This window comes from Dendrobates tinctorius, unplaced genomic scaffold (genome assembly GCF_039654945.1).
Source record: "Dendrobates tinctorius isolate UK_male_01 unplaced genomic scaffold, ASM3965494v1 ptg000201l, whole genome shotgun sequence".
Lineage (NCBI taxonomy): Eukaryota > Metazoa > Chordata > Amphibia > Anura > Dendrobatidae > Dendrobates > Dendrobates tinctorius.
Window position 1 is genome coordinate 9,003,701 of NW_027361868.1, and position 60,948 is coordinate 9,064,648.

Consider the following 60,948-nt stretch of genomic DNA (forward strand, 5'->3'; position numbering starts at 1 on the left):
GTGTGGCTCTGCGGGTGGAGGTCGGTGCTGGAGGCTCCATTATTCTCTATGTGGAGTGCGGCGCTGCTGGTGGAGGTCGGTGCTGGAGGCTCCATTATTCTCTATGTGGAGTGTAGGTGGATGTCGGTGCTGGAGGCCCCATTATTCTCTATGTGGAGTGTGGCTCTGCGGGTGGAGGTCGGTGCTGGAGGCTCCATTATTCTCTATGTGGAGTGCGGGTGGAGGTCGGTGCTGGAGGCTCCATTATTCTCTATGTGGAGTGCTTCTCTGCGGGTGGAGGTCGGTGCCGGAGGCTCCATTATTCTCTATGTGGAGTGCGGGTGGAGGTCGGTTCTGGAGGCTCCATTATTCTCTATGTGGAGTGCTGCTCTGCGGGTGGAGGTCGGTGCTGGAGGCTCCATTATTCTCTATGTGGAGTGCGGCTCTGCGGGTGGAGGTCGGTGCTGGAGGCTCCAATATTCTCTATGTGGAGTGTGGCTCTGCGGGTGGAGGTCGGTGCTGGAGGCTCCATTATTCTCTATGTGGAGTGCGGCTCTGCGGGTGGAGGTCGGATCTGGAGGCTCCATTATTCTCTATGTGGAGTGTGGCTCTGCGGGTGGAGGTCGGTGCTGGAGGCTCCATTATTCTCTATGTGGAGTGTGGCTCTGCGGGTGGAGGTCGGTGCTGGAGGCTCCATTATTCTCTATGTGGAGTGCGGCTCTGCTGGTGGAGGTCGGTGCTGGAGGCTCCATTATTCTCTATGTGGAGTGTAGGTGGACGTCGGTGCTGGAGGCCCCATTATTCTCTATGTGGAGTGTGGCTCTGCGGGTGGAGGTCGGTGCTGGAGGCCCCATTATTCTCTATGTGGAGTGTGGCTCTGCGGGTGGAGGTCGGTGCTGGAGGCTCCATTATTCTCTATGTGGAGTGCGGCTCTGCGGGTGGAGGTCGGTGCCGGAGGCTCCATTATTCTCTATGTGGAGTGCGGCTCTGCGGGTGGAGGTCGGTGCTGGAGGCCCCATTATTCTCTATGTGGAGTGCGGCTCTGCGGGTGGAGGTCGGTGCTGGAGGCTCCATTATTCTCTGTGGAGTGTGGCTCTGCGGGTGGAGGTAGGTGCCAGAGGCTCCATTATTCTCTATGTGGAGTGCGGCTCTGCGGGTGGAGGTCGGTGCTGGAGGCTCCATTATTCTCTATGTGGAGTGCGGCTCTGCGGGTGGAGGTCGGTGCTGGAGGCTCCATTATTCTCTATGTGGAGTGCGGCTCTGCTGGTGGAGGTCGGTGCTGGAGGCTCCATTATTCTCTATGTGGAGTGCGGCTCTGCGGGTGGAGGTCGGTGCTGGAGGCTCCATTATTCTCTATGTGGAGTGCGGGTGGAGGTCGGTGCTGGAGGCCCCATTATTCTCTATGTGGAGTGTGGCTCTGCGGGTGGAGGTCGGATCTGGAGGCTCCATTATCCTCTATGTGGAGTGCGGCTCTGCGGGTGGAGGTCGGTGCTGGAGGCCCCATTATTCTCTATGTGGAGTGCGGCTCTGCGGGTGGAGGTCGGTGCTGGAGGCTCCATTATTCTCTATGTGGAGTGTAGGTGGACGTCGGTGCTGGAGGCCCCATTATTCTCTATGTGGAGTGCGGCTCTGCGGGTGGAGGTCGGTGCTGGAGGCTCCATTATTCTCTATGTGGAGTGTAGGTGGAGGTCGGTGCTGGAGGCCCCATTATTCTCTATGTGGAGTGCGGCTCTGCGGGTGGAGGTCAGTGCTGGAGGCTCCATTATTCTCTATGTGGAGTGTGGCTCTGCGGGTGGAGGTCGGTGCTGGAGGCTCCATTATTCTCTATGTGGAGTGTGGCTCTGCGGGTGGAGGTCGGTGCTGGAGGCTCCATTATTCTCTATGTGGAGTGCGGCGCTGCTGGTGGAGGTCGGTGCTGGAGGCTCCATTATTCTCTATGTGGAGTGTAGGTGGATGTCGGTGCTGGAGGCCCCATTATTCTCTATGTGGAGTGTGGCTCTGCGGGTGGAGGTCGGTGCTGGAGGCTCCATTATTCTCTATGTGGAGTGCGGGTGGAGGTCGGTGCTGGAGGCTCCATTATTCTCTATGTGGAGTGCTTCTCTGCGGGTGGAGGTCGGTGCCGGAGGCTCCATTATTCTCTATGTGGAGTGCGGGTGGAGGTCGGTTCTGGAGGCTCCATTATTCTCTATGTGGAGTGCTGCTCTGCGGGTGGAGGTCGGTGCTGGAGGCTCCATTATTCTCTATGTGGAGTGCGGCTCTGCGGGTGGAGGTCGGTGCTGGAGGCTCCAATATTCTCTATGTGGAGTGTGGCTCTGCGGGTGGAGGTCGGTGCTGGAGGCTCCATTATTCTCTATGTGGAGTGCGGCTCTGCGGGTGGAGGTCGGATCTGGAGGCTCCATTATTCTCTATGTGGAGTGTGGCTCTGCGGGTGGAGGTCGGTGCTGGAGGCTCCATTATTCTCTATGTGGAGTGTGGCTCTGCGGGTGGAGGTCGGTGCTGGAGGCTCCATTATTCTCTATGTGGAGTGCGGCTCTGCTGGTGGAGGTCGGTGCTGGAGGCTCCATTATTCTCTATGTGGAGTGTAGGTGGACGTCGGTGCTGGAGGCCCCATTATTCTCTATGTGAAGTGTGGCTCTGCGGGTGGAGGTCGGTGCTGGAGGCCCCATTATTCTCTATGTGGAGTGTGGCTCTGCGGGTGGAGGTCGGTGCTGGAGGCTCCATTATTCTCTATGTGGAGTGCGGCTCTGCGGGTGGAGGTCGGTGCCGGAGGCTCCATTATTCTCTATGTGGAGTGCGGCTCTGCGGGTGGAGGTCGGTGCTGGTGGCTCCATTATTCTCTATGTGGAGTGCGGCTCTGCGGGTGGAGGTCAGTGCTGGAGGCTCCATTATTCTCTATGTGGAGTGCTGCTCTGCGGGTGGAGGTCGGTGCCGGAGGCTCCATTATTCTCTATGTGGAGTGCGGGTGGAGGTCGGTGCTGGAGGCTCCATTATTCTCTATGTGGAGTGTGGCTCTGCGGGTTGAGGTAGGTGCTGGAGGCTCCATTATTTTCTATGTGGAGTGCGGGTGGAGGTCGGTGCTGGAGGCTCCATTATTCTCTATGTGGAGTGCGGCTCTGCGGGTGGAGGTAGGTGCTGGAGGCTCCATTATTCTCTATGTGGAGTGCTGCTCTGCGGGTGGAGGTCGGTGCTGGAGGCCCCATTATTCTCTATGTGGAGTGTGGCTGTGCGGGTGGAGGTCGGTGCTGGAGGCTCCATTATTCTCTATGTGGAGTGCGGCTCTGCGGGTGGAGGTCGGTGCTGGAGGCTCCATTATTCTCTATGTGGAGTGCGGCTCTGCAGGTGGAGGTCGGTGCTGGAGGCCCCATTATTCTCTATGTGGAGTGCGGCTCTGCAGGTGGAGGTCGGTGCTGGAGGCCCCATTATTCTCTATGTGGAGTGCGGCTCTGCGGGTGGAGGTCGGTGCTGGAGGCCCCATTATTCTCTATGTGGAGTGCGGCTCTGCGGGTGGAGGTCGGTGCTGGAGGCCCCATTATTCTCTATGTGGAGTGCGGCTCTGCGGGTGGAGGTCGGTGCTGGAGGCCCCATTATTCTCTATGTGGAGTGCGGCTCTGCGGGTGGAGGTCGGTGCTGGAGGCTCCATTATTCTCTATGTGGAGTGTGGCTCTGCGGGTGGAGGTAGGTGCTGGAGGCTCCATTATTCTCTATGTGGAGTGTGGCTCTGCGGGTGGAGGTAGGTGCTGGAGACTCCATTATTCTCTATGTGGAGTGGGGCTCTGCGGGTGGAGGTCAGTGCTGGAGGCCCCATTATTCTCTATGTGGAGTGCGGCTCTGCAGGTGGAGGTCGGTGCTGGAGGCTCCATTATTCTCTATGTGGAGTGTGGCTCTGCGGGTGGAGGTCGGTGCTGGAGGCTCCATTATTCTCTATGTGGAGTGTGGCTCTGCAGGTGGAGGTCGGTGCTGGAGGCTCCATTATTCTTTATGTGGAGTGCGGCTCTGCGGGTGGAGGTCGGTGCTGGAGGCTCCATTATTCTCTATGTGGAGTGCGGCTCTGCGGGTGGAGGTCGGTGCTGGAGGCTCCATTATTCTCTATGTGGAGTGTGGCTCTGCGGGTGGAGGTCGGTGCTGGAGGCTCCATTATTCTCTATGTGGAGTGTGGCTCTGCAGGTGGAGGTCGGTGCTGGAGGCTCCATTATTCTCTATGTGGAGTGCGGGTGGAGGTCGGTGCTGGAGGCCCCATTATTCTCTATGTGGAGTGCGGCTCTGCGGGTGGAGGTCGGTGCCGGAGGCTCCATTATTCTCTATGTGGAGTGCGGCTCTGCGGGTGGAGGTCGGTGCCGGAGGCTCCATTATTCTCTATGTGGAGTGCGGGTGGAGGTCGGTGCTGGAGGCCCCATTATTCTCTATGTGGAGTGCGGCTCTGCGGGTGGAGGTCGGTGCTGGAGGCCCCATTATTCTCTATGTGGAGTGCGGCTCTGCGGGTGGAGGTCGGTGCTGGAGGCCCCATTATTCTCTATGTGGAGTGCGGCTCTGCGGGTGGAGGTCGGTGCTGGAGGCTCCATTATTCTCTATGTGGAGTGCGGCTCTGCGGGTGGAGGTCGGTGCTGGAGGCCCCATTATTCTCTATGTGGAGTGCGGCTCTGCGGGTGGAGGTCAGTGCTGGAGGCTCCATTATTCTCTATGTGGAGTGCGGCTCTGCGGGTGGAGGTCGGTGCTGGAGGCTCCATTATTCTCTATGTGGAGTGTGGGTGGAGGTCGGTGCTGGAGGCCCCATTATTCTCTATGTGGAGTGCGGCTCTGCGGGTGGAGGTCGGTGCTGGAGGCCCCATTATTCTCTATGTGGAGTGCGGCTCTGCGGGTGGAGGTCGGTGCTGGAGGCTCCATTATTCTCTGTGGAGTGTGGCTCTGCGGGTGGAGGTAGGTGCCAGAGGCTCCATTATTCTCTATGTGGAGTGCGGCTCTGCGGGTGGAGGTCGGTGCTGGAGGCTCCATTATTCTCTATGTGGAGTGCGGCTCTGCGGGTGGAGGTCGGTGCTGGAGGCTCCATTATTCTCTATGTGGAGTGCGGCTCTGCTGGTGGAGGTCGGTGCTGGAGGCTCCATTATTCTCTATGTGGAGTGCGGCTCTGCGGGTGGAGGTCGGTGCTGGAGGCTCCATTATTCTCTATGTGGAGTGCGGGTGGAGGTCGGTGCTGGAGGCCCCATTATTCTCTATGTGGAGTGTGGCTCTGCGGGTGGAGGTCGGATCTGGAGGCTCCATTATCCTCTATGTGGAGTGCGGCTCTGCGGGTGGAGGTCGGTGCTGGAGGCCCCATTATTCTCTATGTGGAGTGCGGCTCTGCGGGTGGAGGTCGGTGCTGGAGGCTCCATTATTCTCTATGTGGAGTGTAGGTGGACGTCGGTGCTGGAGGCCCCATTATTCTCTATGTGGAGTGCGGCTCTGCGGGTGGAGGTCGGTGCTGGAGGCTCCATTATTCTCTATGTGGAGTGTAGGTGGAGGTCGGTGCTGGAGGCCCCATTATTCTCTATGTGGAGTGCGGCTCTGCGGGTGGAGGTCAGTGCTGGAGGCTCCATTATTCTCTATGTGGAGTGTGGCTCTGCGGGTGGAGGTCGGTGCTGGAGGCTCCATTATTCTCTATGTGGAGTGTGGCTCTGCGGGTGGAGGTCGGTGCTGGAGGCTCCATTATTCTCTATGTGGAGTGCGGCGCTGCTGGTGGAGGTCGGTGCTGGAGGCTCCATTATTCTCTATGTGGAGTGTAGGTGGATGTCGGTGCTGGAGGCCCCATTATTCTCTATGTGGAGTGTGGCTCTGCGGGTGGAGGTCGGTGCTGGAGGCTCCATTATTCTCTATGTGGAGTGCGGGTGGAGGTCGGTGCTGGAGGCTCCATTATTCTCTATGTGGAGTGCTTCTCTGCGGGTGGAGGTCGGTGCCGGAGGCTCCATTATTCTCTATGTGGAGTGCGGGTGGAGGTCGGTTCTGGAGGCTCCATTATTCTCTATGTGGAGTGCTGCTCTGCGGGTGGAGGTCGGTGCTGGAGGCTCCATTATTCTCTATGTGGAGTGCGGCTCTGCGGGTGGAGGTCGGTGCTGTAGGCTCCAATATTCTCTATGTGGAGTGTGGCTCTGCGGGTGGAGGTCGGTGCTGGAGGCTCCATTATTCTCTATGTGGAGTGCGGCTCTGCGGGTGGAGGTCGGATCTGGAGGCTCCATTATTCTCTATGTGGAGTGCGGCTCTGCGGGTGGAGGTCGGTGCTGGAGGCTCCATTATTCTCTATGTGGAGTGTGGCTCTGCGGGTGGAGGTCGGTGCTGGAGGCTCCATTATTCTCTATGTGGAGTGCGGCTCTGCTGGTGGAGGTCGGTGCTGGAGGCTCCATTATTCTCTATGTGGAGTGTAGGTGGACGTCGGTGCTGGAGGCCCCATTATTCTCTATGTGGAGTGTGGCTCTGCGGGTGGAGGTCGGTGCTGGAGGCCCCATTATTCTCTATGTGGAGTGTGGCTCTGCGGGTGGAGGTCGGTGCTGGAGGCTCCATTATTCTCTATGTGGAGTGCGGCTCTGCGGGTGGAGGTCGGTGCCGGAGGCTCCATTATTCTCTATGTGGAGTGCGGCTCTGCGGGTGGAGGTCGGTGCTGGTGGCTCCATTATTCTCTATGTGGAGTGCGGCTCTGCGGGTGGAGGTCAGTGCTGGAGGCTCCATTATTCTCTATGTGGAGTGCTGCTCTGCGGGTGGAGGTCGGTGCCGGAGGCTCCATTATTCTCTATGTGGAGTGCGGGTGGAGGTCGGTGCTGGAGGCTCCATTATTCTCTATGTGGAGTGTGGCTCTGCGGGTTGAGGTAGGTGCTGGAGGCTCCATTATTTTCTATGTGGAGTGCGGGTGGAGGTCGGTGCTGGAGGCTCCATTATTCTCTATGTGGAGTGCGGCTCTGCGGGTGGAGGTAGGTGCTGGAGGCTCCATTATTCTCTATGTGGAGTGCTGCTCTGCGGGTGGAGGTCGGTGCTGGAGGCCCCATTATTCTCTATGTGGAGTGTGGCTCTGCGGGTGGAGGTCGGTGCTGGAGGCTCCATTATTCTCTATGTGGAGTGCGGCTCTGCGGGTGGAGGTCGGTGCTGGAGGCTCCATTATTCTCTATGTGGAGTGCGGGTGGAGGTCGGTGCTGGAGGCTCCATTCTCTATGTGGAGTGCGGCTCTGCGGGTGGAGGTAGGTGCTGGAGGCTCCATTATTCTCTATGTGGAGTGTGGCTCTGCGGGTGGAGGTCGGTGCTGGAGGCTCCATTATTCTCTATGTGGAGTGTGGCTCTGCGGGTGGAGGTCGGTGCTGGAGGCTCCATTATTCTCTATGTGGAGTGCGGCTCTGCGGGTGGAGGTCGGATCTGGAGGCTCCATTATTCTCTATGTGGAGTGCGGCTCTGCGGGTGGAGGTCGGTGCTGGAGGCTACATTATTCTCTATGTGGAGTGGGGCTCTGCGGGTGGAGGTCGGTGCTGGAGGCTCCATTATTCTCTCTGTGGAGTGGGGCTCTGCAGGTGGAGGCTCCATTATTCTCTATGTGGAGTGCGGCTCTGCGGGTGGAGGTCAGTGCTGGAGGCCCCATTATTCTCTATGTGGAGTGTGGCTCTGCGGGTGGAGGTCGGTGCCGGAGGCTCCATTATTCTCTATGTGGAGTGGGGCTCTGCGGGTGGAGGACGGTGCTGGAGGCCCCATTATTCTCTATGTGGAGTGTGGCTCTGCGGGTGGAGGTCGGTGCTGGAGGCTCCATTATTCTCTGTGGAGTGCGGCTCTGCGGGTGGAGGCCCCATTATTCTCTATGTGGAGTGTGGCTCTGCGGGTGGAGGTCGGTGCTGGAGGCTCCATTATTCTCTATGTGGAGTGCGGCTCTGCGGGTGGAGGTCGGTGCTGGAGGCTCCATTATTCTCTATGTGGAGTGCGGCTCTGCGGGTGGAGGTCGGTTCTGGAGGCTCCATTATTCTCTATGTGGAGTGGGGCTCTGCGGGTGGAGGTCGGTGCTGGAGGCTCCATTATTCTCTATGTGGAGTGGGGCTCTGCAGGTGGAGGTCGGTGCTGGAGGCTCCATTATTCTCTATGTGGAGTGCGGCTCTGCGGGTGGAGGTCGGTGCTGGAGGCTCCATTATTCTCTATGTGGAGTGGGGCTCTGCGGGTGGAGGTCGGTGCTGGAGGCTCCATTATTCTCTCTGTGGAGTGGGGCTCTGCAGGTGGAGGCTCCATTATTCTCTATGTGGAGTGTGGCTCTGCGGGTGGAGGTCGGTGCTGGAGGCTCCATTATTCTCTATGTGGAGTGCGGCTCTGCGGGTGGAGGTCGGTGCTGGAGGCTCCATTATTCTCTATGTGGAGTGCGGCTCTGCGGGTGGAGGTCGGTGCTGGAGGCCCCATTATTCTCTATGTAGAGTGTGGCTCTACGATTCGTGACCCCCGTCACGTGACGAGGGGGGCCCACAGAGTCTGAACTGCCCCGGGCCCTGGCTACCCTTAATCAACCCCTGACTGGAAACTCCACCGTGTGCTCAGTGTCTGCCTGTGAACTGCTATTCCCTGTCTGAGGGCACCACGAGTGTGAGAAAGTTCTCCTGCTTGCGGTGCCGTCAGACATGTCCTGTGAGTTCACAGCCAATAAACTCACTTTACCTTTCTGATGTCAGCACGAGCGCCGTGGGAAAATTTCCTCTCCCCTCTGTACCTGTCGGTCATTATTAGCTTGTTCACTGTAAGTTTTATTTGTGTTTTGTATGTACCCCCTTCTCATGTACAGCACCAGGGAATCGATGGTGCTCTAAAACAAATTACAAATAATAATCCCCTGCATAATGTTCCACCCGGTCCTCACCCCTGTCCTCCTTGCCAGATTACACACAGTGGAAACCTGTAGCAGTTGGCACCTGTGTTTCTTCATCAACAGAGATGTGCTGCAGTTGTCCGCTAACCATTTGCACTACCTCTCCCATGTCCTCAGCCTCCAACAGAACAAGTGGTTGGGCATCAGTGCACTCAATATGTTCGAATTGTGGAGAAGTGTTATGATTGAGTCACCGAGGAGGAAAAAAACAAAACACAAGCTCAGCCCAGAAAATCAGAGAGGTTGGAAACTAGCGGATTGCAGACCCCTGATCCTATCACACAACTAGCAGTAGCCGTGGAGTGTTCCTACGGTGATCCTAGACACCTCTTCACAGCCAGAGATCTACACAAGCCTAAAGAGAGAAAAGAGAAAAACTGACTGCCCCAGAGCAGACCCCAAAGTAATAGGCAGCCCCCAACATATAATGACGGTGAAGCAAGATGAAAACACTAACACAGATAGAAACATAGGTTCAGCAAACGATGGGGCCCAAGCTAACTAGAAAGGACAGGACAGAAAAGCTGCTGTCTGCAATCCGAGAAAACCCTGCCAAAAAATACTACCAACACAACTGATAAGCAAAAAGGACCCTGAAGTCACTAGACTTCAAACCCTATATCAGCACTCAGAATATTCTGGAAGCAGAGCAAAAGAGAACACTGATCAAGGAAAAAGAATCCAGCACACCCCCGGCCGGGGATGGCTGAACTCAAAAAACAAGGAAAACAAAACCAAAACTAATAAGTTCAATAGCAGAGCAAAAACTTATCTTTGGGAAGCAGGAATCAGACTGGTCTCCAAGAATCCAGCAGACAAATCACCAGTGACTCAGAAGGGCGTCGGCTGCCTTATATCCAGTCTGTAGTTCCCGTTACCCAGTCACGATCCACCTGATCAGGTGTTTGGTTTCTTTCATCCAAATCATCCTCACTACCTTCACCAGAAGAGGGAGATCCTCGGACACAAAAGATGAATGAACAGATGAGCTCACAACAGAGAAGGGCAAGGTGGATGACCCACAGAATCACAGCCTGCAGTCATCAAAAAGCAGAAGTGACTGCTGCATGACTGGGGTTCAGACTGCATGCCTGATTTGTAAGGGGCTAAAGTGGAAGACAAATGCCCATGGGCCGCAAGTACCAAATCTGCAGCTTCAGCATGGGACTGCATGGAGAGTAAAGCGAAGGTACTGAAGGCATTTTAAGCCAGCCAATCTAAAACCACCTCTACTTGTTCTGGCCTCACCATTTATCCAGTGGTATTCGGGCCTACGAAATTACACAGAACGTCCCGTCGCCTGCTTGCACCAGAGGAAGACGTTTCATTATGGCGCGTAGAGGACACAGATCGACAACTCTCTCTCTCCCTGCAGAAGCTACATCACCACTACCTGCAACACTGCCCCATCACCTATTTGACGCTCTCCACATTGTTTTCAACCCAAAAAAATATTACATGGCCTGTATACAAAGAGAGAGTGGCCAACAGATTATTACACTGCCAGTTTTCAGAGTACCCCCAAAGATAAATAAAAAAACGAGTGTTGACTAGCTCTTACTAGTCCATCTCTTCCACCTACACCACCACCTCCTACTCAACCTCCTGCTTCACTTGAACCTTCGTCTCCTGGTTCAAGATTATAATTTTTTTTCTATGTTATGTTAAGTCATTTTCCTATTCCAGATTTGTTTGAAGGGCAATTATCTTGCTCTTACCCCCATTTGGCTTCATTTTTCAGCCCCCTAGCCCTTACTATCACCATTTTACAGACATTTCAAAGCACCAAAGTTCAGGTCAATATTGACTTCTTTTGGGCTTGGGGTTAGGCTCGCAGTCAATTTCGGTCCCAAACTTTTAACTGTAGCTTAGTTGAACTCGCCGAACCCGAACATCCACAGGTCTGCTCATCACTAGTGATGACCCTTATTTTTCATGACTTCTGCCCTTCATCGCGGCAGCTGGATATCAACTTCTGACCAAATCCTGACTGATTACCCAATCTTGCCTTATCAGTGTATTACTATAAATAGGTGAGGTGGATCTTGAAAACCCAAGGTCTGGGTGGGCACATGGGTCACAGGCATCGAAGCAGCAGACAATTGAAACACGGGAAACAGGTAGCAGTGTTTTAGGCAGACCACAGACAGATCGGAGTCCCGAAACAGGTAGCAGAGGTCCTGGAGACCGCAGACAGGTGCAGAGGTCCTGGAGACCGCAGACAGGTGCAGAGGTCCTGGAGACCGCAGACAGGTGCAGAGGTCCTGGAAGCCACAGGTGGACACACAGCAGAGGTCCTGGAAGCCACTGGTGGACACGGAACAGAGGTCCTGGAACAGGAAGTCCTGGAACAAAACCAGGAACAGGTAGCAGAAAAAACTCTGGAGCGATTAGAAAGTCTTAATAGCAGATTTTTTTCTTGGTAGACCTTATATAAACCCAGATGATCGCATAGGATCACACATGCGTAACACAGTGCTTGGAGTTGATCCCAATTTATGTATTTTTGTTTCTCCACCCACTTTTTGAGGATTGACCACAGGTTCTCAGTGGGATTGAGATTTGGGGAGTTTCCTGGCCATCATGGTTCCAAAATATAAATATTTTGTTCAAGGAATATATAAGGCCGCCGACGCCCTTCTTCCCTGCGGGTGACTTCTCTGTGGGATCCTTGGAGACCAGTCTGAATTCCTGCTCTTCTAAAGCTAAGTTTTCTGCTCGGCTATTTGTTTTTGTGCTTTGACTTTGTTTTGCTTTGTTTTTCTGGATTTCTGCCATTCCCTGCTGGGGTGAGCTGAATTCCTTTAGCTCTGTCTTCTGAAAATACCTGAGTGCTGATTTAGTTTTTGAAGCCTAGCTGCTTCAGGGTCTTTTTCCATATCAGCTTGTTGGCTTATGTTTTTGATAGGGTTTTTCAGATTTTTATGGAATAGATTCATTGACTTTAGTGCGCTGCTTGACAGATTCATGAACCCAGGTTGTGAAAGATTAACTGTTTATTTCCCAACGCGTTTCAAAGTGTATACCACTTCTTCCTCAGGGGATGACATATCAATAATCAATTGATATGTCATCCCCTGAGGAAGAAGTGGTATACACTTTGAAACGTGTTGGGAAATAAACAGTTAATCTTTCTCACAACCTGGGTTCGTGAATCTGTCAAGCAGCGCACTAAAGTCCATGAATCTATTCCATAAAAATCTGAAGTACTGGCGGTCACGGAGCTGACCTTTGGACGTGCAGCAAGCTGACTACGGATCTTATATGCCTTAACCTCTCCTGGAAAGGGTGAGTGAATCTTTGTTTATTCGTTTAGCAATAACTCAGGTAAGACCCTATTGCGCTTTCTGTTCCTACAGTTTACTTTGATAGGGTTTTGGCAGATTGCAGACAGCAACCTTCCTTTCCTGTTTTGTTTAGTTAGCTTGGGCCCCATCGTTTGCTCAGCCTATCTTTCTGTCTGTGTGAGTGTTTTTTCATCTTGCTTCACCGTCATTATATGTTGGGGGCTGGCTTTACTTTGGGGTCTGCTCTGGGGCAGTTTAGATTTCCTTTTCTGTCTTTAGGCTATTTAGCTCTCCGGCTGTGATCGAGGGGTCTAGGGCATCGTAGGAACCCCCACGGCTACTGCTAGTTGTGTTGATAGATTCAGGGGTCTGCAATCTGAAGCAGGAATAAGTGGAGGACACCAGGGCATGTAGTTCCAAAGCTTTACTCACAGTCTGCGGTGCATACAGGTGCCCGCATCCATGCTGTGTCCTCCAGGTCAGGAGCTCAGCCAACCCCCAGGCAAGATGAAGTACTCCGTTCCAACACTCCGCCAACATAAGTGCCTTTTCTGAACGTCTCCCTTTTGCGCCTATAGTGAAGTACTCTCAGTACTGAGTTACACTGGAGTTCCTCCTGTCAGATGTTCCTATTAACTCTACTTGTACGGCAGACAGCTGTAGCCTGCTTCGGGGACTCCTTGCTACCAAGTCCAGGCTCACTATCGTTGCTGTTGTGCCTCCAAGTCTTGTGTGGGAATAAAGTGGTGACAACTTCTATTCCTCCGGTGTCTGCTGCAGGACCATTGTATCCATACAACCTCGGGGACCGGACCCCGGCCTTGCGCTCTGAACTTGGGAAGGGTTCTGCTCTAACCCTGATCCTTAGTCCTCCTCTCCTTACATTCCGTACTAATCCTTCCTTCTTATGGAGAGAGTCAGGCTTCCCATCAATGTCTCTTTCCTGTGCCAGCGGACCCAGGTCACTGTGGTCAGCTGCAGCACTTCCTTCATCCATCCCACTCGGGATCTTCACTCCTCCACTCACTCTGTCAGACTGACTAAATCCTAAACTCTTCCCGCTCTTTTGTTGCCAACTAACTCCACCTGCCTCCCAGCACGCTTCGTGTTCCAAGCAGGGAGCCACCAAAGGGTGCTTTGCTACACTACTATGTTGTGTGGAATGCAGGTGTTGGAGTGTGGTCAGGAGTCTCCACCCTACCTGGATGGTGGGGTACTACACCTCAGGAGGAGGTGCAGTACCTCTGTGGCGACTGAACCCTCAGGGGCGCCACATGAGTATCAGGGCATACCCTCCGAAAAAATTATGTTGTCATAGGGTAAATCTAATGACCAGTTTCAGGTATATATTTATATAGACACATACCCTAGGTCAGCCTCTACTGCTAGGAGCAAGGAGCCCCAAATGCTATATGCCTGGCTGGCAAAGTAATTAAAGTGCAGTGCAACTCAACATGAAACAAGGGTAGGTACAAACACAACTGTCCATACTATGCAACTTACAGTGGTAAAGAAGGATCTGCCCTGCATCCCTCAGCCCCGAAGCGCGTTTCATCCACACTTCCTCAGAGGGCATGTCAGGGAGGAGGGATACCGGACCTAAAGAGATGATGCGCCAATGATCGGTGGAATCCATGTGTCACATGCGCACTCACGGTTTCCAGAAGTATGATACGGCGCACTATGTCATCTTCCCGCCCTCTGAAAATGACTCGTCACCTCCAGTGGTTGACCCGCAAGCTTGCAGTGCAGCCATGGTGGTGGCCGCTGTGCATTCCAGCAGGACCAGAGTGCCGGAGGTAAATCATGTCCGAGGGCAGCGTTGTTTTTAATTATTGTTAATGTGTTTCATTTGTTTACGATGGTATAATAAAGGATATTTTTTGATAGATATTCGTTTGTGTTCACATCTGGCTACTATGCGTCTTTGATATTGGGGGAACATAGTGGCACAGCCGGATTTAAAAATGTGCGCACAGACCCTAATAATTTAAAGGACATATTTTGTTAAACATCTGTAAATTGCAATTTCAAAACAATCAACAAGTTTTCCCGCACTTCACATGTTTGCTGGTTACAATGTTTACTTGTTATAACAATATGTGTAACAACAGAGGAGAGTATGACGAAACTGATACGAGCCTGGCATTCCTATGCGCAGGGATCGCGAGAAGTATAATCCATTCTGATTCTGGTTACCTTGGAGAGTTATGTATGTAAACACCGCTCTCTCGCTGAGCAAGATATGCAAGCGCAGCATAGGCTGCTGACATCACGAAAGCAGGAAGCTGATTACAAGCTGATCAGCACTAAAAATACTGTGGTTTCATATATACATAATGCCCAGTGAGTTACCTTGGATATAAAAATTCTACACACCCCAATGCCAGATTTATGTCATGTAAAAAAAATAAGAGCAATCATTTCAGAACTTTTTTTTTACCTTTGATATCTCCTGTAATCTGTACAGATCCATTGAGAAACAAACTGAAAACATTTTGAAGGAGAAAATACAAATAACAAAACTAAAATAATGTGATTGCATAAGTGTGTACACCCTCTTACACTTAGGGATGTGGTTGTGTTCAGTGTTAGCCAATCACATTAACACTCATGTTACATAGTAGTCAGTACATAGCTGAGGTCATTTACAGGGATTCCAATTAACCTTGTATAAAGTTTAGCTGTTCTAGGAGGATTTTTGTGACCTTTTATTAGTTGCATTTTACAGCAAGAGCCATGGTCCATAAACAGTTAACAACACAGCAAAGGGGTAGAATTGTTAAAAAGTTATCAGTCAGAAGAAGGGTAGAAAAACTTCCAAGGCATTGTATCTACCATGGAACACTATGGGAACGTCAACAAGAAGCAACTTAAAATTTGGAACAATAGGGACATTAGCTACAACTGGACGTCCCTCAAAAATTGATGCAAAAGCAAGAAGAAAATTGGTCCAAGAGGCTGCTAAGAGGCCTACACCAACATTATAAGAGCTACTGGTTTTGTACTGCATGTGACAACAATCTCCTTTATTTTTCATATATCTGGCCTGTAGGGAAGGGTAGCAAGACGGAAACCATCACAAAGTCTGCCAAAAACATCTGAAAAAACGTGTTATTGTCTAATGATACTAAGGTTGAACTTTTTGATTACAATCCCTAAAGGTTTGTTTGGTACAAAGTCAACATTGCACATCACCAAAAGAACACAATACCCACAGTGACACATGGAAAACATTGCACATCACCAAAAGTACACCATACCCACAGTGAAGCATGGAGGAGGCAGCATTATGCTTTTGGGCTGCTTTTCAGCAGCTGGGAATGGAGTTTTAGTAAGGGTGGAGGGAATTATGAACGGTTCCAAATATCAGTTAATTTTGCATCAAAACCTTCAGGTTTCTGCTAAAAAGCTATAGATGAATATTAATTCACCTTTAAGCACAATAACAACTCTAAATAACCTCCAAATCAACAAAAAAAAATGGCTTTTTCAGAAGAAGATGAAAGTTTTGGAAAGGCCCAGCCAGAGCCCAGATCTGAATCTAACAGAAAATCTGTGGGTTGACCTTAAGAGAGCGTTACAGGCCCTAGGCAATTGCCTACAATGCCATCCCATAAAATCAGCTCTGCAATGTTAACACAAGACTACAGGGCAGGACTATATGCAGAACGTAACCATGTACAAATGTAGGTCTGAATAGGATCAGAAAACAGTGTAGTGAATATGGGGAAATCTGGAAGCAGTCATGGACTTTATGAATTTCCTTGGGGATTTTTTAAGGCAGCTACAATGTAGAGCACCATCTGGGAGGTTGATTTAGAAACTCCAATGTTTTACACAATTGTTCATCTGTGAACTGTATCGTTTCTTTTTTGGTTTCTTTCAGCCTACATGACTTATTTTAGCTCTATAAAATTCTCAGCAGACGTTTGCTTTATCCTGGGGGCAAAAAAAAAAACAAGACAGTCTACCCGGGATGATGTTACATCACACAAGGAAGTTAAGAAGGAAAAACATTTAGAAGAAGTTACGGAGCAGTATGTACACAATGTAAAAAAAAACCTTACAGTTTTCAAAGAATTTAGTGTACCATAAACTAGACTTTCTTAACCGTTTTAAGACCAAGCGTAGGTCTCAAGTACTTACCGTAAGTGGTTAAAATTGCAAAGTGCTTGCAAAAAAAAAAACAAGCAAATTTGCAATTTAGTTTGTATTAAAAATTCTCCTGTTATCCTATAGATTACAACTTGTTATTAGTATGCTGTATGTCTGTCCCCAATCACCTTTGCAAAACACAGAAAAGACCTTTTCTTATACTAACAGATCAGGTTAGATCTTGAAAAAGATCATGTAAGATCGAAACGTCGCCACAGAGGGCAGAATAAAAGAACTGAAAGAATTTTTCACCAACTTTTGAGGCGCTGTCTTCATTTTCTATTTGGATGTCTGGATATTTTCCGGGAAGGACTCTCTGGAATTGACGTGCGCCTCTATTGTGGGTAAAGTTGACCCCTTATTGCTATGAGGTGCTGTGGATTTTTTATTCTTTCATCAGGTTAGATGGGCGTCAGTGGTCTTCATCCTGTGCCTCCTCTCTCTTCTTACAATCGCTGAACTGTGACATCACTGTGATTATTATCTCTGTACTGTGACATCACTGTGATTATTATCTCTGTACTGTGACATTACTGTGCTTATTATCTCTGTATAATGGCATTATTGTGTTTATTATCTCTGTACTGTGACATTGCTATGCATGTTTAATGGTTATTAACAGACACCTTACGAAAACGCAGTAGTGTTCTAAGATTTCACAATCAATTATTACAATTATTCACTTTTTTTTTTCTTTTTATGAAAACTCAGAACTCCTGACTTTCACAAGTCGTTTCCCAACTCACAGAGCTGGTAAATGAAAAAGGAAACACAATAGATATATGGAACGATTAATCCGCAATTTACACAGTTTTATTGTACATCAGTGATAAAATGAAAAAAGGAAAAACATTTTTGGCCCATCCACCCATCTATATATAACCTAGGAATCCCAACTACTGGACTGGGCATAAGCCTAATTATTAAAGTAGCAGGCACAGCAGCTCTCACTGGTCCAGCAACTAACGAGCCATCAGTACACCGAGGATAGGTGCCATCAGTGATGAAAAGGGTGTGGGGAATACAATGTGGCTCCATTCTGTTTCCTATGGAGACCTGACGTGTATTAGCTCTTCTGTAGCATTGTTTTTTGGATTGGCATGTGTGTCTTATTCCTGTATTTGATATCAATCATGTGCTGTGATTTCAAAGACGCACATGATGACTTCTGTGAGTTTTTCTTGTGCTATAATATCATGGTGTATTATCTCCGCATTATGACATCACTGTGTATATGATCTCTGTGCTATGACATCACTGTGTATATGATCTCTGTGCTATGACATCACTGTGTATATGATCTCTGTGCTATGACATCACTGTGTATATGATCTCTATGCTATGACATCACTGTGTATATTATCCCTTTTGGTAGATCGTCTCACTCAGCTGCACATGGAGGTAGACAAAGGAACACTGTCTATTTAAAGGGAATCTGTCACCACTTTTTTGCATATCATGTAAAAATATCATTCAATTCACTGTCACCTATGCATTATAGCAGTAGTTTTGATACCACTTGACTCCCCACCTTTGATCAATAAATATAATAAATATCGTTTATATTCCTCCCGCGGTGTATGTAAATCTGTTCAGTCTGGTCAGATGGGCGGGGCTTATTGTCCTTCTCGCCCCTCCTGTCTTGTTTTACGCATTTCTTTCTTGTAATTCCTACATTTGCGCACTGTTACCGCACGTGCGCAATCAAATGGCATTTTGCGCGTGTGCAGTATGCTTTGCCCAATAGTGCGCAAAGCATAAAATCAGTATTGCGCATGTGCTGGTGACACGCCTGAGGGGCCGTTAACTTCAATGGGAGATGTCACAGTGGCGGTAACCCGGTCCATGGCCCCAGGCGGTCATGTAAAAGTGGTAGAATTGAATGGGGATAGAGTTTATGTAGTGATTCGTGACGCCAGTTGGAGTGTTCAACTGTAGTATAGCCGGCACTGCAGATGATCCCTGGGGGAGTAGATGGTGATGGCAGTGCAGATGTTAAAACCCTCTCCAACCAGGGCAGGACCCTCAAAGATTGTGATGCAAGTAGAAGGCATGGAGTAATAAGGCAGGAGACAAGAAAAGTCACTTTATCATTTACTGTAGTTCAGAGGAGATATTACAACTCTCACCAAGTAGTGAACGCAGTTTTTTCGTTGTCTGCCTCAGCAACAAGAACCTGCCAGTACCCGCTGGTTAAGTCCAAAGTGGAGAAGTACCTAGCTGATCTTAATGCTGCTAGAGACTCCTCTATGCGCAGTAAGGGGTATGCATCTTTGTGAGTAATTTTGTTAAGCTGTCTGTAATCTACACACATGCGCATCGCATCGTACCATCTTTCTTTTTGACTAACACCAGGGGAGCCGCCCAAGGACTGTAGCTATCCCTGATTACCCCTGCTTGTTTCATTTCTCTTAGCATACCTTTTGCACACTGATAATGAGCTGGAGGTACAGGACGATACCTTTCTTTGATAGGAGGGTGATCTCCTGTGGGGATGTTATGTTGAAACCTTTTTACCTGCCCAAAATCCAAGGAATGCTTACTGAAAACCCTCTCGTATTCTTGCACCTCCCGCCGCACTCCCTTCTTCTGATGTACAGGAGTGGAGTCGGTGCCAACATGTATCTTTTGGAACCATTTCTCCGTCTGAACAGAAGAGCCATTGCCATCCGTCGCTTCTGACGGAGTCAAGGGTTCTACAGACTGAATATCTTTGCTGCTGACTGTGAATAGTTTGGCTACGGTTGCATAACGGGGCAAGCAAGCTTCCTCCTCTCCATAGTTCAGAACACGTACCGGGACCCTACCCCTTTTAACATCAACAATTCCCCTGGCCGTCAGCACAGTAGGTCTGCTATCTGAGTAGACTGGTTCAAGGAGAGCTTGGTAGTTCCGTCGTCTGATGCCTATGGCTGCTCTGAAGCAGATGAGAGTCTCACTCCTAGGGGGAAGCATAATGGAGTAGGGATCACTCACCCTTACACTACCAATCTCTCCACCAGTTAACACCACCTGCTGTTGCTGCACAAGGGCCTTGATATCTTTATTGAGTGCATGCTGTTCTTTGTACGGGGCCTACTCGGCTATGTCTTTCAAAATGGTGATGACCTCACTTAAACAATTTTCAATCACATTTGTGCCCAATGTTATGATAGGTGGACACTCTCCTCTTTCCACCTCTACCACCACAAGACCTTGAGCTTTGAGCTCCACTTTCCCCACGTTAATGACAACCTCTTTGTACTCCACCTGTGTCAGAGGTTGACCATTACTTGCTATTAAAGACAAGTTACCATCAGGAAGTTGGGTGAAATCAGCATTAGTCCAATATCTCTGGTACAGTGTGTGAGACATGGTGGTTACCTGTGATCCAGTGTCCACGAGGGCGGTGAAGGGGATACCATCCACTACGACGGGTATAAGTGGACATCCTCCAACATACCTGTTTCTCCAGTTAGTTGGACCAGATTGTCTTACTCCTAGGGGATGGTGCTCGGCCCCAGGCGTCGCCCATTTAAAGGACATTCTCTTTCAATATGATCCACCTTATCGCACCGTCTGCAGATGGGTCTCCCAGAAGAATCAAATCGGTCTGTTGTTCTCCTGCCGGTGCGGGTCAGTCGTCACTGATGTTGTGGCATCCTCTTTGGCCGTCGCCATGGGAGATCATCCGGGCTTGATGCTAGTTGGATCCTCTCTGTGGGGGAATAAGTCTGGAGAGTCTGAACAGTTTTACTTAGACCAGCCATATTTTTAGTCAGTTCCTGTACTTGCAGCTGTAAATCTGCAATAGAATCATCAATTGGAATCTGCACATGTTGTACTGCAGGCACCTGGGGTGAGGATACTGCCCCCTGGTGGTATATGACTGCCGGATGTTTAACTGGCTCAGTGCAGACATTGGTAGATTCTCTTAAGATACGGATGGGTCTGTCCTTAAACTGAACATAGTCCATGTCAGGGTTCTGCAATGACATCATGCGCAGTTGTGCCTTACTGGAATCAGACAGAAGACCTTCAATAAACTGTTCTTTCAGCATTTTGTCCTCATCTCTTATACTGTCTGGATCAATTTGTTTAATGGCCTGCAGCGCCTCCTGAAGGTTTAAGGCATAGTCTCTAATAGTGTCCTGTGGTTTCTGTCTGCAGCTGAAAAATCACATCTTTATTTCTGAAGCAGTACAGGTGTCAAAAGTTTCCTTTAATTTAGCAAAAATGTCTTTTACAGTCTTTTTATCAGTAGCTGGCCAAGATTTAACTTCTCTCTGAGCAGAGCCACTAAGCTGACTTGTAAGTATACTGACTTTCTGCTCCTCTGACATAGGGTAAATTTCAAACATGCTGCACAGCTTCCCTTTGAAGTCACTTAAGGCATGCAATTCGCCATTGTACTGTGGCAGCCATGTTGCACCAGGTATATAAGGCATGGTGAGAGGCAATATGGGAGCTGCAGATGCTGCACGCTGAGCATCGCCGGGATTAGACATCTTCCCCCCCTAGTTAACCTTTGCAGGGGTGCGACTCACCGTTTCAGTTGCTGCAGGTCATTGCTCCTGTAGGACTTTAGGCACGCACGGTAATCCTGTTCGAATCCTGTTCGGTGACGACAAAAATGACGCGCCCGAGAGGCCGTGGGGTACTCGGCACCGGGCCCATTAACTTCAATGGGAGATGTCACAGTGGCTGTGACCCGGTCCGTGGCCCCAGGTGGTCATGTAAAAGGGGTAGAATTGAATGGGGATAAAGATTATGTAGTGATTCGTGACGCCAGTTGGAGTGTTCGACTGTAGTATAGCCGGCACTGCAGATGATCCCTGGGGGAGCAGATGGTGTTGCAAGTGCAGATGTTAAAACCCTCTCCAACCAGGGCAGGACGCCCAGAGATTGTGATGCAAGTAGAAGGCACAGAGTAATAAGGCAGGAGACAAGAAAAGTCACTTTATCATTTACTGTAGTTCAGAGGAGATATTACAACTCTCACCAAGTTACAGTCTGCTCTGGAGAATGGGAGTTATCTTTCTCTTTGCTGTGACTCAGTGTAACCGCCTGCTATTCTAATCCCTTCTGGGACCAAGACTTTCTGGAGTTTAGAACTTCCCAGTATTGCCTTTACTCACTGTGTATTTCGCCTTCAGCAACTTGCAGCGTGAATCCTGTGTGAAGCAGCTCAAGTTCCCTCTTGCACTGTCCACTGATTTCAGGTTATTGCAGTATTTCCGAGGGAAAACACTTTTCTGCTAGTTGTGTAATCCCACGCAGTCTCTCAGCTTACCACCCAGCTCTGAAAGCATGGATGATCTAGGGGCTGGTTCCCTGCTTAGTCCTCTTTCACACTTCAGTTTTTTACAATCAGTCACAATCCGCCAGGTTTTGAAAAAAAACGGATCCTCAATTTTCTTTTGAGGATCCGTTTTTTTCCCCATAGACTTCCATTATTGGCGGATTGTGACGAATTGCCATCCTTTTTTTGGCGGATCCGCCAAAGGTTCCTGTCTGTTACCATCCTCAAAGATTTCAAAACGGAGCTTGCAACGTTTTTTTCTGTGGCGGATCCTCCAGACACTCATTTAACCCGAAATTCTTTCTGGGTGCCGGACAAAAAAAAATTCTCTCTCTCTCTCTCTCCCTCTCCCTCTCCCTCTCCCTCTCCCTCTCCCTCTCCCTCTCTCTCTCTCCCTCTCCCTCTCCCTCTCTCTCCTTCTCCCTCTCTCTCCTTTTCCAGGCTGCGATTCCTTTAAAATTGTCATTTCTCGGATCCGTCAAAAAAACGGACGGGTGCCATCCGTTGTCATCAGTACTAAAACGGATCCGCCATCCGTCCTTTTGGCGGATTATGACTGATGCAAAAAACTGATGGATCAGCCACAAGTCATCATGGCGTCCAATCGTACTTCCTCCTTCTTCACATTGAGAACAACCACTCGGCCCCTCCCCCTCCCAGTGAGGGTATGTCTGCAAAGTTTGCAGCTTCAGACAAATGAGGGAATGAGGCAAATTGTGTGTGTGTGTCTAGCAGAGAAAGCATAACTCCCATTGCTCACAAAACACATACAGAACTGTACATATTTAACCCTTTTGTGGCGATAAAGACGCAGGGTGCCACACCGGCATACACCATTACGTTCTATGGCCCGGAAGTATTGCGATGCGTGAGGGAACACACAATTTGCATCGCAATACTTCTGGGCCATAGAACATAATGGCGTATGCCGGCGCATGCGCAATACAAATTTTATGCTTTGCCCACTATTGACTGTAACATCGCTGTTTATTATCCTTGCACTGTGACATCACTGTGTATATTATCCCTGGAGTGTGACATGCTCAATAACTAGCGGTGACGTCACCGCTCATCACTGAGTGCGCTCTGCTTCCATTCAATTCCCAGTAGTTTACAGTTGGAGCGGCTGTATTAGCAGCGCTCCGGCTGTAAGCATATTAACACCCGAGATGGATTTACGCCGTGGGACATGACTGAGCACCGGACAGGTAATATATATGTTTGGTTTATTATTTTATACTTTTTTCCAGGAGAACGAGTGCATCGCAAAGGAATTACCAGTGTACTAAAGATTTTAAAAATGTGTGTGTTGTCTTCTTTCATTAAAATATTTTATTCTAATTGTGTGTGTGTTTATTTAACCCTTTATTTACTATCGGATTAGTAATGGAGAGGTGTCTTATTGATACCTCTCCATTACTAATCCGGGCTTAATTTCACCTTACAATAGAAAGGTGGCATTAACCCCTTATTACCCCACTTGCCACCACTACAGGGCAAGTGGGAAGAACCAGGCAAAGCTCCAGATTAGGCGCATCTAATAGATGTGCCTTTACTGAGCAGCTGGGGGTTGCTGTTTTTAGGCTGTGGAGGGACAAGATCAATGGCCCCTTACCAGCCTGAGAATATCAGGCCTCAGCTGTCAGCTTTAGGCTGTGTGCCCACGATGCATTTTTGTAAGCGTTTCCGCAGAGTTTGAGCCGATCAGACGCTGCAGAAACGCTTAAAAGAAGCTTCCCATTAAATGTAATGTATTTTTGGCTTTTTGTGCCAATGCATGTGTTTTTAAACGCTCATAAAACGCTTAGCGGCTAAAAACGCAACATGCTCATTAATTTCCGCATTGCTCCGCGTTTTTAGCCATTTCCAATGTTCCCAGAAACTGCGCGGAAAAAAAACGCATAAAAAACACGCGATTTTTGTGCAAAAATCGCGCAAAAAACGCGCGGAAATAAAACGGGCAGTTTCTGGGAAGGAGTCCGGTTTTCTGAGCGTTTAAAAATGCTAACGTGGGCACATAGCCTTAGTCAGGTTGGTTGTCAAAAATAGGGGGACCCCACGCTGTTTTTTTAAATTATTTATTCTTTAAAATCATTCTTCTCTCCTGCCAGGAGAGCAGAATGACAGCCGCGGTCAGCACCAGCTGCCAGGAACAGAAGCCGTGTTAAAACGGACATGTCTCCGTGTTTTGCACACGGACACACGGTCCGTGAAAATACACTGACATCTGCATAGACCAATTCATTTGAATGGGTCTACGTGTGTCAGTGTCTCCGGTACGTGAGAAAACTGTCACCATATGTACCGGAGACACTGACATGGGAAAGAGGCCTAAGGCCTCCTTCACACTTCCGTTTTTCTTGTCAGTTAAAATCCGCCAAAATGGCGGAAAGCGGATCCGTTTGTAACTGATGCAAACAGATGCCACCGGACCGTTTTTTTGATGGATCCGTTGAATGCAGAATTTTAAAGGAACCGCAGTCCGGGAAGGGGAGAGAGAGAGAGATTTTTTTGCCACCGCCAGAAAGGATTTCAGGGTTAAATCCACCGCTGACTTCCTTTCTCTGGATCCGTTTTTTTCAAAAACTGGCGGATTTTGACTGATGGTCAAAAACGGAAGTGTGAAAGAGGCCTAAGGCTGATGTCTGAATTCCTGGGTGAATGTGGACACCTCTGTCAGCAATGGCTGCAATTATGGGTAAGTAGGGACCTGCTGTAATTAAACTCACCACCTGGTGGAGAGTGGAGTGCTCGGTCAGTAAGCTAACATGCAAAAGACAAAAAATTTTATGCAAAGCGTCTCATGTTGTTTCCTAATACTCCAAAGCCGTATTGCTATTCAGATTTCACATATTCCACATTGACATGGTTTAGCATGATAGAGTGCAACCTTTTTATGCATATTGTATATGGAGGTAGCTCCTCCTGGTACGCACCTATTCACACTAGTCTGGATGTGCCAGTCAGTTTTTTGTTTTTTTGTCTTTTGTATATCACTGTGCATTATCCCTGTACTGTGACATCACTGTGTATATTATCCCTGTACTGTGACATCACGGTGTATATTATCCCTGTACTGTGATATCACTGTGTATTATCTTTGTACTGTGACATCATTGTGTATATTATCCCTGTACTGTGACATCACTGTGTATATTATCCCTGTACTCTGATATCACTGTGTATATTATCCCTGTACTGTGATATCACTGTGTATTATCCCTGTACTGTGATATCATGGTGTATATTATCCCTGTACTGTGATATCACTGTGTATTATCTCTGTACTGTGACATCACTGTGTATATTATCCCTGTACTGTGACATCACTGTGTATATTATCCCTGTACTCTGATATCACGGTGTATATTATCCCTGTACTGTGATATCACTGTGTATTATCTCTGCACTGTGACATCTCTGTGTATATTATCCCTGTACTCTGATTTCATGGTGTATATTATCCCTGTACTGTGACATCACTGTGTATATTATCCCTGTACTCTGATATCACGGTGTATATTATCCCTGTATTGTGATATCACTGTGTATTATCTCTGTACCGTGACATCTCTGTGTATATTATCCCTGTACTGTGACATCACTGTGTATTATCCCTGTACTGTGATATCACGGTGTATAATATCCCTGTACTGTGACATCACTGTGTATTATCCCTGTACTGTGATATCACGGTGTATAATATCCCTGTACTGTGATATCACTGTGTATTATCCCTGTACTGTGATATCACGGTGTATAATATCCCTGTACTGTGATATCACGGTGTATATTATCCCTGTACTGTGATATCACTGTGTATTATCTCTGTACTGTGACATCACTGTGTATATTATCCCTGTACTGTGACATCACTGTGTATATTATCCCTGTACTGTGATATCACGGTGTATATTATCCCTGTACTCTGATATCACTATGTATATTATCCCTGTACTGTGATATCACTATGTATATTATCCCTGTACTGTGATATCACGGTGTATATTATCCCTGTACTGTGACATCACTGTGTATATTATCCCTGTACTCTGACATCACTGTGTATTATCCCTGTACTGTGACATCACTGTGTATTATCCCTGTACTGTGACATCACTGTGTATTATCCCTGTACTGTGACATCACTGTGTATATTATCCCTGTACTCTGACATCACTGTGTATTATCCCTGTACTGTGACATCACTGTGTATATTATCCCTTTACTCTGACATCACTGTGTATTATCCCTGTACTGTGACATCACTGTGTATATTATCCCTGTACTCTGACATCACTGTGTATTATCCCTGTACTGTGACATCTCTGTGTATATTATCCCTGTACTGTGACATCACTGTGTATTATCTCTGTACTGTGACATCTCTGTGTATATTATCCCTGTACTGTGACATCACTGTGTATTATCCCTGTACTGTGACATCACTGTGTATATTATCCCTGTACTGTGACATCACTGTGTATATTATCCCTGTACTCTGATATCACGGTGTGTAATATCCCTGTACTGTGACATCACTGTGAACATTATCCTTTTACCATGACAACATAATGATGTCACAGTACAGGGATAAGATACACAGAACATTATACTTGTACTGTGACAACACTGTGCTTATTATCTCTATACTGTGGCATCACTTTTTATCTCTGTGCTATGACATCACTGCCTTTATTATCCTTGCTTTATGACGTCACTGTATTATCCCTGTACAGTGACATCGTCGTGCTTTGTATCTGTGTACCGTGACACCACTGTGTATATTAGGCCGGTATTGTGAAATCACTATTTATTATCCTCTACTGTGACATCACTATGTATAGGGGCACACTAGAAGGCCCAGCAACAGTGGTGTCATACAGTGCCAGACACAGAGCCCTCTTATAGCACCATAATGCCAACATGCTGCTCTACGACATTGTATTTCTGCCCTATGGTTAGCACTGTTACTGTATCTGTGCACTATAGATGTCCCTGTTGCCACATCCTTGGCAATGTGGCTGGTACTGTTTCTTATATAGGGTTGGTGTTGTGATATACGGCTGGCCAAAATGTGTCCACTCGTTCTCCTTGCCAACTGCTAAGGCATAGTGTATGCATAATATGCGCCATATCAGATCTGTTACGGAATATTGAAAGCCCTCCTGAGCAATACTGTGACATTAATAAATCACACTAGGAGCTAATTTTTTGGGCAACTGAATGTGTCAGAGGCATGCTGCTTTTCATACATGTTGCTAATTGTAGCTAATACTGGTTATTGATATTCCTTCATTAACATACAGTATGTTCTTTACCTGGCTGAAATAAATACATTTGTCATTAAAGTCAATTTTGTTGCACGCTGTGCTGCATTCTTTGGCTATTATTATCTGGAATGAGGCTGTGTTCACACGTTGCGCTTTTTTTTTGCGTTTTCGCGGCGATTTTAAACTTGCGATTTTGCCGCGAAAATGCAAAAAAAAAAGCATCCCATACATTCCTATGGCATTCCGCACATGCTGTGCTAATTCTGCAGATTTTCCCGCAGAAGAATTGCATATCGGAAAAATCTGCAGCATGCTCATTCTTTGTGCAGAATCGCGGGAAAATCCGCACCCGTAGGAATGCATTGTTCTGCTTACTTTCCACATGTGGCTGTGCCCACCATGCGAAAAGTAAGCAGAACATCTGCGGATGGGACCCACGGTCCGGAGGAGGGGAGACAGTCCTCCGGGCTCTGGGTACCATATCCCTTTAAAAAAAATAGAATTAAAATAAAAAAATTGTCATATTCTCACCTTCCGATGTCCCTCGCAGCGTCACAAGGCCTCAGCGATGCTCCTGCCAACTCCCGCTCCCAGTGATGCATTACGACAATGACCTTTGATAATGTCGGGGTCTCGCGATACCGTAGCGGTCTCGCGATACAGCGACGTCATCAAAGGTCATTGTCGCAATGTATCACCGGGAACGGGACTTGCCGGGAGCATTGCGAGGATCGCACAAACAAGAAGTATTCAGCTCACCCCTCTTCACTCCTGATCACACCTCCGACGCACGGAAACACCCTGACCCGGGTGTATAGTGCATGCACAACATAAAGAAGGATTTTTCCAGCATCTCCAGGAGATAAAATAATAATTGCTTTATTGAGAATATAAAATCTTCATACCATCAGGTAAAAAATGACATAAAGAGGCGTATGGAGGGGAGCAATTTCCTATGCGTTTCACCCTAAGAGGGCTTAATCATGGAATCCTTGTGCATTGCGAGGATCGGGAACGCTGTGCGGGACGTCGGAAGGTGAGAAAAACCCCATTTTTTATTTTTTTTAATTATTTTTAACATTAGATCTTTTTACTACTGATGCTGCATAGGCAGCCTCAATAGTAAAAAGTTGGTCACACTCATCAAACACTAAGTTTACCGAGTGTGACCAACCTGTCAATCAATTCTCCAAGCGATGCTACAGATCGCTTGGAAAACGCTAGCATTCTGCAAGCTAATAATGCTTTCAAATTGCTAGTTTTTCTGTGGGAAAATCACGGGAATTTGAAATGCGGCTTTCCCGTGGAATGGAATTCCGGAATTCCTGCGGTAACTTCCGCGGGAATTCCGTAACGTGTGCACATAGCTTGAAGGCCAAAATATAATGTTATACATAGATACTTATGTCAGAATACAAATGGTGGAAGCTCTCCATCTAGAGGGACACTGCGGAATAACAAACATTTCGTACAACAGGTTAACGTGTATCAGCGATTTTCTATAGATGATACCTTTTCATATATACTATGTCAATAAATTAAATTATGTCTAATAATGAGAAATGACACAAGGAAAAGGTAGAGACACATGATGGAAGAGAGGTGCAAATAACCATGGAAAGTCATGACACCAGCTGAAATCTATCAGTAATTAGCAAGCAATCCTGTTACTTAATGAAAAATAATGTCAGCTGGTTCAACTCATGGCCTATAAAAAAGGTGTCTCATTACCAAGGTGCCACACAAAAAACATCTCATGATGGGTAAAACCAGTGAGCTGTCTCAAGACCTTGACAGCCTTATTGTTGCAAAACATACTGATGCCATTGGTTACAGAAGAACTTCTAAACTGTGGTATCCCGGTACCCGTTCTACTGCTGCTGCTGAATGAGGCAGTTGTTGTGAGGCAGTAGATTTGTTCCAGTGTGTCAGGATTAGTTTGGACACTGTGGGTTAGAAAATGCAATACATTGCATTGTATACCGACGACTCATAAATGTGCTATGCTGCCATCTATTTGCCAATGTGTATATGAAAGTTCAATGATTATTCTCTTCACAACAAGCTGCCATAGAAACGACTAGGAGGAGCCTCCCAGTTCAGGACTCTCACACTTCTTAAGGTAACTTCCAGTTCTGGGTGGTTCAAGCTGCCTGAGGGAGCAAACACTACCACTCCCATCATAGTTTTCCATGCGAGTCCACGCTGAGGGTACATCTTTCTTCACATAATCTCTTCCACAAAGGAGTGAAGTCTCATCCTGTCAGAAGAGATAACGCTGCACATTATCTGCTCTCCTGCATGCTGGTCAACCTGTTTGCTTCTAGCAAGGACCAGATCCACATGGCTGCCACGCCACTGACTTTGTTAAACCTACCCCCTGTGAAAGGGAACGGTAGGCTCAAAACCATGAGTGCTTCAACACTTTAGTGTGTTTCCACAGAGAGTCAATCTATGAAGGTCCCTCCATCAGTGTAATACTTTTTGGACAGCTCATAGCACTTCCTCTAATAGCAAGTGAAGAGAACTCTGCTCCAGCCGCCCTGAGAGGCCATAACCAGGCTTGTCTCCTGAGGAGACAGCCATTACTTTCATATGCACAATATACTGTGAACTAACTATGCCTTTAAGATAGAGACTGTACCCCGTTACCTCTTTCAGTAAAATTGTTATGTTTACAAGTTCTCCTGCGTGTCTGGCTGCTTGAGATTCCACAAACACCACGGGTGCTCCAAAACCTGCTCCCAGACACCACCGCTACAGGAGAACCCCTGGGGGGTCCTATACCATCTACAAGTGCCACCACCTGCTATTGACGATTGTTGTGGACACGAGGGAAGTGTTGAGGGGGTTGAGCGACCCACTTCAGCTACTGTGACATCATTATCTGCTGCCAGTGGGACTACATGCCCCAGCTGGCCCTTCTGCAACATCTGGGGCCTCCCCAGTGGCCCACCACAAAACTACTGAGGGTTCCAGTGAGCACTGTTGGGGCCATAGTCCAGAAGTGGAAAGAGAATAATTTCACCTTAAACCATCGGGGTGATGCCTGCAAGATTTCAGACAGAGAAAATTGAAAATAATTATCAGAAGAGAGTCCAAGAACCAAGGACCACCTGTGGAGAGCTACAGAAAGATCTGGAATCAGCAGGTACAATTGTTTAACAAAATAAAAAAAACTATAAGTAATGCACTCAACCTCCATAGCCTGTATGCATGCTCACCACACAAGACTCCATTGCTCAACAAAAAGTATGTCCAAGTGTGTTTAAAGTTTGCTCAACAACATTTAGACAAGCCTATAAAATATTGGTCAGATTAGACCGAAATTGAACTCTTTGGATACCATAATCACCCTGAAAACACCATACCAACAGTGCAGTTTGGAGATGGAAACATCATGGTGTGAGACTGTTTTTCAGCTAATACACTAGCAAACTCCATATTATTGAAGAAAAGATGACTGGACAAATGTACAGAGTCGTCCTAATTAAAAACTGCTCTCATCTAGCAGGATGATGAAGATGAAATGAGCGTGGACATTTCAGCAAGGCAATGATCCCAAACACACAGCCAAGGAAATTCACAATTGCTTTCAGAGAAAGAAAATAAAGCTGCTAGAATATCCCAGCCAATCACCTGACCTAAATCCAATAGTAAATGTATAGAAGGAGCTAAAGCTCAGAGTTCATAGAAGGATCCCATGAGACCTTCAGGATGTGAAGAATGTGCGTTTGGAAGAAGGGGCAAAAATAAAACCTGAGCAATGACTGCAACTACAACATACAGGAAGTGTTTTCAAGCTGTCATCACCAACAAAGTACTAAATATGAAGTATTAATACATTTCAGTGAGGCTAAGTTCACACGTACCGGAACTCTCGCGGAAATTACCGTGAGAATTCCGGAATTCCATTCTGCGGGAAAATCGCATTTTAAATTCCCGTGATTTTCCCATGGAAAAACTAGCATTTTGCAAGCGTAATTAGCTTGCAAAATGCTAGCATTTTCCAAGCAATCTGTAGCATTGCTTGGAGAACTGTTGTGAGTTCATTTTCCCCTTCGTCACTGAGGTCTGGTGAACTCCCTATTCTGGTAAAGGAAGGTAATGAGCCTGATTATCAGGCACCTGAGCCTAATGAGGATGACTGGCTGAGTGGAGTCAGGGACTGGATATAAGGCTGCCGACGCCCTTCTGCCCTGCGGGTGATTTCTCTGTGGACTTCTAGGACACCAGTCTGATTCCTGCTCCTCTAAAGCTAAGTTTTTTGCTTTGCCTGTTAGCATTTGTGTTTTGTTTTTGTTTTCCTTGCTTTTCTGGATTCTGCCATTCCCTGCTGGGGTGAGCTGAATCTCCTTTTGCCTGTTGCTCTGTCTTCAGAATATTCCTGAGTACTGACATAGCTTTTTTGAAGCCTAGCGTCTTCAGGGCCTTTTTCACTGTCAGTCTGTTGGCTCTTATTTTCATAGGGTTTTTCACGGATTGCAGACAGCAGCCTTCCTGTCCTTTTCTATCTAGTTAGCTTGGGCCCCTCTTTCCTCAGTCTATCTTTCTGTCTGTGTTAGTGTTTTCATCTTGCTTCACCGTCATTATATGTTGGGGGCTGCCTATTGCTTTGGGGTCTGCTCTGGGGCAGTTTAGATTTCCCCTTTCTTTCTTTAGGCCTATTTAATTCTCCGGCTGTGATCGAGGGGTCTAGGGCATCGTAGGAACCCCCCACGGCTACTGCTAGTTGTGTTGATAGGTTCAGGGGTCTGCAATCCGATAGCTGCCAACTTCTCTGGTTTTCTGGACTTAGCTAGCATTTCTGTTTTTGCCTCCTACGGTGACTCAATCATAACAGAGAACTGATTGATAGGTTGGTCACACTCGTCAAACATAGTGTTTGACAAGTGTGACCAACTTTTTACTACTGAGGCTGCCTATGCAGCATCAGTAGTAAAAGATAAAATGTAAAAAATAATAAAAAATGGTGTTATTCTTACCTTCCGACGTCCCGCGCAGTCGTTCCCAGTAATCGTTTGCGAAAATGCCCGCAATGACGTACGTTCTCGCGGGATCGCGACGTCTCGCAGTAATTCGCAATGACGTCGCACGAATGACTGCGAGACTTCGTGATCCCACGAGAACGGACGCCATCACGGGCATTTTCGCAAACGATTACTGGGAACGAGAGCGTGGAGAGAGGCGGGAAGGCTGCGCGGGACGTCGGAAGGTAAGAATAACACCATTTTTTATTTTAAATTCTATTTTTTACAGGGATATGGTACCCAAAGCCCGGAGGACAGCCTCCTCTCCTCCGGACCGTGGGTACCATCCGCAAATGTTCTGCTTACTTTTTGCATGGTGTGCTCAGCCACATGCAGAAAATAAGCAGAGCAATGCATTCCTATGGGTGCGGGATCGTCGCGATTCCGCAAAATTAATGAGCATGCTGCGGTTTTTACCGCGAAGCGATTCCGCTGCAGTAAAAACCGCAGCATTAGCACAGCATTGCGGAATCCCATAGGAATGCATGGAATGCTTATTTTTTGCGTATTCGCGGCAAAATTGCGCAGTTAAAACCGCCGCGGAAACGCGAAAAAAATGCAACGTGTGAACTCAGCCTAAGTGTTCATTATATTTCCTTGTGTCATTTCTCATTATTACACATAATTTATAGACATTTATGGTTTTATTTATTTGCCTGTGTGGATTGGATGAGTGGTTACTGACATCTGGTGCGAATTTCATGTCAAATAGCACCTTTAGAAATATAATTACTTGGAAAATTGATGACGTGTTCAATACTTATTTCACCCACTGTATAGAGTAATGGCAATCTACATTGTAAATGGATAAGCGGAAAAAGTATTTTAAGAACCCCAAAAATTGCACGTGAGACTAAATTGAAAACAATGATTATAGAGAAGTCATGTGCAAACATAATGGTAAATATATGCTCAACTAGAACAAATACACCTGTCACACGCTTTGTATAAAGCTTTGTTAGGGAATTCTAAGTTAAAGGGGTTGTCTCATTTTACAAAAGGGGTAAAATTGCAAAATGCTTGTATAAACCAAGCAACTTTTAATTAACCTCTTATTTAAAAAATCCTCTCTAGCCTCAAGAACAGAATGATTCACAATGATATAATTTACTGCCCCAAATATCTTTTCAATGCATCATGATGTCATACAATGGATTTGTGACTTCTGAGAACCCTTTTAACATCTCTGCTTATTAGCAGATTTTGTAATACACAGTGGTCATATATCTATAGTAACTATGGTTAGAGAGTCAGCGTGTGATGTAACTTGTGGTTTTCTGACTCTTGCACAACACACTGCAAACTCAGCAAAGCAGTCACTCATATTACAGTTTAAGAGTTCTCTATGTCATATACACTAGGACCATAGGACGCACGGCGGCAGGACAAGCACAACCTAAAGTTTCCAAGAAGTTGGTACAGTCTGTGATGTCAGAAGTGATGCACAGAATCAGGTTCCTGACATAATAACACAGATGCGTGTTCTCAGCATTAATGGATATTCATAAAAGGACTCTATGGGAAATAACACTGTTTTCATGTACATGGTTACATATTCTGCTCTTGGAAAAGGAGTGGCATGGTATCTCTTACAGAGAAATTATTACAATGTCACAATACAAATAGGTCACTGTCTGCATGGAAAATTTTCACAGCATGTGGATAAGATTTGATTAAATTCCATCCACTTTGCTGCTCTTTCCAATTGCACATTTCCCGTTTTCAAGTCTGAAAAAAAAGATTTAAATAATTTCAGGTAATGATATTTCGGAGCGTGTCTTGCTATACAGCACATGGATCAGCGATGCAGAATGGCAGACAGACAGAAAAACAGTGCAGGAAGCATCAGATGAAGCGGAGGTAAATGTGCGGATACGCGCAAAATAAGTAGATGTATAGGCAATCTGGTAACTTGCTTGCAGAGATGCGGTTACACAAAGCAATAGTAGATGTATGGCAATCTGATAGCTCGTGTCTTAGGCCTCTTTCACACTTCAGTCTTTTGACGTCAGTTCCAAACCGTCAAAGTGTGAAAAAACGGATCCGTTGCAGCAGCCAGTGTATGAAATTTAAAGGAATAGAACTCTGGAAAAGGAGAGAGAGAAAGAGAGAGAGAGAAAGAGAGAGAGAGAAAGAGAGAGAGAGAAAAAGAGAGAAAGAGAGAGAGAGAGAGAGAAAGAGAGAGAGAGAAAGAGAGAGAGAGAGCTCGCCACTGGCACTTGGGAGTTGCCAGTGATAGTTACAACTTCCTGGTTTGGTGGTGAGAGAGAATTCTGAATTAGAAGCAGTCAGTTAAGGTACTGTCACAATTAGCGATGCACCAGCGATCCCGACAACGATATGGATCGCTGGTGCATCGCTAAGTCGTCGCTAGTGAGCTTCCACACAGGCAGATCTCACCAGCGACATAGCAGGGGTCGGGGGTCGCTACTTACCTGTCAGACGAGGCGATCCTGATGTCCTCCTGCCCGCATCCACGAGTCGCTCGTCGGCGCCACAGGAAGCCGACGACGAGAAACGGCCCAGGACTTTCTCGCGCGATGAGCGATAACCAGCGGGGGAGCCGGTCGGAGGTATCGCACATAGCGATATTGCTAGCGATATCACTTAGTGTGACGGGGACTTTAGTGTAGTTTACAGGAGATATCTGCATGAATTTGGTATTGTGTGTTTATCCTACTCTTCTCCCATTTGGTTTACCACTCCTACTGTTCCCTTGATTTCCACTTGGCTGTTTTACGAGTGCATTTGTAGGATTGCAGTTTTCTTTTCTCACAGTCTGGAAGGTTTGTGTTTTCCTATACACTTCTGTTCCATACCTCCCTGTGTGTAGGATGAAACAGATCAGCATGCATATAGGAGCATAGCAAGGTATGAGACCCCAGCATCTCCATCTTCAGTGGTAATCTGGGGTACAGGCAGTTACGGACTGGGGCTGAAATTCAGCCCTGGCATTAGAAATCACACAGGCCCATGCTGTCACCATCCCCAATCACCAGATGGGGAAATATTACTACTATTACCCTGTATGGAGGAAAGCAAGATTTTCTACAAGACCAATATATCTAATGATTCCCATGACCTGCTGGGGTAAGTGACGGAGTCAGCGACTTTGTGTTCCGTCACAACTCTTAACAGTATGAGTGTCTTGAGAACACCGATTCTGTTAGCAAAGTAGCAGACAAGGCGGCCCACAACCAGATAGGCCCTTCTGGCATTTGCCAGAATTGTCAGATGGCCAGTCCGGCCATGAGTACAGGGATAGCCTAAGGTCCTCCTAGCTTGAGGGACAAGGAAGGAGTTAATTGCCTCAGGGAAATCCTGCTACAGTACTATGACAGCATCCTATTTAAAAAGTCTTGAATTAGTACTGTATATCAGAGGTGTTCTCCAATTTACCACAGAAACCTGGGATGGCCTAGTGCAGAGAGAGCGGGTCATAGGGTAATGGAGCAAGAACATGCCCTGGAGCTGGAACAGATGAGTAACATCCCTCAAGCTTAGGCCCCAGGCCAACTGATATATAAAAATATATTGCCCCCCTTACACCCAAGAGATCCATAATCGAGCAAGTTTTATCTGCTTTATTCCACATCTTGACAGACAAGTCTCAAAACAATAGTGACATCATGTTTACAAACCTTCCACCAGCCCTAAATGTGCCACCAGTCACAACCTACACTGCATAGTAAACAGCAGGAGCAGGGGTGGGCAATTATTTTTGCCGAGGGGCAACATGAGAGACCATGACTGTTGTGGAGGGCCGAACTAATTGCTTGAAATTAATTCTATGCAATATTAATTTATTAACATTAATTGTATCACTTAATATTGAGCATAATTAAGTATGCTGACACCCCCTATATATCTCTAACCCCCCCAAACAGCCCCTTATAGCATGAGCCTCACGCAGCCTGCTAGATATGCGGCATGAGCCCCAAACAGACTCCCTATATACGGCATGAGCCCCCCCACAGCCTCCCTATATATGGCATGAGCCCCACACAGCCTCCCCATGTGCGGCATGAGCCCCACACAGCCTCCCCATGTGCGGCATGAGCCCCACACAGCCTCCCTATATATGGCATGAGCCCCACACAGCCTCCCCATGCACAGCGTGAGCCCCACACAGCCTTCCCATGTATGGCATGAGCCCCACACAGCCTTACCATGTACAGCATGGGCCCCACACAGCCTTCCCATGTATGGCATGAGCCCCACACAGCCTCCCCATGTACGGCATGAGCCCCCAAATCAAGAGTGGATTATGATATAGTTTATGTGATAGTTCGTGACGCCACCTGTGGTGTTTGGCAAGCAAGATGTTAAGCCAACGCTGCGTGCAGATCCTCTGGGGCTGATGGTGTGTTGCAGCATAGATTGTGTAGCTCCCCACAGGTGAAGCTGTAACCCCAGGGCAGTGTAGTTGCAATGGATGAGAATAGGCGCAGGCGGTGTGAGGGATGTTGGTACCCAGATGTACCAGTGCTGGCGGTGTTGGCGCACAATTGAATGGAAGACACCAGGGCTTGCAGTTCCAAAGCTTTACTCACAGTTCGTGGTACACACTGGTGCCTGCCTCCGTGTCGTGTCTTCCGGGGCAGAGACTCAATCAACCTCCCGGGCAAGTCAGGATTCTCCTCTCCAACACTCCGCCAACATGTACCTTTCCTGAACGACTCCTCTATTGCGCATTTTAGTGTGAAGACCTCCAGTACCGTGGTACTCTGAAGAGCCTCCTGTCAGATGTTCCTAACAACTCTACTTGTATGACAGACAGCTGTAGCCTCTCTTGGGGACTCCTTTCTCCAGAGTCCTGGCTCTCTATTCAGTTGCTGTTGTGCCCCAAGTCTTAGATGGGAGTAGTGCATTTACAGCCAACTACTCCACCCGTGTCTGCTGCAGAACCATAAGTGTCCATATAACCTCGGGGACCGGGCCCCGGCCTTGCGCTGAGAACCTATAGGCAGGGTTCCTCTTCCAACCCACGTCTCCTCTCTGTTCTCCTACTCCTTCGTTCCGTACTGATCCTTCTCTCTCTTATGGAAGCTTAGGTTGCAGTTCTACGTCTTTCTCCTTCTGTTCCTTTCCCGTGCCAGCTGGCTCAGATCACTGAGGCAGCTGCAGCACTCCTTCCTCCATCCCTCTTCCAGGGATCCCCACTCCTCCCGAGTTGCCTCCTCTCAGACTGTCTTCCAGACTGATCTCCCAGACTGATCTGTAATTCTAAACCTTCCCAACCTTTTATATATTTCAACTCCACCCACCTCCCAGCACATCTCGTGTTACGAAGCCAGGAACCATGAAAGGTGCTCTGCTACCCTCCAAGCATGGAGCCGCAATGTGGTCCTGCTGAACTATCCTGTGTGTGGGGTGCAGGTGTTGGAGTGTGGAAAGGAGTTCCCAACTTACCTAGTTGGTGGTGCACCACACCTTAGGAGAAGGTGCAGTACCTCTGTGGCGACTGAGCCTCAGGGGCGCCACAACATGACGTCATCACATCAGCTGTTTCACACGCTGATTGGTGGAGGAAGTGGCAGGAGGCCCATGCTCCACTAATGCTGACTGAGGAAGACAGCAAGGCACGGTACGGCCTGTGGACCTCAGGTTTTCAGCCCCACAGGTGTCCCGGATGTGGCCCGCGGGCCTCACTTTACCCTGGTCTGAGCAGGAGAACTTCTAAAATACAGGAAAGGAATAAAAACAATATACCTAAATCATTTTACATACAGTATTTATTTTTACTTATTTTAATTGCAAGTGATACTTCGCCTTTTAACCCCAGATTGTTTTTAAGGACAGCATTCTATATTGATTTCATATTATGTCTTGATCACTCCATTTTTAAATTAAAAAGTTCAAAATTCCTTGCGTAGACAGGTATATATCAGAGATGAGCGGATCTTTTAAAATTCAAATTTACCAATTTTCACCAAAAATTGGATTTGTTGCGAATACATTTGTGTTAATCTCAATACTCGAAAGCTTGTAATTGCTGGGAAAATATATGTGGAGGACATAAGAGAGACAGAAAGAGGAGGACCCCACTGACCAAAAGAGCTTACACTCTACAGGAGAGAGAGAGGACCCCGCTGACCATAAGAGCTTACACTCTACAGGAGAGAGAGAGGACCCCGCTGACCATAAGAGCTTACACTCTACAGTAGAGAGAGAGAAAGAGGACCCCGCTGATCATAAGAGCTTGCACTCTACAATAGAGAGAGAGGACCCCACTGACTGTAAGAGCTTACAGTCTACAATAGAGAGAGGACCCCACTGACCATAAGAGCTTACACTCTACAGGAGAAAGAGAGGACCCCACTGACCGTAAGAGCTTACAGTCTACAATAGAGAGAGGACCCCACTGACCATAAGAGCTTACACTCTACAGGAGAAAGAGAGGACCCCACTGACCATAAGAGCTTACACTCTACAGGAGAAAGAGGACCCCACTGACCATAAGAGCTTACACTTTACAGTAGAGAGAGAGGACCCTGCTGGCCATAAGAGCTTACACTCTACAGGAGAGAGAGGACCCCGCTGACCATAATAGCTTACACTGTACAAGAGAGAGAGGACCCCACTGACCATAAGAGCTTACACTCTACAGGAGAGAGAGAGGGCCCCACTGACCATAAGAGCTTACACTCTAAATTAGAGAGGACCCCACTGAACATAAGAGCTTACACTCTAAATTAGAGAGGACCCCACTGACCATAAGAGCTTACACTCTACAGGAGAGAGAATTAGAAATAGAAACATTCAGATATTAGTAACTCGATCCCATTTTTTTCTGATATTGTTCATGAGCTTTGCTATAAGTGTATTTTCCTGGCCATAAGAGCTTACATTCTACAGGAGTGAGAGAGAGGACCCCGCTGACCATAATAGCTTACACTGTACAAGAGAGAGAGGACCCCACTGACCATAAGAGTTTACACTCTACAGGAGAGAGAGAGGACCCTGCTGGCCATAAGAGCTTACACTCTACAGGAGAGAGAGAAAGGACCCCACTGATCATAAGAGCTTACACTCTACAGGGGAGAGAGAGAACCCCGCTGACCATAAGAGCTTACACTCTACAGGGGAGAGAGAGAACCCCGCTGACCATAAGAGCTTATACTCTACAGTAGAGAGAGGACCCCACTAACCATAAGCGCTTACACTCTTCAGTAGATAGAGAGGACCCTGCTGGCCATAAGAGCTTACACTCTACAGTAAAGAGAGGACCCAACTGACCATAAGAGCTTACACTCTACAGGAGAAATAGAGACCCCACTGACCATAAGAGCTTACACTCTACAGGAGAGAGAGAGGACCCCACTGACCATAAGAGCTTACACTCTACAGTAGAGAGAGAGGACCCCACTAACTATAAGAGCTTACACTCTACATTAGAGAGAGGACCCCGCTGACCATAAGAGCTTACACTCTACAGGAGAGAGAGAGAGAGGATCCCACTGACTATAAGAGCTTACACTCTACATTAGAGAGAGGACCCCACTGACCATAAGAGCTTACACTCCACAGTAGAGAGAGAGGACCCAACTGACCATAAGAGCTTACACTCTACAGGAGAGAGAGAAAGGACCCCGCTGACCATAAGAGCTTACACTCTACAGGAGAGAGAGAAAGGACCCCACTGACCATAAGAGCTTACACTCTACATTAGAGAGAGGACCCCAATGACCATAAGAGCTTACACTCTACAGGAGAGAGAGAGAGAGAGGATCCCACTGACTATAAGAGCTTACACTCTACATTAGAGAGAGGACCCCACTGACCATAAGAGCTTACACTCCACAGTAGAGAGAGAGGACCCAACTGACCATAAGAGCTTACACTCTACAGGAGAGAAAGGACCCCACTGACCATAAGAGCTTACACTCTACAGGAGAGAGAGAAAGGACCCCACTGACCATAAGAGCTTACACTCTACATTAGAGAGAGGACCCCACTGACCATAAGAGCTTACACTCTACATTAGAGAGAGGACCCCACTGACCATAAGACCTTACACTCTACAGGAGAGAGAGAGAGGACCCCACTGACCATAAGAGCTTACACTCTACATTAGAGAGAGGACCCCACTGACTATAAGAGCTTACACTCTACATTAGAGAGAGGACCCCGCTGACCATAAGAGCTTACACTCTACAGGAGAGAGAGGACCCCGCTGACCATAAGAGCTTACACTCTACAGGAGAGAGAGAAAGGACCCCACTGACCATAAGAGCTTACACTCTACAGGAGAGAGAGAAAGGACCCCGCTGACCATAAGAGCTTACACTCTACAGGAGAGAGAGGACCCCGCTGACCATAAGAGCTTACACTCTACAGGAGAGAGAGAAAGGACCCCACTGATCATAAGAGCTTACACTCTACAGGAGAGAGAGAAAGGACCCCGCTGACCATAAGAGCTTACACTCTACAGGAGAGAGAGAAAGGACCCCACTGATCATAAGAGCTTACACTCTACAGGAGAGAGAGAAAGGACCCCGCTGACCATAAGAGCTTACACTCTACATTAGAGAAAGGACCCCACTGACCATAAGAGCTTACACTCTACATTAGAGAGAGGACCCCACTGACCATAAGAGCTTACACTCTACAGGAGAGAGAGAGAGGACCCCACTGACCATAAGAGCTTACACTCTAAAGGAGAGAGAGAGAGAAAGGACCCCGCTGACCATAAGAGCTTACACTCTACATTAGAGAGAGGACCCCGCTGACCATAAGAGCTTACACTCTACAGGAGAGAGAGGACCCCGCTGACCATAAGAGCTTACACTCTACAGGAGAGAGAGAAAGGACCCCACTGACCATAAGAGCTTACACTCTACAGGAGAGAGAGAAAGGACCCCACTGACCATAAGAGCTTACACTCTACAGGAGAGAGAGAAAGGACCCCGCTGACCATAAGAGCTTACACTCTACATTAGAGAGAGGACCCCACTGACCATAAGAGCTTACACTCTACATTAGAGAGAGGACCCAACTGACCATAAGAGTTTACACTCTACAGGAGAGAGAGAGAGGACCCCACTGACCATAAGACCTTACACTCTACAGGAGAGAGAGAAAGGACCCCGCTGACCATAAGAGCTTACACTCTACAGTAGAGAGAGAGGACCCCACTGACCATAAGAGCTTACACTCCACAGTAGAGAGAGAGGACCCCACTAACCATAAGAGCTTACACTCTACAGGAGAGAGAGAGGACCCCACTGACCATAAGAGCTTACACTCTACAGGAGAGAGAGAGAATCCCACTGACTATAAGAGCTTACACTCTACATTAGAGAGAGGACCCCACTGACCATAAGAGCTTACACTCTACATTAGAGAGAGGACCCCACTGACCATAAGAGCTTACACTCTAAAGGAGAGAGAGAGAGAAAGGACCCCGCTGACCATAAGAGCTTACACTCTACATTAGAGAGAGGACCCAACTGACTATAAGAGCTTACACTCTACATTAGAGAGAGGACCCCGCTGACCATAAGAGCTTACACTGTACAGGAGAGAGAGGACCCCGCTGACCATAAGAGCTTACACTCTACAGGAGAGAGAGAAAGGACCCCACTGACCATAAGAGCTTACACTCTACAGGAGAGAGAGAAAGGACCCCACTGACCATAAGAGCTTACACTCTACAGGAGAGAGAGAAAGGACCCCGCTGACCATAAGAGCTTACACTCTACAGTAGAGAGAGAGGACCCCACTGACCATAAGAGCTTACACTCCACAGTAGAGAGAGAGGACCCCACTGACCATAAGAGCTTACACTCTACAGGAGAGAGAGAGAGGACCCCACTGACCATAAGAGCTTACACTCTACAGGAGAGAGAGAGAGAGGATCCCACTGACTATAAGAGCTTACACTCTACATTAGAGAGAGGACCCCACTGACCATAAGAGCTTACACTCTACATTAGAGAGAGGACCCCACTGACCATAAGAGCTTACACTCTACAGGAGAGAGAGAGAGGACCCCACTGACCATAAGAGCTTACACTCTAAAGGAGAGAGAGAGAGAAAGGACCCCGCTGACCATAAGAGCTTACACTCTACATTAGAGAGAGGACCCAACTGACTATAAGAGCTTACACTCTACATTAGAGAGAGGACCCCGCTGACCATAAGAGCTTACACTCTACAGGAGAGAGAGAAAGGACCCCACTGACCATAAGAGCTTACACTCTACAGGAGAGAGAGAAAGAACCCCACTGACCATAAGAGCTTACACTCTACAGGAGAGAGAGAAAGGACCCCGCTGACCATAAGAGCTTACACTCTACATTAGAGAGAGGACCCCACTGACCATAAGAGCTTACACTCTACATTAGAGAGAGGACCCAACTGACCATAAGAGTTTACACTCTACAGGAGAGAGAGAGAGGACCCCACTGACCATAAGAGCTTACACTCTACAGGAGAGAGAGAAAGGACCCCGCTGACCATAAGAGCTTACACTCTACAGTAGAGAGAGAGGACCCCACTGACCATAAGAGCTTACACTCTACAGGAGAGAGAGAGAGGACCCCACTGACCATAAGAGCTTACACTCTACAGGAGAGAGAGAGAGAGGATCCCACTGACTATAAGAGCTTACACTCTACATTAGAGAGAGGACCCCACTGACCATAAGAGCTTACACTCCACAGTAGAGAGAGAGGACCCAACTGACCATAAGAGCTTACACTCTACAGGAGAGAGAGAAAGGACCCCGCTGACCATAAGAGCTTACACTCTACAGGAGAGAGAGGACCCCGCTGACCATAAGAGCTTACACTCTACAGGAGAGAGAGAAAGGACCCCACTGACCATAAGAGCTTACACTCTACAGGAGAGAGAGAGAGAAAGGACCCCACTGACCATAAGAGCTTACACTCTACAGGAGAGAGAGAAAGGACCCCGCTGACCATAAGAGCTTACACTCTACATTAGAGAGAGGACCCCACTGACCATAAGAGCTTACACTCTACATTAGAGAGAGGACCCCACTGACCATAAGACCTTACACTCTACAGGAGAGAGAGAGAGGACCCCACTGACCATAAGAGCTTACACTCTACATTAGAGAGAGGACCCCACTGACTATAAGAGCTTACACTCTACATTAGAGAGAGGACCCCGCTGACCATAAGAGCTTACACTCTACAGGAGAGAGAGGACCCCGCTGACCATAAGAGCTTACACTCTACAGGAGAGAGAGAAAGGACCCCACTGACCATAAGAGCTTACACTCTACAGGAGAGAGAGAAAGGACCTCGCTGACCATAAGAGCTTACACTCTACAGGAGAGAGAGGACCCCGCTGACCATAAGAGCTTACACTCTACAGGAGAGAGAGAAAGGACCCCACTGATCATAAGAGCTTACACTCTACAGGAGAGAGAGAAAGGACCCCGCTGACCATAAGAGCTTACACTCTACATTAGAGAAAGGACCCCACTGACCATAAGAGCTTACACTCTACATTAGAGAGAGGACCCCACTGACCATAAGAGCTTACACTCTACAGGAGAGAGAGAGAGGACCCCACTGACCATAAGAGCTTACACTCTAAAGGAGAGAGAGAAAGGACCCCGCTGACCATAAGAGCTTACACTCTACATTAGAGAGAGAGGACCCAACTGACTATAAGAGCTTACACTCTACATTAGAGAGAGGACCCCGCTGACCATAAGAGCTTACACTCTACAGGAGAGAGAGGACCCCGCTGACCATAAGAGCTTACACTCTACAGGAGAGAGAGAAAGGACCCCACTGACCATAAGAGCTTACACTCTACAGGAGAGAGAGAAAGGACCCCGCTGACCATAAGAGCTTACACTCTACATTAGAGAGAGGACCCCACTGACCATAAGAGCTTACACTCTACATTAGAGAGAGGACCCAACTGACCATAAGAGTTTACACTCTACAGGAGAGAGAGAGAGAGGACCCCACTGACCATAAGAGCTTACACTCTTCAGGAGAGAGAGAAAGGACCCCACTGACCATAAGAGCTTACACTCTACAGTAGAGAGAGAGGACCCCACTGACCATAAGAGCTTACACTCTACAGTAGATAGAGAGGACCCTGCTGGCCATAAGAGCTTACACTCTACAGGAGAAAGAGAGACCCCACTGACCATAAGAGCTTACACTCTACAGGAGAGAGAGGACCCCACTGACCATAAGGGTGTGTGCACACACTGCGGAATCTGCTGCGGATTCATCTGCGCGGATTTTGCAAAATCTGCAGATAAATCCGCAGGTCAAAAGACCTGCGGTTTATCTGCGGATTAGCCTGCGGTTTTGCCCTGCGGTTTATCATCTCCACAATGGAGGATTTAGTAAACCACTGCGGAATCCGCACAAAGAATTGACATGCAATTCTTTTTGCGGATTTGAAACCGCAGCAAAATACGCGCGGAAAATTCCGCAGCGTCTGCACAGCGTTTTTTAATTCCCATAGGGAATAATGGTACTGTACACCGCAGCTAATTCTGCTGCGGATCCGCAGGGCCAAATCCGTTGCGGATCTGCAGCGTGTGCACACACCCTTCGAGCTTACACTCTACAGGAGAGAGAGAGGACCCCACTGACCATAAGAGCTTACACTCTACAGGAGAGAGAGAGGACCCCACTGACCATAACAGCTTACACTCTACAGGAGAGAGAGAGGACCCCACTTACCATAACAGCTTACACTCTACAGGAGAGAGAGAGGACCCCACTGACCATAAGAGCTTACACTCTACAGGAGAGAGAGAGGACCCCACTGACCATAACAGCTTACACTCTACAGGAGAGAGAGAGGAGCCCGCTGACCATAAGAGCTTACACTCTACAGGAGAGAGGACCCCACTGACCATAAGAGCTTACACTCTACAGGAGAGAGAGAGGACCCCACTGACCATAACAGCTTACACTCTACAGGAGAGAGAGAGGACCCCACTTGCCATAACAGCTTACACTCTACAGGAGAGAGAGAGGACCCCACTGACCATTAGAGCTTACACTCTACAGGAGAGAGAGAGGACCCCACTGACCATAACAGCTTACACTCTACAGGAGAGAGAGAGGAGCCCGCTGACCATAAGAGCTTACACTCTACAGGAGAGAGGACCCCACTGACCATAAGAGCTTACACTCTACAGGAGAGAGAGAGGACCCCACTGACCATAACAGCTTACACTCTACAGGAGAGAGAGAGGACCCCACTTGCCATAACAGCTTACACTCTACAGGAGAGAGAGAGGACCCCACTGACCATTAGAGCTTACACTCTACAGGAGAGAGAGAGGACCCCACTGACCATAACAGCTTACACTCTACAGGAGAGAGTGAGGACCCCACTGACCATAAGAGCTTACACTCTACAGGAGAGAGAGAGGACCCCGCTGACCATAAGAGCTTACACTCTACAGGAGAGAGGACCCCACTGACCATAACAGCTTACACTCTACAGGAGAGAGAGAGGACCCCACTTACCATAACAGCTTACACTCTACAGGAGAGAGAGAGGACCCCGCTGACCATAAGAGCTTACACTCTACAGGAGAGAGAGAGGACCCCACTGACCATAACAGCTTACACTCTACAGGAGAGAGTGAGGACCCCACTGACCATAACAGCTTACACTCTACAGGAGAGAGAGAGGACCCCGCTGACCATAAGAGCTTACACTCTACAGGAGAGAGGACCCCACTGACCATAAGAACTTACACTCTACAGGAGAGAGAGAGGACCCCACTTACCATAACAGCTTACACTCTACAGGAGAGAGAGAGGACCCCACTTACCATAACAGCTTACACTCTACAGGAGAGAGAGAGGACCCCACTTACCATAACAGCTTACACTCTACAGGAGAGAGAGAGGACCCCACTGACCATAAGAGCTTACACTCTACAGGAGAGAGAGAAAGGACCTCGCTGACCATAAGAGCTTACACTCTACAGGAGAGAGGACCCCACTGACCATAAGAACTTACACTCTACAGGAGAGAGAGAGGACCCCACTACCATAACAGCTTACACTCTACAGGAGAGAGAGAGGACCCCACTTACCATAACAGCTTACACTCTACAGGAGAGAGAGAGGACCCCACTTACCATAACAGCTTACACTCTACAGGAGAGAGAGAGGACCCCACTGACCATAACAGCTTACACTCTACAGGAGAGAGTGAGGACCCCACTGACCATAAGAGCTTACACTCTACAGGAGAGAGGACCCCGCTGACCATAAGAACTTACACTCTACAGGAGAGAGGACCCCACTGACCATAAGAGCTTACACTCTACAGGAGAGAGGACCCCACTGACCATAAGAACTTACACTCTACAGGAGAGAGAGAGGACCCCACTTACCATAACAGCTTACACTCTACAGGAGAGAGAGAGGACCCCACTGACCATAAGAGCTTACACTCTACAGGAGAGAGAGAGGACCCCACTGACCATAACAGCTTACACTCTACAGGAGAGAGTGAGGACCCCACTGACCATAAGAGCTTACACTCTACAGGAGAGAGAATTAGAAATAGAAACATTCAGATATTAGTAACTCGATCCCATTTTTGCTGATATTGTTCATGAGCTTTGCTATAAGTGTATTTTCCTATGTTTTTTCTTTTTACCAACTTCGCACAATCTGTTTTTGCATTTTCCAAAGTGCTATTAAAAGCAAAAAACACTAACAATGGTGCTTGGTATTCCATTGGAAGTAGTGGTATGGCAAAGAAACAAATTCTACATTTTCTGCCTTTTTTCCAAACTGATACTCCCATAATTATATGTGCTAAACACAACTAACCTGTAGGCACACAGAGGATCTTATTGATCTGGCATAACATATAAACTATACTTCAGTCAATAACCATTTTCCATGAGACTACAGAGCAGGCACATGAACCAAAGTATAGGTTTATAGTGCCATCTAGTGGTAGCCTTAACTTAAAGCAACCTAAGATTTTGCAGATTTTTTTTTTTGCCAATGTGACGGATTGCTGCAATGAGCAGATGTTAATGCTGTGGTAAATTTTCATAAAGCAGCATCTTTTCAGAGAACTCTGGAGTAAGCTAAATAAGACTGCATCTTTCTGGCATACATTATTGGGCATCTGTCATGCACCTGTTGGTCCCATCCCCTATCGCTAGCTTCTGTCACCAGAAAACTCTCACAAATGGAGTGTTAAATACCTCCCTATGTTTTGAGCTGCTCCTCTGTTATTCTGTCTGAGATTTTGTTATTAAGTGACATCAGCATTCTCGCTATCAAAAACGTGTTCCTAATAAAATCTAAACGTACCGATTGGCCAATATGTAGGGATAAACCCCAAGAGTAAGGAGAATGCTACCACCCAATTGCCCATTATTCATGAATTTCCAGTAGGAATATCAGAGGGAAGGTACGAGGCAGATTTCTAAGATGCAAGGATTTACTAAAGCAGACATATAAGGAGAGATGACATGTATGGGTCAAAGAGAACATGCCTAAGAACCATACACATTTCTAAGTTCGAAACACGTAGGATTTTATCGAAGGATGTCCTGCTTTTAAACTTGTGGGGGTTTTTTTTGTATCTTTTAATGGATCAATGATGTAGAGGGCGAGGACCAGGTTGCGGCCTTATAAATCTGATCAATAAATACCTCCGCTTTCTCTGCCGAGAAGATCTTCACGGCTCTGATGGAGTGAGCTTTGATACCTTCAGGAACTGATCCACCTTGCAATGGTACAGTTGGATACCTTATGGCCCTTTCTGGTACCTTGAAAGGCTACAAACAAGGATTGGCTTCTCCTTCACCGACTAGATATAGACATGTATTCTATCAATGATCTTCTAACATTGAGATTATGGAATTGTTCTCCTGAATTCTTAAGGTTGTTACAGAAGGTGGGCAGGACAATCTCTTGACTCCTATAAAATATCAAGGCTTCCTTGGAAAGGTATGCCGGGTCCAGCCTTAACATAATCATATCCTCATATATTTGCGTATAAGGCGAGTTTATTGACATGGTCTGAATATCCCTCACCCTACTGGCTGAGGTTAGTGCTACCAAAATTACCCTTTGTAAGGCAAGATACTTAACCAATAGATCCTGTAATGGTTAGAATGGATCTTTGGTTAATGCCTCTAGAACTAAAATTTAGGTCCCATGGGGGAACCCTTGGAATTGGTACTGGTCTGGATCTGTCACAGGATTTTATAAATATCAATATCCATTTATTAACTGCGAGATTATGATCGTATAATGCACCCAAGGCTGAAACCTGAACCTTGAGGGTTTTGGTAGCTCACCCTAGCACAAACTTCGTCTGGAGGAATTCTAAGATGTAACTGAATGGGGCCTTACTTCCCAGAGCTTTTCATCAGAACTCTCCAAGTTCTGCCAAACATTTTTGTTGTTATGGGCTTCCTACTTCTCAATAACGTGGAAACTTCATCAAGATAAAACCCCTTCTGACTCAACAATACCCTCTAAAATTCCATGTTGTTAGATGGAAACCCTTCACTTGAGAATGGCAAACTGGACCTCGAGTGAGAAGGTCCGTGATCTCAGTTAGGATCCATGGATCCAACACTGACATTATCCTCAATAGAGAAAACCATGGTCTTTTGGGCCAGAAATGGAACAATCAAAATCACCCTTGCTCAATTCTTTTTGATCTTCCTCAAGACTGCTGGGATCAAAACTATCGGAGGAAAGGCATATGTGGATTGCCCCGTGCCAGGGCTGTGCGGTACTCGGAGCCGGGCCCGGTGGATTTCAATGGGAGAGGTCACAATAGCTGTGAGCCGGTCCGTGGCCCTGGGTGTCCATTGTAAAAGGGGGGATGTTGAGTGTGTGGATGATGATTAAAGTTTATTAGTGAATGATTCATGACGCCACCTGTGGTGTTCGGCAATGAAGATGTTAAGCCGACGCTGCAGACAGATCCTCTGGGACAGATGGTGTGGTGCAGCAATGATGATGTAGCCCTCCACAGGCAGGGCTGTAGTCCCAGGGCAGTGTGGATAGAGAGCTAGTCAGGAGAGCGTAATGGTGCAGTGTTAGGCACAGAGATGTAGCAGTGCTGGGCAGGTTGGCGCAGGAATAAGCGGAGGACACCAGGGCATGTAGTTCCAAAGCTTTACTCACAGTCTGTTGTGCATACAGGTGCCCGCATCCATGCTGCGTCCTCCAGGTCAGGGGCTCAGCCAACCTCCAGGCAAGATGAAGTACTCCTTTCCAACACTCCGCCAACATATGTGCCTTTTCTGAACGTCTCCCTCCTTAGCACTCGTAGTGAAGTACTCACAGTACTGAGTTACACTGGAGTTCCTCCTGTCAGATGTTCCTATGAACTCTACTTGTACGGCAGAAAGCTGTAGCCTGCTTCGGGGACTCCTTACTACTAAGTCCCGGCTCACTCTCGTTGCTGTTGTACCCCCAAGTCTTGTGTGGGAATAAAGCGGTGACAACTTCTATTCCTCCGGTGTGTGTCGCAGGACCATTAGTATCCATACAACCTTGGGGACCAGACACCGGCCATGCGCTTAGAACTTGAGGAAGGGCTCTGCTCTAACCCTAATCCTCAGTCCTCCTCTTCTCTTTACGTTCCATACAAATCGATCTTTCTCATGGAGAATTAGGCTTAATGAATATCTCTTTCCTGTGCCAGCAGTCTCAGGTCACTGAAGACTGCTGCAGCACTTCCTTCATCCATCCCACTCAGGGGATCCTCTCTCTGACTCCTAATCAGACTGACTGCTCTTGTCCTAATCATCTCCCCCCTCTTGTGCAGACTAAGCTCCACCCACCTCCCAGCACTCTTCGTGTTCCAAGCAGGAGCCACCAAAGGTGCTTTGCTACACTACTATGTTGTGTGGGATGCAGGTGTTGGAGTGTGGTCAGGAGTCTCCACCTTACCTGAATGGTGGGGTACCACACTTCAGGAGGAGGTGCAGTACCTCTGTGGCGACTGAACCCTCAGGGGCACCACATATGCAATTCTGATGTTCCAGGGGACCTGGAAGCCATCTACTGCATAAGGGTTTTCCATTGGGTTTAACATCAGAAATTCTCCACTCTCCTGTTCTGTTTGTTGGCAAACAAGTCTATTTCTGGTAATCCCCACAAGTGAACTAACTGCTGAAACACCAGGGGATTTAGGATCCATTCCCCCTGTTTCAGTGTGTTGCAGCTTAGGAAGTTTGCCTTGGTGTTCTCTGTCCCTTTTTGTGTGCAGTCCTGTTAGGGACAAAAAGTGTTGTGCTAAATGGAACAGTTTGTTTGCAGCCTCCATTAAAGAGTGGGCCCTTGTTCCCCCTTAGTAGTCAATATACCCCACCGTGGCTCGGTTGTCTTACATGACACGGACATGTTGACCAAGGAGGGAAGAAAGGAAGGCTTTTAGAGCCCTCTCTACTGCCCACAATTCCTTCAGGTTTGATGATTGAACCCTCCCTTAGAGTGACTAAGAACCTCGAATTGTCTGATCTCTCAAGTGTGCCCCTTAACCTGATCTGCTCGCATCCATTGTGATAATATCACTTACTGGCTTCATCCATTGAACACCTGATGCTAGGTTTGTCCTGTCTGACCACCACCTGAGGGCATTTCTGGTTTCCCAAGAAATTCCTATCTTTCCTTCTAAATGCCCTCTTAGCAACCTCTCTGCTGACAATATTTCCCACTGAAGCTGCCTCATGGGTAGCAGGGCCCACATCACAGCTGGGATGCAGGATGTTAGAGTTCCCAATAAGAACATTTTAGGAACATCTGTTGATGCCGAGGCAAGGGCTACTACTATCTTGTCGTTTTTATCCTTGAGTAAACGTCAAGTTTGAAGCTCGGCGTTTAGAATGAGACTCGGGAATGACTATTCTTACTAGATTTAACTTTGACTTTTGGGAAATTATGATCCAGCCAAGATCTCCTCAAACAACTCTTACATCTTCCAGTTGTGTAGCATAGTGCTCCTCTGATTTCCCCACTATCAGGATGTCGTCTCAGTAAGGAATAATGATGGTGTTCAGGTCTCGAAGGCAGGCAGCCATCTCGGCTATTACCTTGGTGAAGATTCTAGGAGCCACAGACAAACAGAACAGAAGAGCACTGAATTGATAATGTATTATTTTTCCTTGCACGTATAAGGCGACGCAAGAATTTTTGATGGTCTAAAATGAATCAGGATGTGATAGTATGTATGCGTCCTTTAAATCTATCACCGCCATAAAGCAATTGTGAAATAGTAGTTTTATGGCCATGCTTAGCGATTCCATTCTGAAGCTCTGGTATTTTATCCATCAGTTCAGGTTCTTCAAGTTGATGATGGTTCTGAACGAACAGTGGGGGTTTTTTATTTTATAAAAAAGGGGGGTATAATCCCCTTCCTTTTTCTGGAACCTCACACAAGACCTGTTTCTTTATCAAGCCCAAGACGTCCAGCTCTAAGGATAATTGCTCTTCTGATTACCTCCTGAGGGTGTCACGATGAAGGTCTGATGGGGTAATTGACAAAAATCTATTTTTACACCTATACTTATTATGTCCAGAATCCAGCTGTTGAAAGAGATGTTGTTCCAGGCCTGGATATAGAAGGAAAGCCTTCCCTCTACTTGTAATTTGGCGTCATTGAGAAGCTTTCTGAAGCTGGACCTCCGAACATAAAACCGGCCTCCTTTTTATTCCTGGATTCCCACTTCCTTCTCTCTCCCAAAGGGCGTCCTCTATTAAATTTTTTCCTCCGGATTTTTCTAAAATCTCGTCCAATTTCTTACCAAACAAGAATTGGCCATGGCACGGGATAGAGCACAGTCTGTTTTTAGACTGTCTCCTGGACAGCCTTTAAGCCACAAGGCCTGTCTAACCACATTTCACAAGCCTGCGGACGTTGTAAGATTAGCAGCGGAGTCTGCAGAAGAATCTGCTAAAAAAATGCAATGGTGGTTGCAGGCAGCCAAAATTTTACCAGTTTACTCAGCTTAAAGAAAGGATTTTGAAGCTTTTATTTCCCCCAGAAGAGAAATAAATTTGATCAGCACAGAATATTGGACAACCAATATAGTCTAAGATCAATTTATTTATCAACATGCCTGAGATTAATCAATCCACTCAAATGCTTCCTACCATTGAAAAAAAAAAAAAAAAACACAAAACCCAAATATAAAAAATAAAGTTTTCAGTGCGGAAATGGTTGCACCAATCCGTTAACATGCTGCATGTTGTAACAGACTACGGCTCTGAAAACAATCCACGCTTACATAATGAGGTATATAAGTCTGCAGCCGACGTCTCTTCTGCAACCGTACTGCGAGCAATAATGAGGGATCATAGTTGTACACATTACAGGAATGCTGCACATTTGTGCCTCCTGAATCTTCTAAATGGGGGATGAAAGGGGTATTCTCAAGTTTGGAAGTTATCCCCTATCTGCGGGATAAGGAGATAGATAACTTCCCGATTGCCGAGGGTCAGACCTCCGTGAACCCCCGATCCCGTGAAGAGCCCAATATGCATGGAGCGGTGGCTGATTATGTGCTCTGCCGCGTCATTAATGGGACCGATCAGCTATCTCTGGCAGTCCCAATAAGAATGAATGAGTGGCAATGCACAGGCTTTAGAGCCCCGGTTCCTAAAAGTATTGCGACCCCAGACAAACAAAACAACATATAATTAATGAGCACTTGTTTAGCAAGACCACTTTAAGGAATGGCTTCGTCTCACCCTTCCGTAGAGTTCTGCCAGTAGTCAGATCCAAATATGGATCATAACTGATTACGGTCAATATACTGGGTACCCGCCACTGCAGGACCTACGCACACCCACTGATTTTTCGTCTGTGTTCCCCTGATGACTCCACCTTATTGGGGAAGAAACGCGTCAGGAAATAATGATTTTTGACATACATATGGTGGGATACCAGTAGCAGATCATATTTGGGTCCCATCCTTGTAAGGACGGGAGCTATACAGGGGCACGACAGGGAAGGATAGAATATCTCCCCCCTTCCTCATTTTTCACATACATTAAGCTCCTGTCAATTTGGATCTGGCTACTGACAGATCTGGGGATCGGACTACTGGCAGAACTCTAAGGATGGGTGAGCCCAAACCATTCTTTTAATGAGCACTGGTTTAGCACGAGCACTTTATTATGTGTTGCTTTCTTTGTAAGGGGTTGCAATAACCTTTATTATTCATGATAAAAGTATGTTTTAGACATTACTTAGGGAGACTCTCCATGCTGATATCTGACTAGCCCTGACCCTTTATAAGTCCTAAAAATGAGAAAGGACATGAATAACTCCGATCTCAGAGCTTGTATAAGTGCATTGGTATCAAATAGCCTCTAAAAACATCATTTTTTATCTTTCGGCGTCCCAGGATTTCATTTATACCACACACACAAGCAAACAGTTTTGGGATCCAATGCTCCAAAATAAACACTATGATGCATGTACCCCTTTCCCATCCTTAGTTTACCCGTATAATGATGAGTCCTCCACGTATGGTTGTCTAAAGCAAAATGGTTGCAAGAAAATACTTCCAATTGGAAATGTGGTATAGTTCTTCTGATTCTCTGTGTCGCTAACCTGATGTGCAGGGCATTGCAGTAGCTTAGGTATCCATGGTTACAACCTCTAACAACTGTCACTATATAAGTGATCGTAACCATGCCTACCTAAGCTACTGCAATGCTCTGCACATGGGGTAAGTGACACAGCTTATCAGAAGAACTATACTACATTTCTAATTGGAGGCATTTGCTAATATTATTACACCTGCTAAAATTCGGATAGGATCTTGGAGATGGGAATACCGCTTTAATGGGAGGTCAAGAAGTATTGGTTTTCACCACAGTGGTTATAGTCTGAATGACTAGGACTCAATTACAAGCAAAAACAGAGGAAAAAGTAAAAATGCCTCCAAAACACAACTGAGTAATCCAAAGATTGTGACTTCAGCACTTTTGCTTGGGAGAGAGTAGAACATCCCTTTCCTGTAGATAACATTTAGCACTACTACACAGGGTGCTTCGTGTTAGTACCCTCTCCCCATGGAAACACGGCCATTGCTTCATCATCGGGACCAGATGATATAAAGTCATTAGAACTCAGAATAGTACCTAAACGCAACAAAAGTAAACTCTACAGTAAATCCCTCCCAAGATACAACTATCAGGCCAATAGAAAAAAAAAAAAAAAGTTTTAGCGTTCAAAAATGTTCCAATGTTTTAAAGTAGTCCAGAACTAGAAAAAAAAGATGTTCCGTTTCTCACTGGACAGGAGAGGCGTCGTTTCAGGAACAGAAGTAAAATACTTTTTTCTAATTTTGCAAACCCCTTTAGGGAATCATTTTACTTTTTCAATGATAATCTTTAAAATTCATCTTTGATCTTAAAGTGTGGTTGATCCTCAGGTTTAAAGCTCGAGTCGGGACTGCCATCTTTATTCAGGATCCGCTGGGCAGTATACCCGACAATTGGGTATTTTTTCTTATACACGCTTTCAAAAATGTCGTCAAGAGACTTCAACTGATCCCCAGTGAGGCCGGTCTGAAGAAAACAAGAGAAAATATAAAATTAATGTATCATAATTAATTGCCAAACTCCAGAGCTGCACTCACTGTGTACATACATAACATTACTGATCCTGTACTGATCCTGAGTTACATCCTGTATTATACCCCAGAGCTGCACTCACTATTCTGCTGGTGCAGTCACTGTGTACATACATTACTTATCCTGTATTATACTCCAGAGCTGCACTCACTATTCTGCTGGTGGAGTCACTGTGTACATACATTACTGATCCTGAGCTACATCCTGTATTATACTCCAGAGCTTGTGCAGTCACTGTGTACATTACATTACCGATCCTGAGTTTCATCCTGTATTATACTCCAGAGCTGCACTCACTATTCTGCTGGTGCATTTACTGTGTACATACATTACATTACTGATCCTGTACTGATCCTGACTTACATCCTGTATTATTATACTCCAGAGCTGCACTCACTATTCTGGTATGTCTATATACCTAGCATTATTGGTACTGTTCTGGAGTGAAGGTCTCATATACTTGAGAGATGTAAGTAGGTTGAATCCGTCGATCTTGGCACAACCATAAAATGTGTTTTGGGGTCCAACAAATTATGTTGGGGAAAAGAGTTATCAGAAATGATGAATTGTAACATACAATCTTTAAATCCATTTAGGAGGTAAGTTGCCTCCAGAGGTGTCTGATAGCAGCAAACTCCACTCTCCCCATTGAAAACTCATGAATGCTCAGCTGAGTGTTGGCAATCATTAATCTCCTAATTTTATGTTATGCTTATCCCTCACATTACTTGGCTGCTGACCTTACCGTGTCAGCAATGAGATCTTCTGGTTCCAGAGACATCTTGGCCACAGCCCGTGTAGAGTCTATTCCTGCGAGTGCATTATAAGGGGCTCCCTTCCCGTAGAACTCTGTAAAACATATGTCAACATTAATCACCAAGCTTGGACAACAATACAAGGAGTGAAGCTATCACGCTTGGATCAGGAGACCCTCCGGCCAGTCCGATCTTGATCCAGTTTATATGATCATATGACTCCGCCCTAAAAGAGTTTTAAGAAATATAATTGCTTTCTTCCTTCAAAAGAAAGCGCCACCCTAGTCCATGGTTGTGTGTGGTATTGCAACTCAACCCAATTCCCTTAAAACAGCCCATTAGACATGGTTAGGGTTGTTTTTGGAATGAAGTCAGAATACTTTGCATTCATCCAAGGATGGACAGAGATAGAAAAGATTTCATAAAAGAATAAACATCACCTTTTCCAGCTGAAACATCAAAGACGGCTCCTTTTACTGCCATATATATGGGCTGATCCTCCTGGGGAGAAGATGATAAATATGTCATGACGTAACAAAGATCCAGACCGTACAAGTGGATCTGACAATAAAATCAATTATATTAAAAACAGGGACAGTTAAAGGCGAGTGTCACACAGGGTAACCATTGCTTAAAGGGAGCCAGTCATGCTAAATGCGCGCCTCTGAAGCCGGGAAGAAGCAGTGATGCTGCCAGAATGAGCGGCGATGAGGTCGTGCAAATTATTATTTTGTCATGACTCTATTGTCGGGTGTGCCGGGACCAGGGGCTCCTTCCCTGTCCCTAATGCTAGGGGGTGCCCTAGCTCACCCAGCTCCCCGGATTACTTCTAATGGTGAAGATGCTGGGGCCACATACCTTGCCTTAGCTCCTGAATCCGCCCTCAGTCTGTACCCTTAACCCACACAAGGAAAAGGGGACTAATAGTGTTCTGTAATACACCAACCAGACTAACAAGGTAATACGAACAGAGATAAAGGAAAATACCAAGCAGACAAATATACACACATATATGACAGAGGTAGCTCCTGAATCCGCCCTCAGTCTGTACCCTTAACCCACACAAGGAAGAGGGGACTAATAGTGTTCTGTAATACACCAACCAGACTAACAAGGTAATACGAACAGAGATAAAGGAAAATACCAAACAGACAAATATACACACATATATGACAGAGGTATGAACCGGGTAGTGGAGGATGGGGTAAAACCAAAGTAGGAGAAGGGGATTATTACACACTCAAAAACTAGCAACAGTCACAGATAAATGCACCAAACGCCTTTCTCCAATAACCAACAACAACCTCCAGTCATGCAGCAAATGCTACTCTGACAATGAGTGCTAGGTAGGACCCAGATAATATAGGAGATGGGTTTGGTTAACAATGCACAGATGAGAGCCTTAATTCAGGAAAGCTTCCAGGAGCTCTCAACTGAGCAGAATAACCCCTGCACTGCCCAAAAACCTTTACACCATTTAATAAGAAGGTGAAGCACTTGTAATCCGTGCAGGAGTAGGAGAAATCAGACGCTGAGGTCTTCTGGTTCTTTTCTGTTGCTGTTAACCTGTGACCGATTATTGATGATTCATCCAGCAATTTTTATTCTCTCTTCTTCTTCATCAAGTCCAGCCTTCCTGAATGTACGGAGCGGTTAATTGGTCACCATATGTTGGTATTACTTTGATTAGGTGGTAATTAAACCTGTAGGACTTTGGAATTTGGGTGGCAACGCCTTCTTCAAAATACCATTGCTATAGAGGGAGACCACCCAAATTAATATTAATTAATGGCATTTTGGAAGGACCTGGGTGCAGAGAGGAATGTAGCAGGAAGAGAGGAGGCAAAGTGGGGTTGGAAGCTGTTGCTACATGTGTTGTGGTGGGCATCTCCACGGGTGGGTGGAAGAAAGATACAGAGCTGCAGAAAAGAATGCCATTCTTTACAGTGTCTGATTGTTTTCTAATACGTTTTTAGGCTGCTGCAGATTTCAAGTCTAGCTTCGGCTGCCATTATTTCTTTCCCCTCCCAACAGCCTCCAACTTGTCTGTCTTAGGGTGGTTTCACATTAGAGTTTCAGGGCGCAGCGACCTGTTGCAATTTGGTTGCGCTCGGCGCACCGTGAAAAGGACGCATGCGCCGCCAAACGCATACTGCGCACGGCCTGCGTCCCCAGTGATAAAGATAGGGAAAGCAGGATGCATGCAGCGTCATGCGCCGGTAGGCAGAGCTACCGGAGGAGGCGCGGCAGGGGCGGGGCTTAGTGGCGGCCGTGCGCAGGCCGTCGCTGCGCCCTGAAACGCTAATGTGAAACCACCCTTACATTGTATCATGTCAGGAGAAGGTTACTATTCTTTATAATCAGGAAACATTTGTCAACATTAGTTTAGAATAAAGTCAAACGTTGCATCTCAGGTTTTACAAACACAAAGGAAAATAGCTTCAAGTGGGGTCGGGACAAGGCTTGGAAGAGTAAAACGCCACCTAGGGCGGATTTACCGATTCAGTAAAGGACATGTTCCTTTGTTATTGTTTAGAAACTGCACCCTTTAGAACAATGAGAACTGCTTTGCAGCCATTTTTTTGACCCAGATTCTGTTCCAAAATCTGAATTAAAAGAGTCAGCATACCTGAAAGCCACAATGTAAGGCCTCTTTCACACGTCAGTGGCTCTGGTACGTGTTGTGACAGTTTTCTCACGTACCGGAGACACTGACACACGTAGACCCATTGAAATGAATGGGTCTATGTACATGTCAGCGTGTTTTCCGTGTGTCCGTGTGCAAACCACAGAGACATGTCAGTTTTAACACGGACACACGGCCCGCAACACGTGCACACAGAGAACAGTTCACACAGTCGTCCATGCTCACGGACGGCCGCCGGGAAGAAGCGGCTACTGTAAACGCTGTTCCTGGCGGCTGGTGCTGACCGCGGCTGTAATTCTGCTCTCCTGCTCTGCCGGCAACAGTAAGCAGGAGAGAACGAATGAAAACCCGGCGTGGGGTCCCCCTCTGTTTGTGAACCAACCAGACGAAACTTACAGCTGGGGGCTGCAGCCATCAGCTTCATCACGGTTTGTTCTCAAGAATGGAGGGGACCCCACGTCGGGTTTTCATTCATTGTCTCCTGCTTGCTGTTGCCGGCAGAGCAGAATCACAGCCGCGGTCAGCACCAGCCGCCGGGAACAGCGTTTACAGTAGCGCTACTTCCCAGAGGCCGTCCGTGTGGTCCTGATGCGGCTCACGTGCGGACACGGATAGCTCCGTTACTGTGTTTACCGATACCGGAACTATCTGGACGCGTGAAACTGGCCTAATATAGTGCAGGTTAATCAGATGAAATTCCAACAACTCTTATCTACCGGTTGCTTAAAATATGTTCGGAAAGTAACAGATGGGGCTCATTTTAAAATCTGCAGCATGTCTGTGCAGATTCAGAGTGTATTTCCCTCTTTGCATTGAAGTTATATTTGCACCAAACATGCAACACTCACAGATTTTGCTGAAAATTGTGCTCCGGGTACGCTGCAGAGATCAGTAACAAATACACAAAGTGTGAGCTTAGTCTAGATACACGTGATGAAAGAAAAAAGAATATTGGAGATTCTGCCATTGATTTTGATGCGGAATCTGCAGAAAAATCAAAACGTATTTCATTCAGATTTGCTGTGGATTTCACCCTAGGTACAATCTGCATTGACAATCCGCAGAAGAACATTCTGCAGCGTGAAAATTTAAAAAAAGTTTTTCGCACTTTGTGTGAGATTTCTTATCACCTCATCCACTTTGCTGCAACTGCTGTGCACTTTACCTTGGAACATCTGGAGCATGTCCGCTACATGTGACTCTAGGAGTTTTATACATTAGTTTTAGGTTAGGTTCACACTAGCGTTCGGCATTCTGCTGTTGCTTCATAAAAAGAGAAGAACGGAACTCCTGAAAAACATGTCCGTCCTACGACAGATACAAATAATGTCAGACGGAACGCGTTCACTATGATGTTATTATTCGGGAGGACGTCTCCGACATTAATGAGAACCTAGCTGTACGGTCCAATAATCCAAAATATCTGATGCTACATTGCAGGAATGGAAACATATAGAAAACCATCGATGCAGGTATGCAATGCACTTGATAAACCGCAAGAGGATTTATAAGGCTGAGTGCAGACGGAGTTTTGAGCCCTGCGGATTTTTCCGTGCAGAATGGAAGAAATCCGCAGGTCAAATGACCTGCATTTTTCCTGTGGATTTCTTCCATTTTTCATGCGGTTTTCTTGCAGTTTTCCCCCTGCGGATTTGGTGACAGGGGAGATGGAAAACCGCACAAAAGTAACATGCTGCAGATTTTGTACCGCAGGAAATCCACAGCGTCTGCACAGCGGGGTTTTTTTTCATTGATTTTAAGGCTACTGTACATCACAATGCGGATATGCAACGTTTCTGCGCGGTAAAATCCGCTGCGGATCCGCTGCAAATCTGCATCGTGTGCACACAGTCTAAGGAGGATAGTTACCTGTTCCCCGTTATACCGGGCCAGGTCCTCGTCTGTGAAGAGTCTGACCGGCTTATGCGGAGGGCTCGTGCCGCGTCCATTGGGGCCCCCATTCGCATAGCAAAGAATGACAGCACCCAGAACCAGCACAGAGGGACACACAGCTCTGCTGCATGGCGACATATTGAGCACAACTTCCTAGAGAAGGCGGGGAGTAGGATTAACCGCAAGCTCGGCCCAGCGATAACCCTTTCCCTGCCAGAGCTGTAGCTGCACTTCCCTGAGCCCTAATTACACATGCAGGTTTTGATGCAGCTGTTGCGATAGCGTGTGTGTGCAAATGAAACAGGAAGTAACTTTAAGGCCATGTGCACACATTGCGGATTCTGCTGCGGATCTGCAGCATTGTTGGTCCTGCGGATCCGCAGCAGTTTCTGCTGCGGTGTACAGTACCACTATAGTCAATGGAAAATGAAAAACACAGTGCACACGCTGCAGATTTTTCCGCGCGGATTTGCTGCGGTTTTAAATCCACAGCATGTCAATTTTTTGTGCGGAATCCGCAGCGGTTTTACACCAGCTCCATTGTACAGGTGTCAGGCTATGTGCACACGCTGCAGTTTTTGCTGCGGGTCCGCTGCGGATCTGCAGCACTTCTGCAGTGTACAGTACAATGTAAGTCTATGTGATTTACAATCTGCTGTGCACATGCTGCAGAATTTTAACTGCGGAAAAGCTGCGGGTTTGAATCCGCCGAAAGAAATGACATGTCACTTTTCTGCAGATTCTGCTGCGGTTTACCATCTCCTCCATTGTAGAGATGATAAACCGCAGGGGAAAACCGCAGGCCAATCCGTAGGTAAAACCGCAGGTCATTTTACCTGCGGTTCCGCAGATACAAATCCGCAGACCAATCCACAGCGTGTGCACATAGTCTCAAACCGCAGGGGAAAACCGCAGGCTAATCCGCAGGTAAAACGCAGGTCTTTTGACCTGCGGATTTACCTATGGATTTTTCCAAATCCGCAGCACAATCCGCAACGTGTGCACATGGCCTCAGTTAGTAGACAAATTCACTTCTGCTATGCTGTGTTCATATGTGGCATATTGTGGAGAAGAAAAAAAAACGCATGGTTTTCCAGTACCAGCAAAGTGAATGACATTTATGACATTTCTGAAATCTCATGCACACGCTGCTTTTTTTTTTTTTCCTGGCGGATCTGAACCGTCAAAGTGGT

The 60,948-nt window shown here is 46.9% G+C and overlaps 1 protein-coding gene across 1 annotated transcript; it reads right to left on the bottom strand.

Moving 5' to 3' along the window:
* Window positions 1–51,902: 51,902 nt before the first annotated feature.
* NENF (neudesin neurotrophic factor) lies at window positions 51,903–59,973 on the bottom strand. The gene is made up of 4 exons (XM_073553388.1): window positions 59,732–59,973; window positions 55,656–55,716; window positions 55,206–55,309; window positions 51,903–54,394 (listed from the first exon to the last, which is right to left on the bottom strand). Exons 1-4 carry the CDS (start codon window positions 59,891–59,893, stop codon window positions 54,218–54,220), a joined length of 504 nt encoding a protein of 167 aa, XP_073409489.1. The 5' UTR covers window positions 59,894–59,973; the 3' UTR covers window positions 51,903–54,217.
* Between the last annotated feature and the right edge of the window lie 975 nt (window positions 59,974–60,948).

Coding starts and splice junctions, on each gene's coding strand:
- NENF (XM_073553388.1), bottom strand. CDS start 59,893: ATGTCGCCATGCAGCAGAGCTGTGTGTCCCTCTGTGCTGGTTCTGGGT. Junction 55,310..55,655: donor TGATGTTTCAGCTGGAAAAG/GTGATGTTTATT, acceptor TATGTTTTACAG/AGTTCTACGGGAAGGGAGCC. Junction 54,395..55,205: donor AAGATCTCATTGCTGACACG/GTAAGGTCAGCA, acceptor TGTTTTCTTCAG/ACCGGCCTCACTGGGGATCA.